The sequence below is a fragment of the Apium graveolens genome, chromosome 3 (assembly GCF_009905375.1).
Source record: "Apium graveolens cultivar Ventura chromosome 3, ASM990537v1, whole genome shotgun sequence".
Classification (NCBI taxonomy): domain Eukaryota; kingdom Viridiplantae; phylum Streptophyta; class Magnoliopsida; order Apiales; family Apiaceae; genus Apium; species Apium graveolens.
In genome coordinates this window covers 74,856,282-74,917,229 of record NC_133649.1, presented here as the reverse complement: position 1 = coordinate 74,917,229, position 60,948 = coordinate 74,856,282, and the positions used below count along the sequence as shown (strand labels likewise).

The following is a 60,948-nucleotide window of genomic DNA, read 5'->3' as shown; positions in this document are numbered from 1 at the left end:
GATGTTTTCTATTATTTATACTCAGTTTGGTTTCCAGCTTCACACGGTATGTCCCCGTCTTTGTGAGCCTATATAGTTTCGTACATGTTTATGATTTAAATTAGAATAGCTTTCTCTAATATCAATTTCAGATAACAATGATTCAATAAGAACGCCTAGAACAAATGACGGTTCTTCTGCGTCTGGTAAAAGGAATTTGTTTGAAGCATTCAACGACGCTGCTGAGATACCAATTGAACACACGCCGCACTACGAGCAATATATTTCTGGTAAAATATATTAAGACAGATTTCAGTCAATTTTTTAGACAATAAAACTATTTAATTTTTGTCTCATATTTCTGGAGATATAACTAAAGTCATGTTGATGTGTTATATTGAGCTAAAAGTTGTTATATTTCACATGGTTATAATGAACGCATTTTTCCTTTTTAACTATAATTTTCTATGTAGCAGATTATAGAATCCTAATTCTGCCTCAATTAATTGAAGATATTCCTCGCACTTAAAATTTAAAATATCACTACTATACCCACCTACATTTATAATAGTTTCATGTATGTGACTAATTTCTTATTATGAGGAATAAGCTCCTCGGAATGATAGTTGTTGCAAACTGTTTGGTAACGTTAATGTCCAGCTAAGTGAATCTGAATTCCAGAACATAACTGTAACAAGTAATTTGAACTATTTAATTTTTGTCTCATTTCTGGAGATATAACTGAGGTCATGTTGCTTTATTATATCAAGCTGTGTCACTTTTACAGGTTAGTCTTCATGGTTGCTATTAGTATACTATTAAGTCTATGTGTAAACAAACTTTTTAATATGTAGATGGACAATTAACTTTAATAGATTCTTTTAATCTCAATATACAAATATAATCCACTGTCAACTTTCATTATTGAAGTAGACACCATTGTATAATGCTATACAAAATTGAACTATCTGATTAGTAATGTTTAGACAGTAATAAAAATCAACCAAATTTTTCTATATGCCAAATCTATTCACATAGTGTGTCCCAATCTAATGTAAAGTTTAAGCAGGAACAAGATTGATAAAAATATTATCATACTTTAAAGAATCCTCTTGGTGTACTATTTATCTATATATTCTTAATGACTACTCCTTAATTTACCCATTTTCCAAATGGGTACCCATAACTCATATTAAGTATAAAATCACTAGATCCATGGATATATCCACAAAATTTACCCAATGGGTAAATTAATTTACCCATGACCCATATTAAGTATAAAATCTATATATCCATGGATATATCCATATAAGTTTACCCATTTTTTTACCCATCAAAACACTAAACATGGAAATTTTTTGAATTTTAAAATTTAAACATCTTATCTAAGGAAAGATTTGCATGATTTTCTCACATCTGTTACAACACTAATTCAATGATAATTATTGATATCCTTATTCTCTCTCATCAATATATTCTTAATGTGTACTAGAACTAGCTTTTTTATTTTTTCAAATTCTGGATACTATCTTAACCCATGAATACTATCCATTCACTTTTACCACTATTTTTACATGTAAACATGGACTATTCATTTTATAAAAGGGTTATGGATTTTTTTATCCGGTATAATATGGACTATCCACAAAATTTATGGATCTTATACACCAATCTTCAACGTAATTCTAGCAACCCATCTTAACTACCAAAATTTAAACTCAGTTTTGCAGCTGATAGGCTTTTATCACGCTCATCACACAGATTTGAATTACTAGACATCAGTAATCCGCACAAACATGGTAACCATCACATGTTGATTCATCTGTGTCTATTATGCTTCTTATCGGATAAAACCTAATTTTTGAATGATTCTCTATTCATACAATCGTGTCATTTTTTTCTTCTTTTTTCTTTCATATTCTTTCAGCGAATTTTTGTTATTTATGTGTTCATATATGTGTATATGTATAAGATATTTGTTGTCTACAAATATTTGTTTGTTTGTTTGATTGAATTTACACGATTTGAAACGAGGATGTCTTACAAAGATTTCTGATGGAGACAATTTACCAGATACAAATTCTAACGGATTGTGGGTATTTCTTGCTTCTAAAATCCGTATTTCCATAACATATATGTGAATCCAATATTATCTTCTTAGATTATTTTCAGCATTCGAGCTTCTCAAGTATATTATGGACCTATCACACCTCATGTATTGAGTTTTGATTTGGATTTATTTTTTTGAGTACAGACAAATATTATACTCCCATAAAGTATGCTCGATTTAGATAAATTATTGCTGGTATATGCAAATTATAAGTCATATACTAAACATAAAGTTTAGCTTAATTCTAATCTCAGTATGCTCACATTTCGATTTTCATCATATGGCTGGATTGTGATATGTATATACATATTGTATTTACATTACTACTTGCGTAATACAGGTGAAGAAGTTCGAGAATGTGGAGTCCACTTCTTGAAAATGAAAGTATCCTTATTGAGATGATGGATACAGGTACTATATTGATGATGAAGGATCGTTTATTTGCTAAATCTAATACATTTATATGTTCTTTAGCACTTAACAATATTTTAACTTTTATAGCATCCTCTATTTGTTTTCATTCCTTATTATTTTTCTTTCGACTGTGACTCTCTAATTTTACAATTTACTACTCTGGTTTGTTAACTTTTGTAGATTGAACAGAAAATTCATATAATTTCAGATATTTAAACTATTCTCATCTTTCAATTCACGTTTAGTACTCTATATATAAGCAAGCATGGGCAGATGCCAAAAAACATATAGCAATATAGTACATTAGAGGCTTCCTCTCATGCTGTATTACATTAGAGTCTTATATGTACAATTCCTCTCTTATGTAGTTCTATGTCGAGACACCAATAGTGCAATACAGGTTTGTAACTAAATTGATGCACAGTTGGCTATAATTTATATCTAATGAAGAAACTAACCATATGTGAAACCCCTCTCATATTGTATAATTTTGATGGTCTTTGTATCCAGGAAAAAATAGCATTGATGGTAACCAACAAAGCTATCTCACACCACCGCAAAAGGAGACTTAGTGTCGTTAATCTGTCTGGTATGCTATTGAGCTACAATAAAAAATTATAATATATAATTATGTCACTTAAAATTAATTAACAAATTCTATGATTACCGTCTATCCATTTTATGTGTGATTTGTGTTAAGAACTATAAAAATGGTAAATATATCAAGCATATACACCTGTGTACACTGACATTATGTACCGACTTGTTGTGATCATGTTTGTTATGATGACCTTTTAATGCAGGACAAATTAACACTGGTGGTAACCAACAAAGCTATCTCACACAATCGCAGAGATGACTTAGTTCCTTTATTATGTCTGGTATGTTCTGGAGTTGCAATTAGACTTAAATTTAGTAGTGAGTATGTAATTTTAAATTTACAATTTATGATTTATCCTAATCCGTCTATGTGATATTGTTCAGGTTTAACCAATCACACTCTTTTGTAGCAAGTAACTTTAAACATAAAACTACAAACTACATTAATAAACAATCTTAATAGACAAATTATTAAGATTACCCAATATTTTTTGTTCAATTGTGTTATTTGCAGCCTCTACATTTGTCCAATTCAATCTACTAATCGATGGTTCAGAATAAATTTTAAGTTATATGAGTTGTGAACGGAATGTTGTGTTAGCGGAGAAAAAAATAGTGATTACTAATTTTATAATTATAATATATTACATCATTTTTGAATATAATACATAAATTTTTACAACTTTAAAAGTTAAGACTTTAGCATTTTTTTAAGTAAGACTTTGACATTTTTCATAATATGGTTAAAATTATATAAGTTATGGAAGAATTTTTGTGTTAGCGGACAAAAAAAATATTATTGGGTTTTTTTAAAAAGTATTTAATTTAAAAAAATATATACTCAGTTTTGTTGTACAAATTATTAAAATATTGACTACTAAAAACGTAAAAGAGAAATGTTAAAATATGAGTTAAGAGACTTTTAATTGGTTAAAATGTGAGAGAAAGAAAACTAAAATAAAATACTGAGATTTAACGTTAAACTATAATATCAATTTTATATTTCAAAATAAATGAAACCTAAATAACTGTAATAAATAAATTAAATAATACTAGAAGATAACCGTTTATGTTATAAAAATTAAAAATTTCGAGAAAAAAAATTCAAAATTGAAGAAATTTGGAGAATTGAAGAAATTTAGAGCGCGCGTAGCGCGGGCAAAAAGTCCCTAGTTTAAACTAATTAGAGTTGATTTTTCAAAAATAAGTAAATTAAGGTCATATTTTTTTAACAGTTAACTATAAATAAATAATTAAATATATTTTAACAAAATAATTCAATTCAAAATTTTTACCAAATATAATATAACGTAATAATGCTGATATATTATGAAAACCTAGTAAATTAATCTGTAAAACTAATTTTATTAGACAATTGAATGACACATATATTAGCAAACACATAAATATTTATAAAAAAAGGTAATCGAGCTCGAGCTCGAGTTCGAGCCGAGTCGAGTTTATCAAGTCGATCTCGAGTCGAGCTCAAAAAAACTCGACTCGGGTTTTTTATCGAGCCAGAAAATGTGTTTCGAGCTCGAGCTCAATTTATCGAGTCGAGTTCGAGTCGGCTCGGTTCGAATTATACCCCTAAGAGCATCTCCAATAGGGGTTGCCAATGAGGTTGTCAAGCTTATGTGGCATGACACCCTTGGTTGCCTACCTATTGGAGTTGGGAGGTTGCTAAAATGTTGCCTACCAAGGTTGCCAAAACTTGGCAACCACTTGGCAACTTCCTATATTAGCAAAAAGTCATAAAAAACATCTAAATATAGAGGGACCACATGGGCAACCTTTAAAGTTGCTTAACTATTGGAGCAAAATTTAATAAATGTTGCCAAGAGTGACATGGATGTGAGATAAAATTAAAAACTAATATATTTGATGATTTGTCATGGTTTGGAAACTTTGTTAGCAACCTCTATTGGAAATATTCTAAGCTGGGGCACCATTACGTATTTCAAGTGATCAAAGATTTATTATCTATTAGTATTCTGTACTAGTTTAAATCCCGTGCGATGCACAGGTTCCGTTAATATTTAAATAAATTTTAAATTTTATTTATCCAAACTATATGTTAATTTTAATATACTTATATAAATATATAATAATTATAAATTATAATAAAAATAATAAAAGAATTAGGAAGGAGATGTAATCGTAGTTTAGTACTTGTTTAGAGAGATAATGAGACTAAGTAATATAGTAGCAATTTAATAGTTTAGCATGTATATAACACTGTTTATTTTTATTTTTAATAATTAAAATAGGGGAATAACCATTGAACCAAAATATACCATATTCTGATTATTATATTATACTAACTTAAAACCCGTGCGATCCACGGATCGCACAAATATTTTTTAATATTATATAATTTTTTTTTAAAAAAAATTGAATTCAATTCTTTATTTTTTTATTTAAAACTTTAAACGATATGATTTCATAATAATTATATTAGTAGACGTATATATTCATAACTTTTTAGAACATTTAAACTTATTTAAAGTGATAGTTTGGTAAGGGGAAAATGTTATTATAACGAAATTATTTTTTATTGAGGGTAAAAATATAATGTTTTCATTATGTTCGGACGTTAAAAAGTTTTATTTTAGCATGGTGATTACTTAATCGATTAACTATAATTCTATAAAAGATATTTGAAAAAGACAATATTACTGATTGAACGATATAGTTTTATCGATAATTCTATGTGTATTTTTAAAAACATAACATTTATGTTTTAATAAAAATTTGATTTTTTAGTTCGCATCAATACGATACGAATTATACTTAGTTTAATATTAATTTGATTTATCTCGGATCAGCGGTTTACATTATTTTATTTTTGCCCGATGCCCAATACACCGATCAAATAAAACTAATTATTTTTAGTTTAATTTTAATTTTTTTTAAAGTATGGATCAATAATATAATTTTGTTTATACTAAATAATTAGTATATATGATTTTATTTTTGTTGGTCGAATTGTATTTTTATTTTAGTTTTGTGATAGTTTGAATCAATTATATAATGTATTTTTTATCCTAGATAAATAAAATATATTATTTACTCAAAATGTCCAAGGTGCTGAAAAGAGCTTAGTTCAAGAAGTAGATATTGGTATGGAGAGGCTCATCAGGGCTGCTGAAGGACCAAGTCTGAGCAGTGAATTTGATGAGTTGCTCCAGGCTCTAAGGGTTTCTCTCAACAATAACTTCTTCACCTACAAAAAGGCCTTGGACAGAACAATAAATTCCTTAAGGGTGATCTTGGTGACTAAAGATAATTTTCAAAAGAAGAGGATAGTGGTCAATATAAATGACTCTAGGGTAGACAGGTGTATGCAGGTGTCCCTTAATTATCTTATCTCAAGAATGGCATCTTAGTTGGATATTATGATAAACAAAGTCAGAGTGGTGATCCATGAAGACATTCTATTGCTAGCTGAACTGAAAAATGCTCAAGTGGCTGCTTTTGACGAAGCATACCTACAGGCAAGCAAGGGAGTGGCATACATCTGTCCTACCACCAAACACTTCAAACACTTCCAAATTCCTAAACAATGTGTCATGGAAAACAAGAAGCTTATTATGACTCTGAAGAATAAGACTATTGAAGATGAAGAGATGATTAAGCTGTTGGGGAGATATTTAAGGAATGTTGAAGCCAACTTGCCCAAAACTCAAATTAACAAGGATAATTTGGATGATGATGAGCAGAAGAAAGATGATCAAAAACCTTCTGGCTCAAATCCAAGTCAATCCACTAAAGCAGTTGGAAGCAATGGTGAAAAGGAGAAGGATGATGAGAAGAATGATGATGAGAAGAAGAGAGGAAGTTAGAGGAAAAGCAAGAAGAAACATGATGGCTCAATACCACATCATCCAACCCTAAAAATTCAAACAACTCTAGCTCAACCTTCAAAGCCAACAACCTCAATCATCAAACCATCTCAAACCTCTAAGTCCAATTTTCTATACAAACAAATTACAAACACCTTCCTTAAAATACCAATCGCCACAAGCCAAACATCTCTCAAGAAAATCTCAACCTTACCATCTGTAAAACCATCACTCAAAATCAATTTCAAGTCTGTTGGGAGGAAATCTGTAACAGCCCGCACTTCCGGACTATTAAATCTAAATACAAAAACTTAAATAAAATAAAATTAATAATCCAAAATTCTATTACAAAGGTTACAATACGAAAGCGCAGCTAAAAGTGGAAGTCCCAAAGTCAAACCACTCCAAACCTAAGTCCTCGAACTGGAATGCTATTCAACTTGAACTCTTAGGCGAAACCTGAAAATTGAAAGAATGAGCTGCGAAGCCCAGCAAGAGACCAGTCGATCCAACTAGTTGGCTAAGTAAGATGAACACATATAACAAAATACGATACGATATATGACATACGAAACAAATACTTTCGATACACATTCTTATTCTTATTCTTATTCTATACACACAGTACACATAACACATAACACATAAACAACAATAATTTGAAATCCATAATTCATGTCACGACCACTACAACCCGGTGATAACGGTCCTAAATTTTCAGAAAACTGTCACTACAATCCGATGACTACAGTCCTAAGTTCTTATTGGAAATTTTCACAAACCATGACATAAATCAGAGATCCAAAATTATCGTCTAGACATCACACATATACACAACAATACATATACCGTAACACATCATAATTTCATATATATAATCACTTAGCCCAAGTTTTGATAATCAAATATAAACGTGTAACACATAATTTTGAAAACACTAGTAAGATCGATCGAAAACTTACCTCAAAAACTGACCAGATCTGAATATAGACTTTTTGACACTCTAAACAACATTTACATGGAAAACACAAAGCATGAAAGTTGTAGAGAACGAAAAGTGCTTTCCGAAAAGCCCAGAATCATCAAATTCTGACTTACGATCAATTTTCTACGAATTTTACAAGATTTATGATTTCTATGGCTTTTTACCCTACGAATTTTATGAATAAAAACGAGGAAGACAAATAGATCTATTTATAATGATACAAAACCCTATATCTTAACCTACAAGTTATCCATATTAGAATCTGATCCAAATATTAAGCCCATTAGTCTAACCCAATTTTAAATCCTAGTCTTTATCTAATTTTAATCCCTTTTTTTCTATTATTCAATTATTAATCTATGTCTAAAAAATACGGGATATTACAAAACCTAAGAAATCCAAGCCTACAGAAAAAGTAGAAGTCACTGAAAGGGCCATCTGGAAATATTTCAAGCAAAATGACTTTCTACCTTTAAATTGGTGCATCTCAGATGAAGATTATATTCAACAACTAGCTGAGAAAATAGTTAGAGTCTAGGTTGTATCTCTAAGGAAAGTTAGAATTTACTATGAAGATGGGCCCTTCACATTTCTAGGCTGTAGCTTAATGGATTCTCTCTCTCCCACAGAAATCAAGAGAGTGATAAGTTTGCTAAAAGATAAGAATACTGCTACAAGAGCATGAAGATCAGTTTTGGCTAAGTGGTTGATTATAAGGGAGGAAAGAAGAAAAAGAAATGAGGCTGAATATGAAGAGAGACAAAGGATGTATGATGAGGAGACTGAAATATACATGAAAAGATCAGAAGAACTCAAGTCAAAAGGAATGAGCAGAATCTCTAAAGATGGAAAGTTTCTAAACATCAAAGCTGGCAAAATCTCAAGATTTAGGATCGATTTACTAGACAGTGGTTATCCAAAGGTAGACATAATTAAACTTGTAGAAGCTCTAAGTGGGACACCTATTATAGAAGAACTTGAAATTCTTGTTTACTTAAAGGATCTCATTAGAGAAGAAGCAGAAGCAAAAATAGTTTTTACCTGATGCTTGTAACCATTTAGACTCTGTAAATCTTCTAATGTATAAAAGTTATAATTGTGTCAATTTTTTTTGTATTAATCTTACTTTCCATTATAACTTGGGGTTAGTCTTGTTAACAAGCATGAATTTGTGTTGAGCAATCTTCTCACAAATTGGGGGAGATTGTTGTGCAAAACATGCCTGCATTTTAACAAGACTAAGTCAAATTGACAACACTAAGTAAGTTGTATTGTAATCTTAGTTTGCATTTTGTATTGTAATATTTAAAGTTTGTAAAAATGATCAAGAGCAGACTAGAGTCTTTTTCTGTAAACAGTATCAAGCTTAAGAATTCTATCTGGAAGAACATCAAGAAGATCATGCCTCAGAAGAATTATGAAGAAGTATGGAGTTGAATAAATCTGTTTTGAGAAAAATATTCTAAGTCAAGATCTCTACAAGTCACATATTTAGTGTTATAGAGAAGTCATTCGAGAACTCCAAAATGACTTATAGAGAACTCGGGAAAGCTACTAGAGAACTCAGAGATATCGACAAGCTAAACTGAAGACATAAAGATTGGAGATATCGACAAGTCATTTCATCACTAGAGAACTCAGAGTTATCGACAAGTCAAAATTCACTAGAGAACTCTGAATTATCGTTAAGTCAAATTTCACTAGAGAACTCAGAGATATCGACAAGCCAAAATTCACTAGAGAACTCTAAGTTGTCGATAAATCAAATTTGACTAGAGAACTCTGAGTTATCGACAAGTCAACAAGTCACTAGAGAACTCTGAGTTATCGATAAGTCAAATTTGACTAGAGAACTCTGAGTTAAAACTGGTCCTTTGTTAGATGTAACAATTAAGATCAAAAAAATCTTGTATTCTCTCAAGAAAGAAGCTAAACTCTTTACCAATAAAGAGCCTAAAATTTTTGTAGTAAAACATTCTTGATTTTAATATAAAATTAAATAAGTTTTGAAAGATCTGTGTTCTTTACTGTTACTGTTTAATTTCAGTTTTAACACATTTCACTACAAGATTTGATTTACTTTGTTCACAACTATAAACACTTCAAGAAAAAAACGGAAAAACACTAAAACACATTCACCCCCTATGTGTGGAATTCATTACCTAACAATAATTATGCAAATAACAAGGAAATTAACCAATTAATTAAGTACTAATCAAGAGGATTAGAGCAAGATGATGTCAGTATCTGAAGCATTCCAGGCATTGACCTCTCCTTTTGGGTAAAAAATAACAATATTGTAAGACTACAAGGCCTGCAGCACCATATGCCAAATCAGTAGGATGCAAGAACCTTAAAATATTTGATAGACATGTCAAAAAAATGACTCGTCTGCTGATAACATGTCTGATAGAATAGTCTATTTATAGGCCTTGGCGGCTTGTTGGAGTGTTCATGTTATCAACATATAAAGAAAGTATGATACTTTCTCCCTTTGTCTAAGGCGCAACTGGCAAGGTAATATCGTTCTTTCTTATATTGATACATGATCACTATACATAACGAGCCCTGAACTTTACCATACTTGTGTTGATCTACTATGGTATAGTACCAGGAACTATTGGTTATAATTCAACATTTAAATTTTACTGAATGCAACATTATTGAGGTGATTGCATTACTTTTTCTTAAGTAGGTAATAAGGGCAAGTATCAAGGTAGTTGATGAATGTAAGGTAGTTGATGAATGTGGCCTATATAAGATGATGGTTTTGAAATTGCCTTGCTAGTGTATCAGAAATTTGGAATATGCATATTAGTTAATGATATTTAGTCATTAAGAGGCTCTCTTCCATTTTGGGACCACAATAATTCAATTTAGGTAATGAAAATATTGAGGGGACGAGAGAATCAAACTCGAGACCCCTCCCTAAACCGAGCTCATATACCATGTTAAAAACAATCACACATCACACGCCTTGACCTTTGTATTGTATTATGATGAATATATTATACATGAGTTCAGGAGTTACAAGAAATTATGAATATATTATACATGAGTTTCGGAGTTGAAAGAAAAGTCTCTCTGGGAATATTTACAATATTTCTAAGAATATTTACAGATTCATTGTATTTATTTTTTATATATACTAACATTGATTTTTCATCTTGATATTCTATATACAATACAAGTTAATGCCCTATAAGACTTGTATTTCAGAAGTTAAAATGGCTTCCAAAGTTGGTTTATTTGTTCCTTGTTATTTATCTTTCAAACTCAAGCAGATTTTTCTTTTGGTAAGATATTACCTGATATTGTTTAACTGAAGAATTGTAACATTGATAAAATATATCAACTTGGAGCGTCCAAATCTGATACCAAAAATCATAGGATAGAGAATCCTTTAGACCAGTGCAATTTGCATCCTTATGGCTAGAGCTTTCTTCGGGAAACTACTGGTCGTTGTTCTGATGGACTACTCATAATCGATTACATTGGTACAACTTCTCTGATTTCTTCATTTTATTCTGAAATGGTTTCATGATTAGTTATTTCGGTAAAAAGTTCCATGTTATGTAAACCATATTTGTAATGTCTACCGATTAGTATGCATGATACTAGAATTGTATAATCCTTTATTTTTTTATCCTCAAACACTTAATTTAGCTAATATGTTTAAAATTGTTCTCCATCAAACAGCATCAGCAGCTGGTATCCCCTTTCTCAATCCTTGTCTCGCTTTCAAAGCAAATCTTAGCCATGGTGTAAACTTTGCGGTTGGTGGTTCTGCATCGTTGCCAGTAAAGAAAAATTTCATAGTTTCTCGCACCAGGAGTTTTCTCGAAGTACAAGTTAATTGGATTTTTTATTTCACCGTGCAATAATTCACATGCTAGTAAGTTTTCTAATAATGTATTTGATAAAATATTGCATAATCAAGTCATCATTTTATACTGATACTTCTAATTGCTATATATGTTATCACAGACTGCAGCCCCGCAAGACATAAGAAAACTGTAAACAGTTAGGAGCAAAATAACTTTTATTGATAACATACTTTAGGATTACAATGCTTACTGTTTGATAATCCTTACTCTCTCTCTCACTTGCACTCAGCTCAGATTTACTCCTATTTATACAGAATGAAGATGATTCCAGAATTTTCTTTTTAGTGCTATGGTTGTTGAACCTTCCTCCTTAATTATACTGACTCTTCATTTTCTTAAAGTAACATTAATTACATGAAAATAAACTAGGCAAATTCTGGAAATAGAAGTTCTTAAAAACTTCCAGAGAGAATCGTTGAACTTCAACACTCCCCCTCAACGATTACTCTCTCTCAACATTGTTCTTGAGATCATTCCAAGTTGTCTTCTAAACTCTTCAAATTTTGTTATAGTCAGTCCTTTAGTTAACAGATTAGCAACTTGGTCGTTTGTCTGGATGTACTTCATTTCAATGTCTCCTTCCAGAATCTTTTCTCATACAAAATGATATTGTACCTCCACATGTTTTGTCCTTGCGTGAAATACTGGATTTTATGCAAGTCGTATCGTTGATTGATTATCACAATAAAGTAGAACAGGCTCATCAGTTGATTGGTGAAGATCCTTCAGAAGTTGCATCAACCATGTACATTCTTGAGTTGTCATTGCTGCAGCTTTGTATTCTGCTTCTGTTGTAGACAATGACACAGATGATTATCTTTTGCTGCACCATGACACAGCTCCCGAACCAATATTAAATGTATAGCCGGTTGTGGACCTTCGTGTATCGTGATCTCCAGCATAGTCAGCATCACAGTGGTTTACTATTCCGTGCACGTTACATTTTTTTATATAAAATACCGAAATCAAAAGTTCCTTTAACATACCTTAGTATGCGCCACACTGCATCCAAATGGGACTTCCTTGGTTTTTCCATGTACCGACTTGCCACTCCAACTGCAAACATAATGTTTGGCCTCGTAATTGTTAAATAGATAAGACTTCCTACAAGTTGTCTGTACATGGTTGAATCCTTAAGTTCTTTCCCTTCGATTGCGCATAACTTTATATTTGGCTCTATAGGAGTTGATATAGGCTTGCAATCAAGCATGCCAAACTTTTCAAGTATGTTCTTCGCATACTTTTGTTGGCACAAAAAAGTTCCTTCTTTAGTTTGTTGTACCTCGAGACCTAGGAAGTGTTGTAGCTCTCTGAGCTCCTTCATTTAAAACCGAATTGATATATTAGCTCTAATTTCATTAATCTCCATTTCATGGTCTCCGGTGATGATTAAATCATCAACATAAATCAACACTACTGAAATCTTTCCACCTGAATATTTTACAAAAAGACTTGAATCAGATGGAGTGATCGAGTAGCCACTTTTCACAAGAAACTCTGCAATTTTTGCGTACCAAGCTCATGGAGCCTGTTTTAAACCATAAAGAGCTTTTTTGAGTTTACATACATATTCTGGGTGTGCCTTACTGTGAAACCCCTCCGGTTGTTCCATGTAAATGCTTCGATCTAGCTCTCCATGTAAAAAGGCATTTTTTACATCCATTTGCCATAATTTCCAAGACTTTGTTGCTGCAAGTGCTAGCAACACTCTTACAATTGTAATCTTTGCTACGGGACTGAATGTCTCGTCGTAATCGAGACCGTACTTCTGAGAAAAGCCTCGAGCCACCAATTGAGCTTTGTGTCTCTCGATAGATCCATCAGGTCTAATTTTTAATTTATAAATCCATTTACACGTAATAGGGCATACTTCTTTAGGTTTAGGAACTAACTCCCATGTCTCGTTCTGTTTTAATGCCTTGATGTCTTCTTTCATAGCATCAATCCATTCTTTTCTTTTTGAAGCATTATAAAGAAAGTTGGTACTTTTGGTCCATCGTCCTCCGTTAGGGCAGCATTCGCATACTTTGGATTTGCCCTTCTCCTTCGTGTTGATCTTCAACGAGGTTGCTCAAGCGCTTCAAATTCTTCATATTGACCTGGCCTTTCGTCTCCAAACATACTGTCATTATTTTGGCTCCTCGCAGTTTTCTGAAATTGGAGATGTGTCCCTGTTCCCATTTTCTTCCATGATTTCTTCAACTTTATCATTCTCAGCATGCTCTTCTTGTGGTTCTTGTGAGCTTTCTTCGATATTATTTGAATTCGGAAGTACTATCGATTCAGATGACCACCATGATGATGACTCGTCAAATACTACATTTCTTGAAGTATAGCATTTTCCTGTTTTTGGATCACAACACTTCCATCCTTTTCTTTGTTCATCATAACCCACAAAAATACATCAAACAGCCTTTTTGTCAAGCTTGATGCGAAGGTGATCTGGAACAAATATATAGCACACACGGCCAAATACTCGAAAGTGACTTGCGACGGGCTTGAGATCTTGTAATTTTTCAATTGGTGACCTGAAACCAAGTTTTGCTTGTGGTAGCCTATTGATCACATGTGCAGCTGTCTTCGTACATTCTGCCCAAAAATACGGAGGCACATTTTTAGTATGTAGCATGCTTCTGACTGTCTCATCTAGATGTCTATTCTTTCTTTCGGCTACGTCGTTTTGTTGAGGAGTACTCGGACATGAGAATTGCCTTCTTATCCCGCAAGTCTTTAGATAGTTATTAAATTCATCTGAGGTGTATTCGCCACCATTATCCGTACGTAGGAATTTTATTTTATTACCTACTTTAGTTTCAACTTTATCTTTAAACTCTTTAAATTTGTTAAATGCTTCAGATTTTTCCTTCATAAAATCAACCCAAACAAATAGAGAAGTCATCAATGAACGTTATCATGTACCTGAAGCCGCTGACCGATGATTGCTTTACTTTTCCAAATACATCAGAATGTATTAACTCTAGCGGTGCCTTAGCTCTATAACTCGACTCCTCAAATGGAAGTTGATGAGCCTTCCCATATTGACAGCCTTCACAAATCACATCATCATGTATTTGCAGTTGAGGAAGACCTTTTAGCATTGCCTTCTTCATCATTACTTTCAGTTTCTTATAGCTGACATATCCTAGATGTGCATGCCATAATTCTGATAGTTTTATTTTTCCTAGTTTTGTGAACGTATGTCGTTTGCGCTGACATGACATACACCGACTCAAGTTTTCTTCCTTCCATTATTGGTGTATCATCTGATTTAAAACATCGATATACTTTGACATCCTCTGGACCAAACACCACATAATTCCCAGATTTTGTAAGTTGTGACACTGATAATAAATTCTTCTTCATACCTGGCACGTGCATAACATCTTGTAACTCCACTTGTTCCTTGTTAAATCGTGGATTGATCTTTATTTGGCCAACATGAGTGATGGGCAGTCTCGAGTTATTTGCAGTAACTACAACCCGTCTTTCTTTGTACTCGTTGATATTTTCTAATTTCTTCATATCACCCATCATGTGATTAGAGCATCCAGAATCTATAATCCAATCATTTTCAAAATTAATAGATTTATCGCTCACCGCAACTAAAGCCATTTCTTCTTTCTCTTCTTTTTCTTCAACGATGCACCATGCTCCAGATTCTTGTTTATTCAGCCACCAGCATAGACCACTTGGAAGTCCCATTCTTCTTCACTATCGTTCTCCTTTGAAGTTGATGTTGCAACATTTCCTTCAACCTTTTTAAATCTACAATCTCTTGTAACATGGCCTTTCTTTCCGCAGGTGTAGCATTGATTATTGTTCCTTCGATATTTCATTTCATCCTTGTTTTTGTAGCTAGGATTCAGAAGAGCTCCCCCATGTTGAAAACTTCCTTCTAGTCCTCCTTTATTGACGTTCCTTTGAGATTCTGTTGTATTGTCTTGAATCTCTCTTCTCTTGTCCTTCATACCCTCTTTTATAGCTAAATGAGCTGCTTCATCATCTTCTTTTACTGATACTTTAGACATTTGTTTGTCTAAAGCCTCCTGATTAGCTAAAATATTCTCCAACTCGGTTAAAGTTGGTTCTTTCGCCCATCCACGTGTAGCAGTGATTATACTATTAAATTCAGATTTAAGCCCATGAACTACAATCCTCCTTTTTCTTGTGTCAGTGATAGCATTTTGTGGATCTAATTTAGAGATTTCATCACAAATATTTTTAACTTTGTTAAAATATTGACTCACCGTCATGTCTTCGTGTGAAACTGATAAAAGCTCATTTTCCAACCGCTGGAGTTTCGCATCGTTTGTTTTTGCGAACAATGATGCCAGATTGTCCCATGCCTCTTTCGGAGTTTTTGAATCTTTGATATGCTGCAACAACTCATCTTCAATTGTTACTGACAAAACATACATAGCCTTTCCTCCTTTCACCTTCCATTTTTTTAACTCCTCTGTATTGGTGGGTAGTGTGGTGTTACCATTGCTAACAATATCCCACAGGTCTTGCCCAAGCATATAGAACTGCATCCGGATGCTCCAGGTATTGTAGTTAGAATTATTGAGTTTCTCGACGCCGCTTACTGATGCTGTTATGTCTGCCATAGTGACTTGGATATTATGCCCAGCAAAATTCCAAGAAGGTTTGGTCCCTGGCCAACAACTTGAATCCCAACAACAAACTTCAATCCTTCACAGGCCATCGACCGCCGTCTTTGACAATCCGGGCGCTGATACCAAATGTAAACAGTTAGGAGCAAAAGAACTTTTATTGATAACACACTTTAGGATTACAATGCTTACTGTTTGATAATCCTTACTCTCTCTCACTTGCACTCAGCTCAGATTTACTCTTATTTATACAGAATGAAGATGATTCCAGGATTTTCTTTTTAGTGCTATTGTTCTTGGACCTTCCTCCTGAATTATACTGACTCTTCATTTTCTTAAAGTAACATTAATTACATGAAAATAAACTAGACAAATTCTGGAAATAGAAGTTCTTAGAAACTTCAGAGAGAATCGTTGAACTTCAACAAAAACTTTATTCATAGTCGGGGAAACAGGGAATAATGATTATAGTTCTGCACTATTTCAAGGAAAGACCATAGAAGAGATAAAAAATGAATTGATGCCTCAAATTGTTCAATCCTTTATGCATGTAGTTAGAGTAAGTTGTGTAGAATCTGATGCTATATTCAAACAAGAATTTTTCTGCTCTTTTCTTGATGTTAATGGAACAAATGTTTTGAATTTGAGATAGTTATCAGCACTGGGGCTGTGCGAATAATTGTCCCCTGACAATATCCACTGGGCTGTTTCCCAGTATATTTGACAGATTTACAAAGTACCAGCACAAAAGCTTATGATAAACATCAATATTTAAAAAAAAAGCTCTGAACGATCATGCAGTAGCTCATCACAACTACCTACAGCATGCTATAAGCACATTGCAGGTAGAGGTGGCCACATGTGCAGGTCCGTGCGTGCCGGGCCGGGCCGCACACGGGTTCAACACTGGAAAACGTAACACTGGACCGGCCTGTCAGCAAGTGAACCGGGCTCGGGCCGGGCTCGAATCGACGAAACTGAGTTCAGGACCGCCTGTCAAAAAACCACGAACGAGTCGTGCGGGTTTTGTGCGGTTTACCTGGCCGCGTGTTTTGCACCCTCCTTTTTCGTCTGTGTTTTGCACCCAACTATTGATAATATAGTATAGTCCACTTGTTAGTTTTAGTAGCTTTAGTAAATAATATATTATAATTTATTAATATATTATATTCTGTGTACATAGAATCCTTTAATCAGCCACCTAACAACTACTCCTCTACTAGAATCGCGGGCGGGCCGTGCGGGTTCGTCCGGGTCGTTCGGTTCGTGCGGACTGTGCGGCCTGGTTTTCTGTTTCCTAACTCGTAATCGGCTCGTTACTTCTAACGAATTGTGCGGGTTTTTAGCGAGCCGAACCGGACCGAATAAATACCGGTTTTAGAACGAGCCGGTCCCGGTTGTGCGGTTCAAACCCGCACAATTGGCCACCTCTAATTGCAGGCCTTTGAATGGCTTCTGCACAAGGCACAGTCTTCTTTTAACTTGGGTAAACTGTCTGCACATCATACTATATATCTCATTTGTGTACATGTTTGTTTATCGAGGATTGAATTTAAATCATACATAAGTACATAGCCAGCTCCTTTTCTCTAACAATGGAAGAATCCATTAAAAAATCCATTATAATACGTAGATACATTAATACCACTGGTAATAATATGGAGATGTCACATATTCCTTCTTTTCATGTAATATTATCTGCAACACTTAATTTGGTAGGGAGTATATTCAAATCTGTATTCGCCTCTGTGTCCTGGCCTAAACAAAAGACACTTCAGAAATATGTACTTCTGGCCAGAAGTATAAGACAATGCAAGAAAACAAAATATTTGCCCATATTCATGCAAGAAATCAAACCTGTTAGAAATCAACAGAATGTTAACTTGCAGGCTCTCTCCTGATACATGATATTTACAATGATTGGTTGACCAAGCATACAACCTATTGCTTAATCACAACATAACATACGCTCACCTTGCAAAAAGAATGAAGTAAAATCGACAACATTGAGTTATACAACAGATTTACTGGAGAAACTACTGCAAACTAGGACATCAAGAAAGGCTTGAACTATATTATACTAATTTAACTTCTAACAGCAAACAGGCTTCTGCATCCATATATGATACTATTCTACAAAGTCGTTTTCACTGATTACTGTATACGACGTGAAACATGCCCAATTCACATGCCCAATCATTTATATGGCAGTGGCTAGAACTCAACTTCCTGTTAGCATATAACCAACTCAGCTTGGTATCAAACAAAAAGATACCTGATGCCAATTGTCCAAAACCGAATTGTCAGTAAATTGGGTAAATGGATATAATCACACAATTTTTTTTAAAAAAAAATACATGCAGAGATGGAGGAGAATTTTGTATTAACTATTTTTTTTATAAGATTGGCATGTTAAATAGGTTGAAAGATAACACAATTATCCCACGAAAAACAAGATGCGTGGCAATTTAAATACTTGCCAACACATGTTGAAGGGGTATATTAAAGGATGATCATGGGTCCCAGGCTCCCAGCATAAGCCGCAAGACATGACCAGAGAATTTAGTAACTTCTACATATTATTAAATTTATTTGTTGAATCATTTAAAGCATTTTCAGGTTTTACGAATCCCTACTTCACAATTTTAAAGAGAGACTACCTTTTTCCTCGACTACCAAAGTTGCTTTAATCATCTAGCCTGTCTACGAGGATTGTGAGGTGATTCTAGTTCTGATGATGAAAGGAGTCGCCCCTTGACAAAGGAATGGTCCAAGAGCTGAGCAGCCGTGGGACGAGAACTTGGGTCAAGTTGTAGGCACTTCAATATGAAATCTCGTGCATCCTTGGAGAGAGAGTTAGGGACATCCGGTGGAATCGACTTCCCTATCCTATAAACTGCCTGCATCTGTAACGTCATTGAAAGAAAATATGGTCAAACTACTAAGTATATTGGCAGAGTCTTAAACTCTGCAACAACTAGGGTAAAATATTCAAAAATTGTACAATACAATAATCTAATTGGGAAAAAAACACTGTGAGCAATATAGCTAGCCATGTAAGCTTCGGAATTAGGTCAAAGATTAAATCAGTTGCTAACAACCAGAGTTCCTCCCCACATCACAAATTTCAGCCATCCTAATCCTTTCCTTTTCTGATAAATTGTTATAATCTATATCTATTATCTTCAATAACTCCTTTACACGGAGAAACAGATTTTTTTGATTTCTAGAAATTTCTCTCTCTCCAGTCCCAGGTAATCAACAGTTGCATTATTTCTTATAAATCAGAAAACTATAACCATCAATGAGCTTGAAGGCTGGGCAGGAAAAAAGAATATACAAAGAAAAGTTTCAACATACACATTCTAAAGGATGGTATGGAAGCTGACTCGTCAACATCTCCAGAACTGTACACCCAAGACTCCAGATATCTGCTGCGAGCCCATAACCACTTCCTTTGATAACCTGCATAAATAAATCTCCATATTTAAAACCAAAACCCCTGCATCCATGGCGCACTTAAATTTTGATAAAAATAAGAGTTTCAAAACCGTCTGGCTTACACACCCTAGCGGAGAAAAATGAAAAACCCTCATCCTATTGAAGAACGATGGAAACTCAAGAACCCAATTCACCAGTTTAGATACACGCATTGTCATTCCATGGCACACTTAAATTTTTACATAAAAATATCAGTTTCAAAACCATCTGGCTTACCCGCCCTAACGGAGAAAAATAAAAAACCCCCACCCTGACGTTGAAAGATGAAAACCTCATAAACCCAATTCACCAGTTTAGATAAACACATTGTCATTTCGGAATTTTGACTTCAACGAATGAGAGCCCATTATTCAGAATTGAAACATGCTATGTTGACAACCTCAAATTATAGGTTTTTTCCAAAACGAAACATATTGAAAAAATGATGTACTGCGTTTAATGATGAATGGAAATATTGCAACCAACTGACCATAAGTTAGAAAACACAACCAGACATAAAACTCACGTACAACCATTTTAGAGTAATTTCGTTAACAAGATATCATAGCAGAAAAGTCATTTGGCTACAAATAAAAGTGCTTGTGTTGAAAACTCGAAGAAATTATTAGCGGGGAAATAATCTCTAAGGATGAGAAGAACTTATTACAGGGAAATGCCTGGAATATACTGGATACATCGATCACTATTATAGATTCTACCATTATTTTTTATTAATATGAGAGCGATTGAGAAGAGTGGCTACATATGAATATATGATTGACTTTGTTTGTTTGGAAAATTAGATTTATGTAACGTTTTTCCTACTCTTTACTACAATTCATATTTTCCATCTACACATGACTTTGCAGTTGTAAGCATTTACAATTTAACAGCAGGTTATGAATACACTGGAAGCAGGAGAAAATGATTAAAGCTCATACAGGCCCTACATACTCTACACTCTTAAGTGAACACATACATACAACCACACACTTACCAACAGAACTGAAGATACTACACTAGATATTAGTCGAGATTAATAATCACGCACATGATTTCGAAAAAGAATCAAAAAAATTCGAATATTTCCATGACTTCAACAATTTCTAACACTGTAATACATTGCACTAAATAGCCTCCAGAGTTGTTGACTTAAAAGACGCGCACAGAAGGGTAGCATGGAAAATGCAGGGAGAAAATTTTAGGAGAAAAAGAATTAAATTAATTATAAGGAGAGAGGCACGAGGAAAGCAGATAAAGAGGGGAACACAATGTTAGGGTTTCATTATCATATTTGTGTGAACTCTGATCTAGTTGGAAGAGATCAGGCCTCCCGAATATCCTAAACTTGGTTGCATTCGTTTTGTTCCAGTAAAGTTATCAAAATTGGACGATACACCCGAAAATGGTTATTTTGTCACTTATTTCAGAAAGTGGGTTTTTTTTGGGGAGGGGGGGGGGGGGATTTAGCCACATGGTCCTGCCGGAATAGTAACAAAAATTAGGGGCCAGGTCTCTTAAACATCTCTCCCTCCCCAGGTTGTACATCCCAGTTATATAATATGACCTATATGATTCTAATTTTATCATGTTACAAAAAAAATGATTTACACATCTAATCATACACATAACTCAATACCCCCTACTAGATAGCACTAGATCCTAACAAATTATTATTATTATACACACACACAACATAAACTACATTTGATCCTAAATAACAAGGACAAAGGTAAACGAACCTCAGGAGCCATCCAAAAAGCAGTACCCTTGCAGGATTGCACATCGTTGGTTGACTGCAGAGAGACATGTAACTTCAACATAGATAAAAGAAATGAGATAAAATAGCTGAAATATGTACGAAGAGCAGATCAAACCTTTGCCAACCCAAAATCTGCAAGTTTGACAGTTCCGTTGGTATCGACCAAAATATTTGCACATTTGATATCTCTGGAAACAAAGCAAGGAATGATCACTGATATAGGACCAGTAGTATTTTCTTGAAGAGAGATAACAAATAGGTTTGAAAGCTGAGACAATCCAACCGTAGTGATATTATTCACATTAATAAATGAAGGTGTATATCGATTTCCATATAATATAACAAATTTAAAATTATTACATAATTTATATTTATAGTGCACATTTAAAGGTAAAGATATATCAGTTTTATTCACTATAATTATGGAAATATTCATTTAAAATTTCTCAAATTTGACTTGCACCTATGTTTATGTATGTAAAATTGTATATCAGATCCACACAATTATATCGTCACATAAAAATCATACGTGCTTATATCTATAGCCAACATTGGTTATGGCTTCCACTTATCCCTTCCCCAAATAATAAACAATAATTAGTTACATACCCCTGGTGCTAAGTAGATAACTGATTATTACAGTATAAAACCATATCTCAAAGTGAAAAGATATTTATAAACAAATAATAATTAGTTACATCCATGTACAGTAAAAGCAGATAAACCTAATACACTAAACTGGAATGTCTTATTTTTTTCAAGCTCAATATATTCATGAACCAACCGAGAAACATCATTTAACACATGCAAGAAAATAAAGCCACAGCTCTAAAATTTATCTATCGGACTCCTGGCAAATATTTTTGGGGATGTTCTGTGATAGTGCATCTCAGCTGTTATTAAGATAATTGCATTATAAACTTCTTCTTTAATCAATGTTCCAAAGGAAAGTGAACTCCTTTTCGCCCATCTTCCAATAATCACAAAAAAAAGTGTCAAGAGGCAAATACTACATCCACTTATAAATAGGTTAAGGAATATGAAAATATTCTCACAAGATGAAACAATCAAGCTTGTGCTGTTATATTTTCCAACCCAATTTACCATAATTGTTGCACTAATAAGGATTATCAGATGCATGGACATTCAGCATATAAAAGAAAAAAGGAAGACTCCTGAGTCCTGATTGCTACAAACGTTTAAAATCAAGTAACATGTTGGTTTCCTAATGGCCAACCTGTGCACAACATTTCGGTCATGAAGATACTTTAAACCAAGCAAAATCTGCCTCGTGTACGCTGAGGCTGTGGCATCTCTAAGATGGTACTGCTGATAAAGGTTCAAAAGTGAACCTTTGCTTGCTAACTCAAGAAAGATATAAAGAGTTGATTCATCCTGAGAACATAGAAATGCATGTGTAGCTTGGTAAAATAAGATAGTAAAGATATAAAATAAGAAACCATAGTAAAGATTACTGAAGAATGACAAAAAGATACGAAAGTGACAATTGCAACATCTAGAAAAAATCCAATATAGTCCTAAATATTCGCATCTTTTCCCAGTTGTCTTGTCAAGGATAAGGATTTTTAATGTTCACATTCCACACTAGAATATTTATAAAAGGAAATCCAAGATAAGCAAGAAACATACCTTATATGTGCCATAATATTGTACAATGTTCTCATGCTCAAACTTACTGAGAAGAGAAATTTCCTACAAAGATAAAAAGCAGATGAGGAAGAATATTCTCAGCAGAATGCATAATAAAGATTCCTTAACAGTGAATCTGAAATGGAAGAATTCAAGAATTGATTTGGTACAAGATTGGCCACTCACCTGTTCAAGTTGATAGATACTTTGCCTTCCCTGGACACCTTCATCAAGCAAAGAAACTTCCTTTACCGCCAAAAAGAAGCCACCACTGCAAAAGATAAATAATGTTCCACAAAAGTATTAAAATGAATCTCATCTGATAAAAAGAAGATACATAAGAATAAGAGAAAAAGGTTACACAATAAAATAGCAATACTGCAACAAAATTGGCAAATTAATTTCCGCAAAAAGACAAGAAAACCTTCAGAAAGAAGGACAATCTCAAACAGAAGTTTGTCAAAAATCATCAGTTGGCCCATGGTGGAGTACATCAGTCAGTTTTTGCTGATCAAAAATGTCAAATGGAAATTTGTATCTACTAGGTTAAACCTAAAGGCGTTTTACTTAGGAGCACACATAACAGAACCTGGCTTGTACAAGCAAATATTAATATAAGATAGAAAAGTGAAGCTTCAAGTCTGATTTGTGAACTTGATATTTTGCATAAAAACAAATAAGAGATGAAATAATGAGTTATAAGATCGACAACATAGTATAAGCTACCACTTACTCAGCAATTCCTTCATACACCGACCCAAAGGATCCCCGTCCCAGCAGCCTTCCCTTTGTCCAATTGTTAACAATCCGTCTAACCCTCCCATTTGGAGAAATATATGATGGAGGTTCAGTCCTAGCACTTGAACCATCAATACTCCTAGTCCTTACAGTCGGAGATATATTCTCAGTAGTAGTACTTGAAGAATCATCATCATTAGTTGTGAATGAACAAGACTCGTTCTCACCAAACTCCTCATTATCCACCTCGTCCTCAACATCACCTCCCCTCTCTTCTGGAACATACGAGTCTGAAACATAACTTGACACATTATACCTCATTGTATCAGGTGGAGTCATCAAACCAGGCGGCCTAAAACCCTTAATCCCTCTCCTACCACCACCAATGAGCATATTATCCACATCATCATCAACATCTACCCCAACTTCCGGAACAAACAACTTCATATCATACATCGGTATACTATACGGCACCCCATCAACCGGAGGAATCAAAACATGGGGCCTAACACCCTTAATCCCATTTCTCCCAACATTACTTTTAACCACATAAACATGCTGAAATTCATTTTCACTCTGAATCTTATCATTACAATCATCTACATGACTACCAATTCTAACAATATGATTAAAACTATCAACCCTATTATCACAACAATCAAGATCCAAACTTTTTACCTCGGAAACACCCGAAAAGCAGGCGAGGTTGTTCTTTCGAGCCTCCCAATCAAGAAGAGAAATACCAAGATCATCAGGACCAGAAAGACCCAAACTTTGATAAACCCTATCAAGTTCACCTTCATCAGTACCTTGAATTCTAAAGCTAGTAGTATCCAAATCAAGTGATTTGGTCTCTCTAGGAGTGTAATCAATACCCTTTTGAGCATTCACACGCTGGAGCTTAGGGCCTCCTCGTTTGAGCTTGTTGCGTTTAGGGCTGCTTGTGTAATTAAAGATTTTAGGTAAGTGATACATGGTGAAATTCACCCATCAAAGGTGGGTTTTTTATTAGGGTTGTGATTTGGGGAATCAAGATTTTAAGACGAATAAGAATAAGAGCGGAGAGAGAGAGAGAGAGAGAGAGAGAGAGAGAGAGAGAGAGAGAGAGGAGACTTTTGGTAAACGGTGGAAGAAGGTGATGAGGGAGGAAATGAAACGCGGGATGAAGATTGGGGTCCACTTTGGTGGGATATTAGTATTATTTTTATCAACTGCTATATCATCACTTCCAGTCCAGGTAAATACTAATAAGGTGTGTCCTAATAATTTAACGGATTGAACGGCAGTGCCACCCTATCAGGACTTGAGCAGTAATTTCCCTCAAAAGTTTACTGTCGGCTGTGCTCGGTCCAACTAACAACGAAGAATTATGGAGAATTATCTATTCATTGAATTTTAATTTAAATCATTATTTAGGGCAATTATTAATTATTATAAATGTTGATTTATTACGATATGAGTATTAAATTGATTTTTTTATTTGTTTTTTATTTTTATTTTACAAATTTACTACCGTCACAAGAAAATATGAAAGTACTCGATAACAGTATTAAACTGGACAAACAAGACTGAATCGTCACATGTGATGTTATTTTTTACTATTGATTTGTTTGATCTTGAATTATTTCAAAAATTTTGTGTTACTATTGATTCATTTGATTTGTTTGATCTTGAATTATTTCAAAAAAATTGCGTCAACTAATGTACCACATAAAATATTTTAGTCCCTCCGTTTTTTATATATTTGACATTTAATATTTATTTGTACATATTTGAACGTGTTTTGACCATATAGTAAAAATAATTATTTTTTTCTGAATAAAAATATATAACTTACATAAAATTTCATAATTAATTTTTTTTTTAAATAATTATTTTAGCTAAGCAGTCAAAAAACTTTAAACCCTGTGCACGAAAGTAAAATGACAATTATAAAAAAAAACAGAGGAAGTATAAGTTCACGGTATTTCTTCTTCCCCTCTTGCTAAATATTTACTAATTGTGAATTCATGTGTGATTTTCCTAACACACTGTGGTCTGTACTAATGGCGTATTGATGGCATTGGCATCTCTGTCAATCCATATTGTAAGAACTAGTCACATATTCGAATCTCTATGCAACTTGAGCACCCAAACAGTACAGGCGGCAAATATAAGATAGAGTTTCGTTGGAAGATATTTGTCGAGCTTCTTGGAAAATACAATGTGTAATGCGTGGAATGCCAAAGCAACTGAGGACCCTCGTAAGTAATTATATACTATACATATAGAATAGGTAGCTTTCACCAAACGTGCCAATCCAAGACAAAGAGCAACAATTACAGGAACTACCAAACTTGTATACTAAGAAGAGATTTACAAAGGAAGAAGTGCAGAACAGTTTCATTCTGCGCAGATGGTACATTGCAGAGAACACTTGAGCAGCTATTTTCTCAGCTCCAAATCACATGATTCAGAAACTTATTACTCGGTGTGAGAAGTCCAGTAAATCAGCCCACTGCAGCAGATTAAATTTCGGTTAATAAAACATTAGAGTATAGCGTGAGACACATTCATAGTTCACGTACGAAGAATCCAAAGCATTATGTGCAGAGAATGAGAGTATTAAGTGTTTGGAAGCATGTGCACATGAATGAACTTTATTTCCAACATGATCTACTTGACAATCAGATGTAGACATCACTTTTCTGAGATGGACCTAGAGTTTACTTCACAACAAATGCTATAAGATTATTAAATTGGGAGAAGCGGCTGAAGGATAGCTCAAGGGTTGTAAAAAGAAAGCCCTCCATAAGAATCAAAATAACTGGGGCAAAATTCATCTGCAATTTACCTAATCAGAACAAACACACATTGAAATACACCAGCAGTTCCTGTCCATGCTGATGGGCCTGATTCCTCAAGTGCGTCTTGTATCAATAGTCCCACCGAAGCCGCCAAAGAGACAAATGAGATAACATAAGCGAGGAAAAGCCAAAGCTTTAATCTGCAACCCAGAAATTTGCATTAGTGAAGAGCAGTAGTCTTCTTCAATGCACAAGAAGTGAATATAATGTAAATAATTGGAGGCGACTTCATTTCAGAAAGCATGTGGAGACAAACTTGTGGACATGTTATTTAAGATATTTTAAAAATCAGAGAATGAAGCATTACAAATCCACAGTACACAACACAAGCAAAAAAACGTAATATATCGAAGATTTTTATCCCTGAAAATCAGATTTTGTTATATAAAACTGCACGTGGACACCACTAAAAGCACAAGAGTAACCATACCCCTGGATAATTATAAGATTTTTCAACATTTAAATGTAGCATTATCTTTGTGACAAATAAAAAAAAAGATCAATAGCTAGAGAACCTTAAAACATTGAAATAACAAGGGAATGTCATTTTATATATTAAAACGCATAAAGAGATGGATTAACAACGGTCGTAGGATGATAATGGGTTAAATGGCATTTCGGTCACTCAACTTACTATTAACTTTTAATTGGGTCATCGAATTGAAAAAACTCAGTCAGGTCACATAACTAATAAAAGTATTAAATTTAATCATTATAGACGTTAAAACTTTCACGACCGTTAAATGGCGTTGCCTTTATACGGATCTCTGTTAAATGCACCAGATCAGCCAGCCAGATCACACAAATAACCCGCCCAATTAGAAAACCACCATGTTATAAAAAACCCGACCCAGTTATAACCCATACCCATATAATCTATATTCTAAATTAAAACTCACTTATCTGATAATCAAATCCCCAATAAAAAAACGCACCAAACTCATCCTAAAACCTAATTGCAAAGATGGTACGAACTCAATCGAGTGTTAAGGTTTGTGTAACTCAACTAACCGATGAACAAGAAGAAGATAATGTTTACCGAAGATGATGAACTTTTGCCATTCAATTAGGGCTATATGTTCCTTCACTTCTGTTTAGTTGTATGGATGTACAAGTTTTTATATGGTAAAATTAGGGTTCTTAATTTGTTTGCGTGGAAGAAGGAACAAGTAATAAGGGAGAAGATGGAGAATTAAAAAAGGGGATTTTATGAAATTAAAATGATTAAATGGGAAATAGACGTTGAGGGTTAGGTGGTCGGGTCGGGTATAGGGTTTACTGTTTACTGAGCTGCCATGCCAGTTGGAAAAAAAACACAGTCACCACGCTAATTCATCTTTCCGTCCATTACTTACTGACATTGGTTTGCTAATGGCCTGATTGAAAATTATTACTTGTTTAATGATTTGACCGAAAGCTTTTTCAGTTCGATGCCCAACTGAAAGCTAGTGGTCAGTTGAGTGACCAAATTGCTATTTAACCCGAATAATAATTGATAGCGTTCTTGGTTCCAGCATTAGTTGATAATAGGAATGAATAAATGTGAATAAAATAGGTTGTTTAAACTGATCAGTACCCTAAACATCTAATTGGAGGTAGGCTACTGCAACTCAGCCTACAAGCTCAATAGATCATCAGAGTACTTGGGTCCTCTTTATGAACCCAACCTCTAACATTAAATTAAGTTTACTCGAAGTCGAAACTAATCAATTTATGTAAAATAAACATCGCCGTAAATTAATCGTACAGGAAGAACACAATTAAAACATTAGAAACGTTGGAATAACAAGGGAAGGTCATTTTATATATTAAAACGCATAAAGAGATGGATTAACAACGTTTCATGGGATAATAATGGGTTAAATGGCATTTTGGTCACTCAACTTACCACTAACTTTCAATTGATTCATCGAACTGAAAAAACTTCAAGTCAGGTCACATAACTAATAAAGTATTTAATTTAATCATTATAGACATTAAAACTTTCATGACCGTTAAATGGCGTTAAACTGAATTTATACGGATCTCTGTTAAATTGCACCAGATCAGCCAGCCACATCACACAAATAACCCGCCCAATTATAAAACCACCATGTTATAAAAAAACTCGACCCAGTTATAACTCATACCCCATATAATCTATATTCTAAATTAAAACGTACTTATCTAATAATCAAATCCCTAATAAAAAATGCACCTAACTCATCCTAAAACCTAATTGCAAAGATGGTACGAACTCGATCGAGTGTTAAGGTTTGTGTAACTCAACCAACTGATGAAAAAGATGAAATCGCCATTATTGAAGATGAAGATAATGTTTGCCGAAGATGATAAACTTTTTCCATTCAATTCAATTAAGGTGATATGTTCCTTCACTTTTGCTAAGTTGTATGGATGTACATGTTTTTATGTTGTAAAATTAGGGTTCTTAATTTGTTTGTGTGGAAGAAGGAAGAAGGAACAAGAAACAAGGAAGGAGGGAGAAGATGAAGATTTGAAAAAGGGGACTTTATGAAATCAAGATGATTAAATGGGAAATAGACGTTGATGACCCAATTGAAAGTTAGTGGTGACCAAATTGTCATTTAACCCGGATAATAATTGATAGCGTTCTTGGTTCCAGCATTAGTTGATAATAGGAGTGGATAAAATGTGAGTAAAATAGGTTGTTTAAACTGATCAGTACCCTAAACATCTAAATGGAGGTAGACTACAGCAAGTCCGCCTAAAAGCTCAACAGATCAGAGGACTTGGGTCCTCTTTATTAACCCAGCCTCTAACATTGAATTAAGTTTACTCGAAGTCGAAACTAATCAATTCAAGTAAAATAAACATCGGCCGTAAATTGACATAACGAGGGAGAGAGGGGGGGGGGCAAACCTCCATTCGCCATCATCGTAGGGAGAGTAATCAATATCTTCTCTTCTAACACAATTAAACATCAAAGCAGCTAGTGATGCGAATATACCAGGTAGATAGTGTAGAAACGACACGGCGACAGCACTGCAAACCACGGCGTCCACCCAGAACCACCAGCCGGCTCCGAACACAGCTCCGGCGAGTCCAGGTCCGAATATTGTCCACAATTCACCCAAATCCATCGCCTATACGTGTGTGCAGTAATCAGATCAGATCAGATGATGATATGAATATGATTGAGTGAATTGCTAGGTTTCAGGCATGAGGTATCTGTCATATAACATCAAACGTTTACACTTTAAAAAATTGGGCCTTATTTTTTTTTTACATTTTCTAGATTTTATTTAAATAAAATAAAATTATTTTTACTTTTTTTAAAGGGAATCATGAATATTGTGTTTTTTTAGGGATTTTTAATTTTGTAATCCCGCCCATGTATATTAGGAAGAGGAAGGAGTCATTAAACTAGTCTTCTTATCCATAATTAAATTATAAACTATATTACAACAAAAAATATAGATAATTATGATAATCACGAGTAGAACTAGATTTAATATCACTAAATATACTCAAAATATACATGCTAGTATTGGGAAATTATGAATCAAGTTAAGATTTTTTTTAACATTTCATTAATAGAATATTTGAATTATAAATCCCAAAAAATGAGCAGGAATTGTAAGGGATATTTTTAATAAATAAAAATTTATCATCCAATCTATATGTATATTTAGTCAATCCACGTTTGTAACCTAAAATACAATTTTCATAAGAAATAAATTATACTTAAATTTTTTTAAAATAATAGGGTTGGAATCGATAAAAAAATATTATTTTAACTAGTTTATTACTTTATCAAGATTAAAAATATAATAGATAAAATATAATATATTCATTATGTTAAAATCAGATAAATATATTATTTTAACAAAATTATCGATTATCATCGAGGTTCAGCTATACCTTATAAGGTTATTCGTTAAAAAATTTGACTGCCTACTCATAAGTCATAACAGAATTAACAAAACAATCATATCAAAAGTATTTAACATGTTAAACAAACACTAGCAAACAAACACCATCTATTACAAAACAATCTGACAGTCAATCAGTTATCGTGTTCGGACCATTCTATATCAATTTGTTATTTTGTTTGAACCTTCTTATATCTTTTAAAAATTTTAGTATAATCAGTTATAACATGATATCAGGACTTGGTTTATAAAATGGTTTCGAATTTTAGTCCTTTCACCCAATTAATTTAATTTAATTATTTATCATTTATATTGAGATTGATTACATGTATCGTACGATTTAGGAATAATATTAAAAAATATAAGATCTTATTCGAATTCTTCATCTACCACCCTTAAGATTTAAAAGAACAAAATTAAATATTCAGGTGACTCGATGACTGACCTAACAATTGACTATAGTGAAAAGACTCGCAATAAAATAAAGACACAAAAAGTGAATAATAGGTAGATATTTGTTAAAAAAGATTATATGATATTTATAAAATAAGTAAATTTAACTGTAATTTTTCAAATTTTTATTTCGATGAATAGTAATCATAATTTTTTCGTGGAAGAAAGAAAGAGATGCTAGAGAAAAAAGTGAGAGCCGGAACAAACAGCAGCAATTATAGACCATTATTATTTTGTGCGACCAAGTTTTACATTTAAACAATCATTAATGATAACCATTAAACGAAATAAGCCTATCTACTTATATCTAAGGTTTGCTCTTGATTTATAAAAAAAGGATGTTAGTAATTTGAATCTAATGTAGTTTTATTTAATTTTTGAAGTATAATATATCTAATTTATATATATTACCATTTACTTTAATTTATTTTTAAAATTTTGAAAGAATTGTGAGAAGAACCGAAAGTAGTTTAGGGGTCATTTGTTAACCCCTAATTCTATCTGAATAAGTTTTATCTGAGCGATTCTTACCATTCAGCCTGATTGGATAATAATTTAACTTCATGAATTATTTATTTCCAAAAAGTTACCTGAACTCGTTCAGGTGTTTACCCTGCATATACAACATATAAAATTAGTACTTCAGTTTACGTAGCCATTTCAATGATAAGTTGATGATTATTATTATTATTTTAAAAAATATATAAAAGGTTATCCAAAAAATATATATTTTTATATAATAACGATGTCAAAAATTAATGACATTGCCCCATTGGTTTTGAATGATTTGACATTCGATTTTTTAAATTTAAAAATTAATTTCTAAATGTTCAAATATTTATTTCAATGATTTACAAAAAAAAAAAACATGCACGTATTTTATTGAAATTTATTATATGACTCGAGAATTATATTTATTTTAAATTTGTTTAAATTAAATAAATAAAACTGAGAAAAAACGATATTCACATAGTGTAAAAATTTATTTGTCAAATAACATTATTCATTCATAGTTCAGATTATATGATTTATATATACAGAAATAATAATCATTCAGATATAAATCACTTAGATTTGCCAAATGACCCCTCACTCAGATACTCAATTTTCTTCGTTTTAAGAACCGGGTAGTATGGGGTACGGGTGTAAACGAGTCAAACTGTTCGTGAGCTACTCGAGCTCGGCTCTTTAAAAATTCGAATTCAACTCGAAAATAATCGAGCCGAGCTCGAACTTTTCTAATTTTTAACCGAGCTGAGCTCGAGCTTCAAATTATTCGGCTCGTAAGGTTCGCGAGCCTTATCGAGTCTCTATTATTTTTTAATTTTTTTATTATAAATATATTTTTATTTAAATATTTAATATTTTTTATATATTATTTATTTTTATCGAGTCGAACTCGAGTCGAACTCAAGCCGAACTCGAGCCGAATCGATCATATTTCAAATTTTTGTTAATATTTAGTAAATTAATTCGAGATTTCGAGTCGAACTCGAGCCTACCGAACCTTTTACGAACCGAGTTTCGAACTTGAAACTAAAAGTTCAGTCGAGCTCGAGCTCGAGTTTATATCCGAACTATTCTAATCGAGTTCGAGCGGAGCCAGACAGTATTCGGCTCAGCTCGGCACAGAAAAAGGGATAAATTTTGTTATCACAAATGACCAGGGTTTGACACATCTGACATCTACAATCATTTATAAAGTCGAGCATGCTCATTAATTTCTCTACAAATGAGCATTTTTTAAGTGAGATGAAGGTTTCACATATCAAACAAGGCAATGTATGATGCCTTGTTATGTAATAACTAGTTTCAAAACCCGTGCGAGGCACGGGCAAGTTCTAGAATAAATGTAATTTTTTTATTGATTTTATATTTTTTTCGAGTTTTCAAAAAATTAAGTTAGAAATAATTGTTCCGGGTTAGCATCCTCTATTTTTGTGTGATGTATTCGCTTTGTACGTAGGAAGTTCGATTATTTTCGAGTTATTTAAAAAATTTAAGTTGACAATTATTGTTCCGATGTTAACATCCATTATTTGTGTGCGATGTTCGTTTAGTACGTAGGAAGTTCGTGTAAGACATGTGAATAATTTATGATGAAAGCGCTAAATATCACAGTTGAAATAAACGATGCCCAGAATAATTACGAGCGAAATATGTGTCTGAAATAACCAAACATATACAACATCGCCACCGACCGACTCTCTTTTTAGCGTACATCAACGATATGATACAACCTCTCTATTTTCATACTAAAAAAAATCATATTCAATAGAAAGTGATCAAATCTTAATTTCAAATTATGGTCTAGTGATAAAACTTACTTCAAATTTGAAAAAAAACCCCGTATTTGGGCTAATTAATTAAGTCAATTTGTGTATGTACGATTGAGTTTGCCATGTATATATAAGTGTTTATATATTTTTAACAAAGTATAAAAGAATGTTATGAGCATGAATTTTGGTGCCAGATTAGAAAAAGAGGTGGAGATGGAAAAAAGTGAACGACATTAGAGTTATGGTGGTTGCATGTATAGGGTTTGGTGTACGCATTTATTGAATGGGAATTCTTCTCGACAAAAGGGCACTCGGCTCGATAAGTGATAACTTGGACAACAAGTATATAAAATAATATTATTTCGGGCATTTTCTCTATAATTTACATGTAATTCGATTTGTAAGTAATTATTTGATATTATGTAATATATTATTTACTCGACATGATTTACATATACTTAAAGCTTAGTTGATGATGAATAATAAATTTTGTCATTCCATCATACTAATTAACATGATACGAAAATATGTCATATTATTAAAATTTGGATACCACGAAATCATGTTATATTTGTAAGTTTTTGAACATCATTAATTTGTTAATAACATTTATTAGTTTTTATGTGATATATTATGTAAAATAAAATAATCAAGATTAGCTATTAATGGGTAGAGAATTAAATATGTTATAATAATGAAGGTATTAATACGAAATAAATAGGATGAGCGTTAAAATATCATTTTTATATCTTAGGGGGTATAACAGTTATTTTACTTGATTAAATTATTTTATTGAAACCCCCGTTTGCTATATTATATGTAATAGATGTTTGCCGTGATATTTCTCTTTTCTCGAATCCAATAATGAAAAAATAGAAGATTTGTATTTTCCCCAAAATACAAAGGAAGTGCTAATATATAAATTTATATAATTTGCTGCTAAGAAACTTTTCTTTGTAAGAGTAAAAGTATGAAACCATGTAATTATAGATATCATGAAACAGAGGAGGGTAACTGAATTGGTTGTATCGGAATTACACCGCCTCTTCTCTTCCATAAACTTCCTTTCTCTCCTCCTTTACCGTGATCATACATCAATTTGACCACAGGCAATGGAGGATCCAATTCAGCCAAGTTCAACGGGACAACCATAGCACAATTACCATGACCATGATTATGAAACCTGGGCCTTGTACGAACACTAGTGTCTATTTTCTTGTTGTTGTTACCTTTACAATACGCACCGGTATTAGTAGTGGTTGTAATGAGAAGGTTTCGGCCTGAAAACATTTTCTTGAGCTGTGTGTATTTAAGTTTTCCAGGGGCGGTGCTGCTAATTTTGTTGTTGTGATTGTGACGCTTCATCTGGCCCATGCAACCGACTTTTGGAGAAGAGGGGTCATTCTTTTTGGAACTAGGTGCTGGTTTTGAGATTTTAACGGCATGTTTGGTTGATAATTTGCATAAAAATGGCAAGAAAGTAATTGGGGTAATACAAGTGGTGTTGTTGTGAAGGTAAATTTGGTTGCACGGCTCATTTCTTCCCATTTCGTGTGTTTGCCCTGTAGATTCTACACATCAAACAACCATACCCTTCCTCTTGGATCCAAATGTTTTATTAACCCTCAGGCTTCTTTACTCAACAATATGTTCTTTCTTCTTGCACTTTTATATTTACACACACTTGTTTGTAATAATGTGTGTGCAATATATGTTTGGACTTTGGAGAGGAAGGGAGGAGACTGATAGACATGTGAGAATGATGTTTGATGAGGAGCTTATAAAGCAGAGAAGTTGGACTAAACTCCAAATCATATATTTAAAACAAAAACAAAAAAAAAAACCTTTTACAAAAAGTAAGATTTTTTATTAAGAATCGATCAGGATAGTATAAATCAGACTATAACTGTGTCAAAGCCACGTGTTTTTCACAACAAATATACTGTACGCAGCAGTATATTTGGGCTTTCATTTTCTTGTAATTAACAATTATAATTAAATTAAAAACGTTGTTTATACTTTGTTAATGTTCATGTGCTAATTCTTTTTCTTCTAGAGTCAAAAGGTGATCTTGACCAATATTCTGAGAGCCTCTTTGTTGTTTCCAAATCACAAGTATTAGTTTAAATGTTACTGTATATAATATTCTCGATATTGTTGCTTTGTTCGTTGATGTATATCCTGGAAATACTGAATAAAACTCCTGTTTACTTGGTATTTAAAGGTCAACAATTTTGTACTAGACGGTAAAGTCGAGTTTAAATACAACTGTACTCTAGTTTGTTAGACTCTTGACCTTTTTCTATTAATTTAGCTTTTTGTTAATTTAGTTTGTTAGTATCTTGTCATCGGCGGGTACCGTTATGGAATTTACATTTTTTTTATTTTTTTATTATGCTTTGTAATCATTTTTCTTCAACTAAAACATAGAAAGGCAATAATAAATTATAAATTTTATTTTTAAAATGTAAAAGGCTAAATAACAAAACCTGATAAACCTAAAATTGACACCAAATTAATTTGGTCAAAGTTGATATTCTCAAGTCTGGGATTTTCAGTCTAACCATTTTCAATGCATGAGATGCCATTATAATGACTTCAAATATTTTATAATAGTTAAGAAAAAAAAAATGCATAAATGACATAATAAATTAACAAGTACTTTGAGGTTACCACATTTTTAGCCTGTACAACGAGTTAATGCTCAGTCTAATTGCTCGACCCAAGCCATCATTAGTTTAGTTCATCTTTTTTAACTGCAACTAACTCAGAGGTTCAATTTGGACTCAACTGAATTTCGTGTATTTGGAAAAGGTGAATAGCTTTTCTTGTTCAAAAGTTTTGCTTAAATTCATCGTAAACACGAGTACAAATAGGTATATTTTTTTATATATTAAAGTTAGTTGTTTTAAATTTACTTGACTTTTTTTTAAATAACGTACTTGCATATATTAAATTTCTTCCAAAGCAAGATTACAAGATATGAAGTCAGGAGTATAATCATACCACTCCTTAAGGTCTGTCTCAGAATACGTAGTCTGAGCCATTTTATGGGCTACAATATTCGCAGACCTATGAACAAACGTAATTAACACTTCCTTATAGTGTTTAAGCAAATAACTATAATCCTCTACGATCGTGTCAAACATTGATTTACCTCTTGCTCCATTCACTGCATCGACTACCGGTTTAGCATCACATTCAAAAATACATTTATTACTCCTCCATTGTTTTGTCCAAGATAAAGCCTCCCTCAAACTCACTGCCTCAGCCATCTTAGGTTGCATTTTCCCTCGAATTCTGGTGCTGCTTGCTCGCAGGAACTTTCCACAATCATCACGCATTACACACCCTGCTCCAACGAAATCATCTCCAGGTCTGCACGCTGCATCAACATTTATTTTAATCCACCCCCCAGGAGGTTTACTCCAGTTTTGTATACCAGTTGAGTTGTGATTGTGATGTTTATTACCATCTTCTTTCGCCCTTTGCTAATCTGTTAGCAAGTTCAGTGCCATAGCTCGAACTCCAAAAACCGATAAGTTTATCTTGTCCCAAACCCATTTGTTTCTTCGACACCAAATACTCCAACAGATTAAACCCACCATAATCCACTGATCAGTTGTTCCCGTATTAAGTACACGTTTCAGCACCTTCTTCACTGTATCATTTTGCTGCACATCCACCAGGCGTTGTAAACCCACAGCTTCCCAGACTTGCTTTGCAAAACTACATTCAAACATTACATGCATATCGTCCTCTCTGAACATTCGACACCAACTACATACTTCATCAACATTGACGTGTTTACCCTGTATAGCTACAACAGTAGGTAAAACCTTAACACACATTCGCCACAGAAAATTTAAAATCTTTCTGGCAATCGTAATCCCCACAATCGCTTCCAGAAACTCTTATCTATGCATTCAACTTCCCCACGTATCCCTTTGTAGCAACTCCTAACACTGAATTCCCCTTTTTCATCAAGTATCCAGTACCATGTGTCTTCTCTACTCTACAACGGAATTGGTATCTGTTTAATCAACTCCACATCATGATTATTGCAAATATCATGCATGATATCAATAGTCCCGTCTTCTAGTAGTATCATCAAATAAATTACACACTAACGTAGATTCCAGTTCCCTTGGCAGCACTGTAGTTAGAAAGCCATTGTCTTTACATGGTAGCCAAGGCACCTGCCAGATTTTTGTATTCTCACCATTTCCAATCCTTCGTCTACACCCTTGTCGAATGGATCCTTGTGCCTCAAAAATACTGGGTCATACGTAACTCGGATTCGTTCCCAATGAAGCCCCTAAAAAATCAGATTGTGGATAGTAACGAGCTTTCATAAGAGAAGTCACTAATTAGTTTTCATTATTGATAAGTCTCCATGCTTGTTTCGCCAACATAGCAATATTGAACTCCCTTAACCTTCTGAATCCTAAACCACCGTTTTCCTTTCCTACAAATAATCTATCCCAAGACATCCATCGAATTCCCTTTCCGGCATTCCCATTCCCCCACCAATAAAAATTCATTCTGCTTCTCAATGCCATCACAAATTTCCAATTGAATCAGCATTAACGACATCCAAAAGTTAGGAATACTTTGAGCAACTGTTTTAAGCAATGTAACTTTACCACCTCTCGAAATGGTTTTGTTATTCCAACTTTGAAGTTTCTGCTCCACTTGATCCTGCAAGAATTTAAAGTCAGCCACTATGTTTCGTCCTATCGCCATGGGTATACTCAGGTACCTTCCAGGCGTCTGAATCTCCACAACCCCCAGTAGATTACAAATATCCTGTCTAGTAGCAATTCTAGTATTTGGTGAGAATGTTATCGTTGACTTACTAAAATTTACCACCTGTCCCGATATTGCCTCATATCTACTTAAGATCCGCTTCATAACTTCAGTTTCCGACATTGTAGCACGGAAAAAGAGGTAGCAATTATCGGCGAACAATAAATGTGAGATAGTTGGTGCTCCTTTCGCCACCCTACAACCATGAATTAGTCCAGCGTCTTCATTCCTGCGAAGTATAGAGCTAAGTCCTTCTGCACATAATATATAAATGTAAGGCGATATCGGATCACCTTGGCGTAATCCACGCTGCGGAATGACATTTTCAAATTCTTCACCATTGTGCAGAAAGCTATAAGACACTGTTGTAAGAAACTTCATAATTCTGCTTATCCAAATCTCATGAAAACCAAACTTCACCATCATATTATATATAAAGTCCCATTCTAGTTTATCATATGCTTTGGATATATCAATCTTTAAACCTGCTAACCCAACATTCCCCTGCGTTCGTCTCCTCATATAATGATTAACTTCAAAAGCTAATAAAGCATTATCGGTTAACAGTCTGCCCTCTATGAATGCGCTTTGCTTGTCTGATATGATACCTCCGAGACACCATTTCAACCTATTTGATAGCACTTTCGACAAAATCCTCACCAAGATATTGCATAACGAGATTGGTCGCAGGTCTGTCATCCTCTGCGGTACTCTAACTTTCGGGATCAGAAAAATCACTGCTCGATTAATTTAACTAGGTATGTCCCCTGTCCTCATAAACTGCTGACAGAACTGAGTAACATCTTTCTCCACCACACTCCAGAAAATTTGAAAGAAGGAAGGATTGAATCCATCTGGCTCCGGTGACTTATCTGGGTACATAGAAAAAACGACCTTTTTTACCTCCTCCGTTGTAATATCTGAAATTAATTCCAGTTTTTCGTTTTCAGACACTTGTATCCCATGCTCCCTTGGGGATAATTTTCCATCCAAAGATGATGCCTTGAATAGCTCGGAGAAATAATTTTCAACCACTCATTGGATCTCTGCAGTTGTCTCTTTCCATTCCCCATCTTCACTCTTGATTCGTTTTAAAGAATTCCTCTTTTTCCGAGTTGAAGCATGTTTGTGGAAAAATCGTGTATTTTGGTCCCCGTCACGCAACCACAATTGTTTAGCCCTTTGTTTCCACTATATTTCTTTTTTTTCCAGTAAACTCAAAATTCCCACCTTACAACATTATACATCTGAACACCATGGCCATCTCGTCGACTTCTCAGCTTTCTTAGCCGAGTCCTGCAATTCATAAGCTTCGATTTATATTCCTTACTAAGCCCTCCCCCCATTCTTGCAGCTTCAGGGCACATAACTTAATTTTTTCCAGCAATGTTTTATTCCCCTCACACTCCCATCCAGTTCTTAACTATCTCGCGGCATTCCTTCTCTCTTAACCACATATTTTCAAACTGAAAACGATAGTTCTTTTGGCACGTATACCTGTTTATTTAGTTTCAAATATAGAGGAAGGTGATCCGATATAGTTACCTCAATAACATGAACCTCTGCCTCCGGAAATAACTCTCTCCAATTCTTATTAGCCATTCCACGATCAAGTCGCTTCTGCACCCAATTTGATTTTTCCCCTCGCCTTCTCCCATGTATATTTCTCCCCCACGAAACCTAAATCCAACAATCCATATTCTTGGACTGTTTCTACAAACCCCTGCATAAGTCTTCTAGGATGCTCCCTGCCTCCTCTTTTTCATCATCAAACATCAAATCATTGAAGTCCCCAATTATGCACCATGGGAGACTCGATTTTGTAGCTAATTCTCTTAGTAAATTCCAGGATTCCCGTCTCCTACAACGTTCAGGACACCCATAGAATCCAGTGTACCTCCATCTCCCCATCTGTTCGTTTTTAACCTCAAAATCAACATAATGTCTGCTTCCATCTTTTATAGTACATCCCCCTGGATTTTTCCACAATAATGCCAATCCTCCACTTATGCCCATGTGCATCAATACTCCAACATTCTGCAAAGTTCAAACTCTTACATAGCTGCTCAATTTTATTTGTTCTAGTTAACGTTTCAGATAAAAAAATAATACTAGGTTATTATTTGTTGGGTAATTTCTTTGAGGAAACGAATTGTACGTGGATTACCCAGTCCACGACAATTCCAAGCTAATAAACTCATTGTCCTAGGCGGGCCTGATCTACAGGTCCCGCCTCTATCAAGTTTTTTGGCCCATTTTTTAGAGGCCCATCTGTTATATTTGCTAGCCCATCAACCTCCACATTATTCTCATTCTCTATTCAGTTTTCTTTTTGCATCTATCACCAATGTTTCTTTTTCAAAATTCCCCCCCCCATATCAATTTCCTCCGTTAATGTAGCAGCCTTATCTTTTATTTTGTTCCTGTGATCTCGCTGAATTAGGAAAATCCCACCTACTTCTCCTGATTTTTCGCGTATGACTCCATCAGTTTCCATGAAGTTCTCTTCTACCGTATCTCCTTCATACACGGTGGCCGGAAAATTCATATTTGCAGTATTTGATTTCCAAGCTTGAGTGGCATTACCCATATTCCTCAACCAACGTGCACCCTGATTTTGAGTTCTTACATTTTTAGCTGGTGCCCTCAACCAAGCTCCATAAGCCCTCTCAATATCCTTCTCAGGATTCACATAAGTTACATATGTTTCTCAGTAAGAAATTTTCCAATCAATACATATGTTTTCTTAACTTGATGGACGTCTACTTCTCCAATTACGACACCTCCCTCCTCCTCCTCATCCAATGTCAGTCGTGAATATAACTCATTTAGATTCATTGATGATGTTGCCATAATATTCAAATGGAACAGGATAAAACAAAAGCTTTAGATATATGATGATGTTTACAATGTATAATGATACTTATAATAATAATAATAACCTTGTCATTTGACAAGACAGAGAAAACTTGCAAATATGCAAGACAAACATTTACATAAAAGATAACTTTGAATCAAAAGACTGATGTGCCTAATCTTAATTGTATATTCAAATGTAATATATGGCTTGTGCGGAGTCGTGTGAGCCTTAAATTTACTTGACTTAATTACATTTACATTAGTAACTTTTTATGTATTTGTAAACCGTGTACAAAGATTTTGCAGTACGTCGTTCTCAGTTATCTAATAAATTCACTCACAAGTTCTGGGTTCATCTAATTCCTTGAAATATTATTATTTTACAAATTATTTCTACATATTTTTTTATTTTTTCATCCCCTCTTAACTACTAATATTCGTCTCTGCTGAAATTCTCTCAAAAGTTTGGGAAGGTTAAAACACTTCTAAATATATTTCAGCAAAGTAAAGCAAATACAACTCCAAATTTTAAGTACCGTAAAAAAAGCTTTGAAAATGAAAAATAAAAATTGTTTACCATCAGATATATTAAATATTAAACTTGCAATTGAGAAATTATTTAAATCAATGGTGGGATTAGTGTTCTATAAAAGATTTTCTATATATTTTTAATAGTACTTTTATAAATACCAATTTTTTATTCTGAAATTTATAGATTTACCCTTATATATATAGAGTTTTACTCCAATACAAACTAAATTAAAATACAAACTACCAATACAAAATAAATTAAAATACAAAATACAAATCGCACCACACTCTATTTAAATATACCCTCTGACACATAACTTCACCTAATTTCCTTCATTTTTAATTGAATATTTCCCGTCAATTGGTGATCTCTTTTTAAATTCTAACTTTACTATATTTTTCTATATACTCCAACAATAAGTATAAATACCATATTTAAGATATTTTGACGATAAATCACTAATTATGCATCACTAAAATGCACTGATTGCTGAATAGTACTGATTTTAGTTTAGTGATTCGATTAAGCTTAAATACTGATTTGTCGTCAAAATATAACAAATATGCTATGCATATCGATAAGTGGGAGATGGAGAAAAATACGGTGAAGTTATTTTTTTGAAAAAATTAACCGACTAATGGGAAAAGTCAAATTAAAAACGTAGGAAAAAATATATACATGAATACAAAGCACATGGAGAAGATAGAAAGAGATTAAATATTTGGCTGTTATTAGTTTATAGTTTTTATTCAAATATTGGTCTATATTTGAGTATTTGTCTATATATATAATCAAATTGAAACCAATTTTAAAATAGAATCTGGAAACCAATAACAACCACGTATTTAACCCTTTATCTCTCTTTCATGTGCATTATGTATTTATATATATTATATGACTACTCTAATAGAAACCAATTTAGAATATATACTAGAAATCAAATAATTATTTTTAAAATTAATTCGAAATATAACACATATGGTATGCAAATCGATCGTTAAGAGGTGAATAAAAATACAGTGAAATCGGATTTAAAAAAAACTTACGGTTTGACGGGAAAAATTAAATTAAAAATGGAGGGGAAAAAGCTGAAATTGGGTGTGGGAGGGTGGGTAGGGTGATTTAGGGAGTATCATTAGATTAGATAGATCTAATGACTTACATTGATTCCTAATTTTTATTTTTAATTTTAGTTTGTATTTGATCATTCTCCTATACACACACAGATAGATATATATATATATATATATATATATATATATATATATATAGGGTTTTGGTCCACAACCTCGGTGGTTGTAGTAACCACCGGGTGCCCCACGTTGTTTCATTGCAGCAGATCTCCCGCAATGAGACATTGAGGGAGATATCTACCACAATGAAATAATGCGGCAGAATTACTGTTTTTATTTAATTTCTAAAATAATAAAAAATCATATTTTAATAAATTAATTTTTTTTCGATAATAACGGAGTTAGAAAATATATTATTAATTTTAACAATCAATTGTTCTATATTTTCTAATTTTATTACTACTTCCCATTTATTATCAATTGTATAATGAGTTAAAAATAAATTAGATATATAATCGGAAAAATAATTAAAATATTAGCTTTAATGAAAAAAAATAAAAACCCTAAGATAGTAACTAAAATGTATGAATGTAGTATCGCAAGTATGACTGTTTATTGATCGAAAGGTGTCGTCTTCTCTAAAACTTTTTTGAGTAAATTCTAATCAAACTATTTTAATTTATATTTTAAATATGTTAAAATTATGTATAATTATATATTTGTACTCCTTAATGAAGTTATGATGAATTAAATATTTTTTTATAAACAATTTTTAATTTTAAAAAATAAATGAGGACAAAATAATAATAAAAATCCCTCCCACAATGCGTCATTGCGGGAGTTGTTTAGCCCAACCCCAACATATATAAAATATTGCGGCGGGTGGTTAAAGAGCCACCTACAACAATATTTCATTGCACTAGCCGCAATGAAACAATGTTGCAGGTAGCAGAAAGTATTTTTTTTATTTGTTAAGAAAAAATGTTTAGCATTCCAGGGGCTGATTTGTTTTATATTTTTTTATAGCTAACGAAAAATTGATAAAATTTCATTTTTTTTCCACATTTTCAATTTTTAGCATTATATTCGTTTACTATAAATTAAAAATTGATAAATTAAATTGGGCAAGTACAAGAAAAAAAAAACATAAAACTCACAATATTAAAAAAACATAAAACTCACAATATTCCATTATAATAAAAATTCGAAAATACTATTTCGACAAATAATTAAAAAATATTTTTTCACTCAAAATTTTTAAGTTCAATATTAAATTTAAATATTTTAGTTTAAAATATTAATTCAAAAATATCAAAATATAAGTTCGAAAAAAATTTAAAATTTGATTTTTAACAAAAAAAAATAAATTAGAAAAAATAAACGGGTAAAAACCGTTACATTTAAAACAGCGTCCTGCAGCAATGTTTCATTGCACTAGCCGCAATTAAACAATGTTGTAGGTGACAAATGATATTTTTTTTATTTGTTACGAAAAAATGTTTAGCATTCCGGGGACGGAGTTGTTTTATATTTTTTTATAACTAACGAAAAATCGATAAAATTTCATTTTTTTTAGTTTTCCACATTTTCAATTTTTAGCATTATATTCGTTTACTATAAATTAAAAATTGATAAATTAAATTGGACAAGTACAAGAAAAATTAAAAAAAAAATAAAAAACTCACAATATTAAAAAAAACATAAAACTCACAATATTCCGTTATAATAAAAATTCGAAAATACTATTTCGAACAAATAATTAAAAAATACTTTTTCACTAAAAAAAATTAAATTCAATATTAAATTTAAATATTTTAGTTTAAAATATCAACTAAAAAATATCAAAATATAAGTTCGAAAAAATATTTAAAAATTCATTTTTAACAAAAAAATAAATTAGAAAAAACAAAGCGGACAAGAACCGTTACATTTAAAACAACGTCCTCCAGCAATGATTCATTGCACTAACCACAATGAAAGTGCAATGAAACAATGCTGTAGGTGGCTGAATGATATTTTTTTTATTTGTTACGAAAAAATGTTTAGCATTCCGGGGACTGAGTTGTTTTATATTTTTTTTATAACTAACGAAAAATCAATAAAATTTCATTTTTTTAGTTTTCCACATTTTCAATTTTTAGCATTATATTCGTTTATTATAAATTAAAAATAGATAAATTAAATTGGACAAGTACAAGAAAAATAAAAAAAAATAAAAAAACTCACAATATTAAAAAACATAAAACTCACAATATTCCGTTATAATAAAAATTCGAAAATACTATTTCAAACAAATAATTAAAAAATACTTTTCCCTAAAAAAATTTAAATTCAATATTAAATTTAAATATTTTAGTTTAAAATATCAATTCAAAAATATCAAAATATAAGTTCGAAAAAATATTTAAAAATTCATTTTTAACAAAAAAATAAATTAGAAAAAATAAAGCGGACAAGAACCGTTATATTTAAAATAACGTCCTCCAGCAATGTTTCATTGCACTAGCCGCAATGAAATAATGTTGTAGGTGGCATAATGTATTTTTTTTATTTGTTACGAAAAAATGTTTAGCATTCCGGGGGCTGAGTTGTTTTATATTTTTTCAGAACTAACGAAAAATCGATAAAATTTCATTTTTTTTAGTTTTCCACATTTTCAAATTTTAGCATTATATTCGTTTACTATAAATTAAAAATTAATAAATTAAATTGGATAAGTACAAGAAAAATAAAAAAAGACAAAAAACTCACAATATTAAAAAAAACATAAAACTCACAATATTCCGTTATAATAAAAATTCGAAAATACTACTTCGAACAAATAATTAAAAAATACCTTTTCACTCAAATATTTTAAATTCAATATTAAATTTAAATATTTTAGTTTAAATATTAATCCAAAAATATTAAAATATAAGTTCGAAAAAATATTTAAAAATTCATTTTTAACAAAAAAATAAATTAGAAAAAATAATGCAGGCAAAGAGTGTCCTCGAGCAATGTTTCATTGCACTAGCTGCAATGAAACAATGCTGTAGGGGCTGCCGCATTGGTTGCTACAATCACCTGTGCGCATTGGTTGCTAGAATCACTTGTGACTGTGGAAGGTATATATTTATATATATTTCACCCTTCATTTTTAATTTGATTTTACCGTTAATCGATTAACTTTTTTTAAAATATAACTTCACCCGTATTTTTCTCTATCTCACACTCATCAATTTGCATAGTATATTTGTTATATTACGACGATCAACCAGTATTTAAACTTATTTGAATCACTAAGTTAAATCGGTACTATTTCCGAAACCAATATATTTTAGTGAATTGTGTAGGCAAAAATAGTGATTTATCGTCGAAATATATCACATATGGTATTCATACTATGGTATTCATACTGATTGTTGGAGGATGTATAAAAATACGGTAAAGTTAGATTTTAAAAATAGTTCACCAATTGACAGGAAAATTTCAATTAAAAATAGAGGGAATTAAGTGGAGTTGTGTACGAGGGAGTGCATTTAAATTGGTTGTCATGAAATTTTTAGTTTCTATTCTAATTTGGTTTCTATTTAAGTATGTCTTTATATATATATAGATAGAGAGAGAGTCTTACTCTAATAAAAATTAAATTAAAATACAAACTACAAAATGCATCACATCGTATTTAAGTATACCTTCCGGACAACTCCACCCAATTTCCCCTATTTTTAATTGAATTTTCTCGTCAATTGGTGAAATCTTTTTAAAATCTAACTTCACTATATTTTTATACATCTTCCAACAATTAGTATGAATATCATATTTGATATATTTCGCCGATAAATCACTAATTAAGTCTACGAGAATTACTAAAATGTGTTGGTACATAAAATAGTATTGATTTCAGCTTAGTGATTTGAGTAAGTTTAAATATTGATTTGTTGTCAAAATATAACAAATATGCTATACAAATTGATGAGTGGGAGGTGGAGAAAAATACGGTGAAATTATTTAATAAAAGAAGTTAACCGAATAACGAGAAAAGTGAAATTAAAAATGAGAGGGAAAATGTTTGGAATTTATATTTTAATATTGATTTGTAACTGAGTACATGTATAGGAAAAGCCGAGATCATCCTCATGATTCTCTTAGTATCAAATCTAAAGATTTTTTTTAGTAAGTACATCAGATTTCAAATATTTGTCCCTTTTATGTTGAAGGAATTTAAATTATATGTTGAAGAAAAAAAATAAAGAATGTCCATGCAATTGCAAACGAAGGGACGGTGTGGCTCATGTAAAACTCATCGACTGTTTAGTGCTTACATATAACTTTGATTACCTAGCATTTTCACAGAACCTTCGTAGATAGCCTTGGCCAAGAGACTGCGTAAAGAAGAAATACAATCACATCCATTCCTCCCCACCAAGAGTAGACTGAGTACTCACAAAACCAAGTCTTGATCCTGGCATATGTCACCTGACAACCAATAGCTCTAGAGTTTACTAGGGATGGCATGGCAATGGATCAGTTTGGTTCGGGTTTGAAGTCCCCAAAAACTTGTTTATACACCGAAAGTATTCCTAGAGCAACAAGTTGTTTTATGAACACTGGCTTTCAGGTAAATTTAACTTGGATCATAGCAAAGATCCAACCTCAGTATCACCATAATTCAGTCTCATTGCGAAGAGCATTTGTATACTATTAGAAAGGTGAAAAAGAAATGTCCTTTATTTTATTTTTTTTGCAACAAGGATGTGCCTATATTCTCATTCCAACTTGTATACATCAACAGAAAAAAGAACAAGTTAAAAACCAAGAAAAGAAACAAAAATTTAAATTTCTGCCGACTCAAAATCTTAATGTTGCCATAACAACTACCTTCTATTTGGTTCAACATTTTACATACAATTTATACAACTCTTCCCCCAGTTTTGGCATGATGCTTTCATTATAGTAGATCTCCACATCATGGGCTGGTACCTAAATCAGGACAATTTTTTGTGTGCAAAACATCAACAGTTTCAGAAAGAATTTACAGCAGTGCATTCCATAGAGCTTCATCCCCTTCACCACACCTTTCGTGAACAAATTTTAGCTTCTCCACAGATTTGCAAATTCCACTGCAACTCCAGTCAAATGATGCCACACATACATTACCTGCCTGAGCTTTCCACTCGCAATCTGACATGCCACAGTTAATAGATATAAATGGAAACTAAAACTATTATTAAGTAAATAACATGTGCATGCTCAGGAAAAAATGGCTTAATGATCTTTTAAGCCCGAAGGTTTGCACAAATATACCATCTGCCCATGTGTTTCAAAAAAAATCTTTTTTGCCCCTGGAGTACTGAAAACGTACTTTTTTACCCTTGGACCAGGAAAAAAACCCGACTTACGGGAAAAACCTGGTAAAAATCAGACGGTTCAAGGGCAAAAAGATACGTATTCAGTACTTCAGGGTCAAAAGAAACTTTCTGAACCACAGGGTCAGATAGATATATTTGTGTAAACCTTAGGCTTAAAATGTCATTAAGCCTGGAAAAATTTGAAGTTGTAAATTAAAAATAAGCATCATGACCGAGTCTAGGACATCAAGATAGATAGGATTCCAAGTATTTTATTAGTAAGTAACTTATCTCTTTCATCAAATGTATAAGCATTATCTAAACCAGATGATAATCAAGTAGCATTGCAAGAAGTAACCAAAATGATGATAAAGCTTTAGGAAGACCGTTATTGACTTGTCATCTAACCATCAGCCATTTAGCTTTAGGCCAAACATTTTAACAGGAGTGACATCACTATTTAATATATTTCTCTGTCAACAATCATCAATTCATTTTTTTGCAAGTCATATAGAACAAACTGGCATTTCATGGACAATTAACTGCAGCGACCAAAATCACCCCTTCTGCTTTTTTGATTAGAAGAAACAATTTAAAGAAAGGGAACAGGTGCAAAATTTACTTTTTTTTGTTCATGTAGAATAAAATGGAAGCCGTGTCCACTGTCCAGCATTCAAACTCGAGACCACTGGGCAAAAAGAACTCCAACATCATAACAAGTTAGCAACTCTCCTAAAATTTTGAGGTGCAAGGAGGATGATAATATGTATATCATGTTTCATGTTTATAAGTTTTAACACCATTAGATTTATAGTAAGATCACTTTAATGCAGCCCATTCATTAAAATATCCTTGACAAGAGCTTGTTTAATCTATAAGTGAAAATTGCCAAGTCAATAGCCGGTTCTCAATAAAGAGTTTAGACTAATTATAATCATAAGTCTCATTAAGAGACTCGAGAAATAATTTACCAATATGACCTACTGAAATTTATGTATAAAGAATTAATACCTGGTGGAGTTCCGCAACACATATTCCGGTCATCAATATGCTCAACTTCAAGACCGATAAACCATGACCCAAGAGACACATCTTCATTAGCATATTTGTGCAATATAGGCCTGCAACGAAAATTAGACCTCCGCCAGTAAAAGAGCATACAAGAAAACAGAGTATCTTGTTCCATTGTATGGGAAAAGATCAAATTAGTGCTACACTCTTATAGAGCACAACACTTTCGACATACATAAATCCAGATTTTAGTATTAAAAATTTGAAGATAGCACAAAAAAACGTACAATTTTCAAATAACAAGACTGAAGATGGTTAACACATCATGTATGTAACAGCTTGTTTATTGCATGTGTTAAAAAAGAATTTACAACCATGCAATAAGATAAATTAAACTAGGCTTAACCAACAACAAATATGCCTTACTGGTTGATTGATATGTATGTAGCCAAATCCTTTGAGATAGCATAGATCTGGCCGGTCGCATGCCTGAAGTATTTGTTTCCATCTTCTCCAAACTTCCAGTATTCTGGCTCGTGGTACTTCACATTCCTAATTAACATAAAAAATTATTACTATGTAAACGGAAGGTAATAATATATAACAAAATTCCAACTAGAAGAAAAGCGTTATCGCTGTCAAAATTCTAAAAATTACTTTTGAGCAAGAACCGGTCCAGATTTCATACAGCCTATGTATACTCTAGGTTTTGACCTATGCCGGGCAAGAGTTGCAGCAAAAACACCTACAGGTAGAACATGTATAACAAATATAAGTTGGAAAATATTGATTAAATCTTTAAAAAAGAGACGCAATTTAAAAGAAAGGCAGTTGTACCCAGATTGACATGGACATCATCGTCAACCTTGACATAAAAGTCAGCATCCCATTTTGCAACAGCAGTGGAGAAGAATATTTTCGTTTTCGCAGATAATTCATGATATCCTTCAACATGCTCCTACAAGTTGCAATATCTCCCGTAAGATGTACAGTTTAAGATTAAAACAATTTAGAAGAACAGATCATGGTGTGCATGCTTTATTACCAGCCTGAGAAAGTCCTTGTGCTGAGATTCTTCAGAATCAATAGCTCTATCTAAGATGCTGTTTGACGTTGCACTAAATAAATGGATGAAGTTGGCAGTCAAATTATATTGCTCTATAAAATAAACTAACTTCATAATGAATAACGTTTAGAGAGGTATGAGGCAAAAGAAACATATAAAAGCAGCGAGTATACAAAGTTATCATCCTATTTTTTTGGTTACTATTTAAATCATAAGAAATGAACTAAAAAAATCTAATTGCCAGAAATGAGGAATTGAGAAACTCTGATGCGCATAGCTTTGCTCTGATGGGTGTTCCCGGCCAACCTTATGTTTCATTAAGCAAATCAATAACATGCAATCAATTCTGTGCTAAGCTACCAAGTTAGGGATAAGCGTAAAATAACATGCACACAAACATGGCATAATTACGTAATCCTCCAAGAACCTACGTCCACCCCCCCCAACCAAAAGACAAAACACACCCACTAGTCATCTGCATTCTGCAAATCGTGTAATTCAGTATAATTTACATTTCCGTCCAAATTTGAAAGATACTAGAAAATACAACAGGGCTCATTTTGAGGTAGATAGTAAGTCAAAAAAGAATAGTTTAATTGATATTTTAGTAGTTTGCGGTTAGCTCACTTCTTAAATAGGCAAGTAATCAGCTGGTCTTAACTTAAGTAAAACTGCACGTGCTTCATGGAATACAAAGAACAATTGTTGTCGTCTCGATTTATAAGTTGGTGTTCTTGACAAGATTTATGATTTCAAAAGGTCAATGTCAAAGTATCAACATGAATTTCGATTCAAAGTTGACGGCACTTTTAAGCTCTTCAGGTCAAATATTGGCATTTTTATGGATATAGAATCTATTTTAGCTACATGTCAATAATCGAACTAGAAAGGTGCTTCATTATTGGGTATGGTCTTGGTCTTGTGTGACCTACTTCTAGAATAAGGGGAATCAATACAGTGAGAACCGACTAATCAATTATTCGCGCCCAAAGGGATATTAAATATTTAAGGTATTACGTATGACAATTGACAACTGTAACCTCAAAATCTAAAAGACAATAACTGCCGCCTTATATTACTTCAAGTAGAAACTGCAAGCCCTCATACGAGCTATGAGTATTTGTCTTCGAAATTCTAGATCCTTTGATTTTTCAGTCAGAAAGAAATATTAAGAAAAATACTGAGGGTTCAATTGTCTTTAAAAATCCCACATAGTTTTATAAATAAAAGCATAAGTAGTTTACCTATGCCCGATCATGAAGCGGATAATAATTCCCTTCTCCTTCTCCAATTGCACAAGCTTCTCACCTAAGCACAGTAATAAATTTGTCAGTTATTTTATGGAGAAGCGACAAACTTATACTCTAATTATGATCCACAACCAACGTTCCACATAATAGGGTTAGATACCTTGAGGCATCCAAGTCTGTCTAACTGAATCACGCCTCTTTCTGCTACTAAAGGCAGTATTAATTCCAATAACTATAAAAGCCTTTTTCTTTGGCTGTTCCTCATGCAAAGAACTGGAGATTTCGTCTGACTTCACCACCTCTTGGGAACTCCTAGTTGCCGCCAACTCCATTTGAAGCATTGATATCGACTTGTCTAGCGATCTATAATGCCTCCCAAAAATGCACCAACAAGTTAATCACAAATAAGTTTCTCGATTGACAAAAATCAAGTAAACAAATAATTCATCACAAACTCACTCTATCGCATCATGGGTTTTATGTACTTCACCCAATACATCCTTATCTTCTCCTGGTTTCTAACACAACACAGTCAAGATTCATCATTTGCACTTGTTAAAACACAACTCAATTGAAAAATCTAAAACAAATTGCAACATTTTTTTTCAAATGAATATTGTAACAGTTTTATTTCACTCACCTTCTTTTTAGTAGTACAATCCTCAGAAATAACCTGCAATTCTTGGTCCTGTCTTTGCCTTGACATCAGCTGACCATTAGATTCAGGTGGAGCCCACAATCTTCAACCCCAGATCATCAAAAAACACAATTAGACCCCAAAACCAAAGTAAAAGAACACAAGAACTCCATAATGGCAAGCTCAAATTTTATAAAATTAAGCATCTTTCAGCACACAATAGATTAAAGTTTCAATCTTTACATCACAATCACAAACAAATCAAATAAAACAGCAGCCCACAAATCAAGATTTGCATAAAAACATCAAAAGATTAAAACTTTATAGACAAACCTGTTTGTAAAAAGCATTCCAAAGAAGAAGAAAGAAATTGAAAAAATGGGTATCCATTTTGCAGAAACTTTGCCACTACTTCTTTTCATAGTGTTTTTTTTCCCTCTCTTTTGTACTAAAGAAAGAGATACAACTTAAACAAAAGTATACAAACAGAAGTTATATATAGATACAGAGGATTGTGTAAGAGAGAGTTCTTGGTGAATGGATTGGTAACGGAGCTGGAAACAAGAATCCTAGTAGTCTAGTTTCAAAGAATTTTTAATTTTGTTAAATGAAGCGCGTTTATTGTTTTTTTTTTCTCATTTTCTTGTTTTTTTTCTAGTCAAGATTCAAATGTGTTATGTAAATCGGGTGATTTGCAAGTGATATTAATGTAACAGTTTCACACCTCCCAGAAGTAGAAACATTCTCCTGAAATAAATGTGAAATCAGTTCTGGTAACTATTTGCAAGTTAAAAATTGGCGATGCAATAATGGAATGCTGTCAGTTTCATTTTAACAATTGCATCAGAAAATTTGTTAGAAATAGGAATTTAAGAAAAATGTTTAATGATTTCAATAATTTTCTAAAATTTCAAATAAATATTTGTTGATGGATTAAGATTCCAGTAAAGTACTCCCAATTATATAAGCCGTTTGACTTCTTTTACGTATTTTTAAAAATTTAAAAATATAGTAATAATTAATATTTTTCAAATATTATTTAACTATTAAAATATAACATATATATATATATATATTTTAATAAAAAAATAAAAATAATTATTGTACCTATACATTTAAAAATAGGTTGAAGATTGTGTAAAAGGTAGGAATATCGAGCACTGGTGTGTGCCCATATAAATACATTAATTGAAATTTGTCAATTTATATATAAGAAAAAAATGAAAAAAGAAATTATAAAATAGCACAAATAATAGACTTTTGAATATAACATGAGATGGCCGATGATATTTAGACTCCGAAATAAATGAAAAGGGAAAACAGTTAACCTTGTAACCCGCAATTCTCATTATAAATCGTATATTAGTTAACTCCTCTAAACTGGCTGCTTTATATTTGCTTAATAATCAAACACACATATTTTATGTGTACAAATAAATAATAACATAGTTAAAACGTGACTAATCGTATATTAGCGCAACAGAGTACATACATCCCATGAGTGGGGGGATAGATTAGTCCATAGTTAGGCACATAATTTGACATAATAGTCTTGAAAACGGTGACAAAGTTAGGCATATTAATTGATTTATATGAGTCTTTTCTCTTATTCAGAGATTTATATAACGTCAAATCGGAGGATTAGACTAATTAAAAATTGATGTACATTGTCAAATATGGAAATGAATTATTGAACGACAGAATAGTCTTTGGAGACTAAAGAAAATAGAAGAAATTGGGTCGACTAAATAGTGTTGAAAGCAAAATGTAACTGATCCGAGCGTAAGAAAGTAATTTAGGCGTTTGTTCATTTTCAAGTAAATCGAGGGGTTTCCACTGGTTTTCTTCCGTGAAAAGTTCCAATCCCTTCATTTTCTTTTATTCTCGTTGATCTATTTTCAATAAAACCCAATTTTTTTGGGTATTAGTGTGTTTCTTCTCTTGAAGTGTGTGTTTGTCTCTACTTTTGGAGTATTTGTTATGTTTTTGCTTAGTCATGTTTGGGTTAATCTGGTATTGGATCTGTTGAGGACGAAATTGTTGATATTTTTGGTGATCTGCAAAACCTGTATCGAATCTGGGATGGTGGTGATTATTGCAAGAGCTCACATTTCACAACCAAAGATTGTTCATCTTTTATGGCTTTACACTTTCGACATGTCTATAGCTGTTATCCGGCATGTCATTAGCTGGGGTGCCTTCGGCATGTCTATAGCTGGTGTCCGACATGTAGATAGTTGGGGTGCCGCTTCCCCGATCTCATTTTATGCGATTGTCGTTTCTGAACATTGGGCTAACCATAATTTTTACGTGATATGGTCAATTGCGATGTTGCTATTTTCAGAGATGTCGGTGCAATTTGGATCGCTTGAGATGTTTTTGATTTCGTTTTTAGCTTCAAGAATTTTTAAATTCTATGTGTTAAACGATCAGGAAACAAATCATCTAATTGATTTTAGTATGTTATTTGTTTTATCACCTGATTATATCGACAGTTGGGGGTTTGTTCCGGCTATATTATATTCAATTTAATGAAAACTTTCTGTATTTGTCAAAAAAATAGTGTTGAAAGCAAGTTAAATGTATTTATCATGTGCTTCCTTCTGCTTAGACCGAATAATCTCGTCCCCCCAGGAATTATAAATATTATATTATATTATTATATTTGGATTTCAATTTCCACAGGCCTGCGAAGAACAGGAATATAAAATTATATGTGGTAATTGTCTTGTTAGGAGAATTGTGCAGTTTTATTTTACCTAGTTGCATCCTTTTTACAACTCCGAAGTGTGGTAAAAATCAAAATACTGATTCAGCTGATCTCCCTGGACGTTTGGTTCAGGAAATAGTATTGGATTGTAATGCAAGATTAGTACGGTGTTGAAGTATCTCATTTACTATATCATGTTTGGTTGAATATTAAAATGAATATGTTTGATTTCAATATTTTTAGTCAATAATTTAAATTAATTAAATATACTAATTCATTTTATGTTATTAATTTTTTAATTTATTTTATATTAAACAGATAGATAAAAAAGACCGATCGAGAAGAAGATTTATTTTTAAATTTAATTAGTCAAACAATGATAAAAATAATAAAAATAAAGTTGATCAAGTATACTAATTCCTCATGCCCACATTCTCATAGGATATGGAAAAACCATATCTCGTGAGTTGGGAAAAAATATCGATATTTTGAGGTTGAAATGAACGAAAATCGAATCAGATTTCAAAAACCTCCTAACGAACTTGACGATGGTGACGGTAGGAAGAAATTTTTGGCAACTAAAAACTAAAATAAGAAAAAATGTGTTGTTTCCCTAAAACACCGAGAAGTATAGTTCCGCTAAAATGTCAAACATAAATCATAAATGTAATAATAGTGATCTGGTTTTGGGCCGAATGTGACTGTGGTCGAGTATTGAAATGGGATGCACAAGACTGAGTTCTGATTTCTGGGCCGAATGCGCCGAATAGGTTGTACTACTAACTTGCACAAGTGTTTTAACCCAACCCCACAAGCCGAGTACTTGTAAAAAAAAAAATATATACTAAATTAAAACCGTACTTAATTAAAAGTCGATCCATAGAATCTCTTCGATAGTTCGATATGTTCACTAAGGGTAACTTATAAACAAAAATTTTGAGTTTTGGTTAAATAAAGTATGAATAATGAGTTATTTTATTGCTAAATTCAATGTCAACTTCATATTAAAAAGTATAATATCATGTCCGTTCCTTTATCTGTTATCTAAATCTTTTAAATAAGTTGGTTACTTAACATGATATCAGAGTTCAGACTGGCGGGAGATTCATGTTTGACTCCCTGAACCCTGCTACCCGCAATATTCTCACAATTTATTATGGACACGAAAGATAAAATTATGCCCCAAGGCCGAGCGCCCGTAATCCACTTTCACCCATAAATAGGCTTTCGAGTGATGTGGAGTGTTAAGTGGTATAAAATTTTGTTTGGGCTCTACCTGACACCTTAAGGTTTTGGAGCGATTGGTTACTTAGTATGGTATCAGATATCGATTTAAGGCCCCATATATTTAATTTAAGAGATTAGTTTTCCTGAGGTTAACTCACATAAGTTTTTCTGAGATTATAATAATTTCCCATATAAATACACGAGGGTAAGATTGTAATTTCAGAAGATTATATTATTTACAAAAATGCCATTGTTATTTTATACTAAAAAGCACATGCACCTCTAGTAAGTTATCTGAGGTAACCTCAACAACTTTATTCTGTTAATTTAAATATTTGTTGCTGATAATGATATTAGTATTTGTTATATTTGTTGTTGTCATGGAGAAACGTATCCTACGATTGAGGGGTAGTTTTAAAGAATATAAGATCATATTAAGACATTTCTCTTACCAACACGAATATTTAATTAAAACAAATGGGGGTGGGATCTTATACTCATTAACACTTATAACTACCTTGCTCAATTTAAAAAGATTAAAAATGCATAACTAAAATTATAAAAACTTGCAATCGTAATATTCAACAAAATAAAATTTACACTATTGTTAATATACGTTCATTTTTAATAAAAAAATATTAGTTTTTGATATTCAAAGTATAGGTTGATGTTATATCATTTTCACTGTCATAATTTATCAACTAAAACTGACCCAAGGTCCTTAATTTTTAATCTTTTAAATAAAGTCCTAAATTTATAAGATATTAAATAGATAGTTGTTGATGTCATAATTCATCAATTAAAATTTGTCCGAATCCATCTAATTTTAACATATTGAAAATATTCCATATTTAATTGATCATTCTCAATTTTAGAACATAAAAGACTTTTGTTATTTTTCAGTGTATCAATAAATCTGAATACAACATTAACATTAAATCTTTTATAATCAGTTTAGATAAAGTTGTGAGCAAAGTACACTTTGTGTACCTATACTTAGACTGTTAGTCCACTTGAAATACTCACATTCAAAAACTACCACTTGAAATATTGAGCCTCCAAATATGCAAAGTGCTCTTTTCCGTCAAATCCGTGTAACACCATAAATGTAGTCAAGGGTAAAGATGGTAGTATTTACATTGACTATATGAAGTAGTTTGTCCCCAATTGACCCCAAAGAAACAACCCACTTGTAACTGAATCCCAAGACTACAAACTGAACTCTACCCAACACAAACAATGTTAATTCATATCAGTAGTATATGATTTATACTTAGTCTGATATTAAATTTGTTTTATATCAGATCAACGATTTAGGATTGTTGAGAATTGGCTAAGTCGAGAATCAAAATCTGTCTAACAATCAGGATATGATCAACTATTGTGATATGATTATCGGTTGGAAGCTTCAATATCATCCGCTGACGATCTTTAGTCATCCGTTGATATATACAAATGATTATCCGTTGAAGTTACAACATATATCCGTTGATAAGGCTATCCGTTGAGAATGACTTGGATGATAAGTCACGACTGCGAGATAAATCAGAATGTGCTGATTTATAGGATCGTAGTTGATTTAGATATGTATGAAAAGTGTTAGAATTATATTGTAACATATCTTCTAATTGATATAGGACTAATTGTAGCTGTGTAATATATAAACACGGAATAGGTTATCACAATGTGAAGAGCAGTACTCGAGTATTCGCAAAACCTAGAAGCTCTTAAGAATATTGTTCTTGAGGGAGTTTTGTAACAGTTTATTAAAGATCAATATAAACTGTTATTTGATTCATTTGTTCTTACTTTACTTTCATAATACATCGATTTGTTAAGTAATTGTATCCAACCCCCTTTAACAATTACTTTACTAGGCAATAAGTGGTATCAGAGCGGTCAAATTAACTATTAATTTGCAAAGGTCAAGATATCTGGAAGTAAGTATGCAAGCATGAAAATTCCCATCATAAAGAAAGCTGATAACTCTACATGGAGAGTATAAATGTTGATGTTCCTTGAAGCTATTGATAATGCATATGTTGATATCATCAAAACAGGACCTCCATACCCTATGAAAACTGTGGCTATGACTGCAGATGCTCCTGAACACTATGCCATAAAGGAAAGATCAAAGTGGTCGATCCTGAAAAAGATGAATGGTTAAGGATGTTAAAGTCAGGAATATTATGCACAACAGTTTGGATAATGTGATGTCAAACAGAGTGATTGCCTGCAAGACTGTAAAGGAGATATGGGATGCCTTGGAGACACAAGGTACAATGGCAATAATGAAGGATATAAGAGTTATTCTTGTGCAAGAATATGAACAATTTGATGCCAAGGCGGATGAGTCTATCACTGATATATATGATAGATTTATGACACTATTGAATGATCTATCATTGGTTGGAAAAGAATATGAGAGAGAAGACCCGAATACCAAATTTCTGAGAGCTCTTCCAGAAGATTGGGATACTCAGGCCTCAATAATCATACATTAATATGATCTTGATTCTCTAACTCTAGATGACGTGTATGGGATGCTGAAAACTCATGACTCGGAGATCCAACAAAGAAAGAATAAAAAGGGTCAGAAGATGAAGGATGTGGCTCTTAATGCTAAGACTCAAAAGCGAAAGGAAAAGATGAGTGAGATGTCAAGGAGAAGGAACATTGTGGAAGACTCAGATACTGATGATGTATCAGATCCTGACTAAGATTCTGAGATTGATATGGATGATCCTCAAGTGGTTGAAATGGCTGCAATGCTTGTGAAAGGCTTCAGAAGGATGAGGTTTGCAAAACCACAGAGAAAAGGTGGTTTCAACAAAAGGTTCTCTGGTGAAGGCAAAGGCAGCTTCAGAAAGAGTGATGGTCAGTACACCAATGGAAGGAAGTTTGACAAGACCAAGGTGATATGTTACAACTGTAATGAAAGGGGACATGTGGCTACTGAGTTCCCCAAGACAACTGGAAAGGCTTTGGTAACAACAAACTCCAACATAGACTGGATGGATTTATCAGGAACTGACAATGATGAAGAATGCTATGCACTCATGGAAACACATGGAGAGAATGCCTCAGGAACTGATAAGGTACCTTCAGTTATATTTCCTGTTGATATTGATAATTTATCTGAACTGAAAACTTTCTTAGACTCTTTGCATGTTACTTTTAAAAGTAAGACTATTGAATGTGATAGTCTGATTGCTGATAATAAGAGGCTTAAAGAAATAAATGATTTTTTAGAAGCTGAGTTAATGTGCATGCATGAGAATGAAAAAGCATTTAAAAAGGCATAACATAATGAAACTTAGATAAACATCAGGTATGCCAGACTAGAAAAAGTTCTAGAAAAGGAAAGAAAGGTGTTTAAAACATGGATGACCTCAGTAAAGAAAGTTCATGATTTCATCAGTGATAAAAACAAGAAAGAATGTCTAGGTTATAATAAATTTACTGATAGGAATATCAATAAATCCATCAATAACACTACTCCAGTTAAGTTTGTTGGAATTGATGAAAGAGGAGTGAAGTCTGTCTATGAATTTGATTCTACTTCTAAGAATAATGCTGAAGAGAAAGCTGAACCTAGAGTACCTGCTAAAAAGAAAGAAGATCCTAAAATGCAAGAAAAGAAAAGTAAAGTAAAGTAAAAATATAGGACTTCTCTCTAAGAGTCAGTTAAACAAGGAAATATGTGAGGTAACTACTAAGACTCCAAAACCTAGGTCTAAGAGAGGTAGAAATGAAAAAAAGGAATAAACAAGGCAGGACAACTATAAGTACATTCCTAATGCTCCTAGAAACGCTTGTTTTAACTGTGGTAATACTAATCATATTGCTATTGATTGAAGGAAGCCTAAAAAGAAAGTGTCTAAGATTCCAGAGTCTGATATTAGTGGTAGATCAGTGTTATACAAACCATAAAATCCTTGTTCTCATTGTGGTAGCAGTTGGCATTCTATTTACACTTGTAAAGATTATCATAGTTTGTATCACAACAATTATGATCCTTTGCCAAAATTCAATAAAATTGTTGTCTTTAATACATCTTATGGAGTCAAAAATGTCAAGACAAATCCTGATGGAGTAAATCCCGATGGATCAAATCCCAAAAAAAGTCTGCTAATGTAAAGTTACATAATATGTCTAAAAGGACCCAACAAGTGTGGTTTCTTAAAAATTCTGATTGATTACCATATTTATGATTATAGGGAAATAAGAAGAATGTGCTTGTCTTGGATAATGGCTGTTCAGACTGGAACTAAATCCCTGTTGTCAGAATATGAGGAGAAGGTTAGACCAATGGTTTCCTATGGAGATGACAATGTAGGAAAAACACCGGGATATGACAATATTATCATTGGAAATTTTATTATTTCAAACATAGCTCTGGTAGATGGGCAGAAGCACAACTTGTTGAGCATTAGTCAAATTACTGACAGGGGTTTCTATGTCATGTTCTATGATACGCACTGTGAAGTAGTTCACAAGATCACAAAGAAAACTTTCAAAGCTTACAGACATGGAAATATTTTTGAAGCCAAACTTTATGAAAATACTGATGGCCCTGAAACTTGTTTGGTAACCAAGGCATCAGTAGATGAAAGTTGGAATTGGCACAAGAAGCTTTCTTATCTCAACTTCAATAATCTCAATGGCTTGACGAGAGAAGAACACAAACATGAAAATGTTGTATTTATGGACATAAATATTAAGCAGGAAAGAAGGCAAATCCTGATGAAAATGCACTAGTTGAGGGGGAGAAACATAAAACTATCAGGAACTGACAACACAGTTACGGGGGAGCTTTGTATGGAACTAATCCTGTAATTCACATTACTAACGATTTATCAATTTCTGACAGATTGATCAGTGAAGAAGAAATTCTTGATTTTGCT

General features: G+C 32.8%; 6 protein-coding genes across 7 annotated transcripts; all 6 read right to left on the bottom strand.

Annotated features, from left to right (window-relative positions):
• Positions 1–15,488: 15,488 nt before the first annotated feature.
• LOC141714350 (uncharacterized) lies at positions 15,489–16,427 on the bottom strand. Its single transcript, XM_074517874.1, has one exon. It carries the CDS (start codon positions 16,425–16,427, stop codon positions 15,489–15,491), a length of 939 nt encoding a protein of 312 aa, XP_074373975.1.
• Positions 16,428–18,244: 1,817 nt separating this feature from the next.
• LOC141712453 (mitogen-activated protein kinase kinase kinase 1-like) lies at positions 18,245–25,267 on the bottom strand. Its single transcript, XM_074515398.1, has 9 exons — positions 24,059–25,267; positions 23,512–23,596; positions 23,326–23,388; positions 22,913–23,070; positions 21,791–21,863; positions 21,656–21,709; positions 19,794–19,898; positions 19,094–19,339; positions 18,245–18,708 (listed from the first exon to the last, which is right to left on the bottom strand). Exons 1-8 carry the CDS (start codon positions 25,036–25,038, stop codon positions 19,124–19,126), a joined length of 1,734 nt encoding a protein of 577 aa, XP_074371499.1. The 5' UTR covers positions 25,039–25,267; the 3' UTR covers positions 18,245–18,708; positions 19,094–19,123.
• A 1,040-nt stretch (positions 25,268–26,307) lies between these two features.
• Positions 26,308–30,128, bottom strand: LOC141712454 (uncharacterized). Its single transcript, XM_074515399.1, has 3 exons — positions 29,790–30,128; positions 26,897–27,049; positions 26,308–26,560 (listed from the first exon to the last, which is right to left on the bottom strand). The coding sequence occupies exons 1-3, from the start codon at positions 30,008–30,010 to the stop codon at positions 26,527–26,529; spliced, it is 408 nt and encodes a 135-aa protein (XP_074371500.1). The 5' UTR covers positions 30,011–30,128; the 3' UTR covers positions 26,308–26,526.
• Positions 30,129–34,527: 4,399 nt separating this feature from the next.
• Positions 34,528–35,082, bottom strand: LOC141714349 (uncharacterized). Its single transcript, XM_074517873.1, has one exon. The coding sequence runs from the start codon at positions 35,080–35,082 to the stop codon at positions 34,528–34,530; it is 555 nt and encodes a 184-aa protein (XP_074373974.1).
• Positions 35,083–36,485: 1,403 nt separating this feature from the next.
• LOC141714348 (uncharacterized) lies at positions 36,486–37,385 on the bottom strand. Its single transcript, XM_074517872.1, has 2 exons — positions 37,140–37,385; positions 36,486–37,025 (listed from the first exon to the last, which is right to left on the bottom strand). The coding sequence occupies exons 1-2, from the start codon at positions 37,383–37,385 to the stop codon at positions 36,486–36,488; spliced, it is 786 nt and encodes a 261-aa protein (XP_074373973.1).
• Positions 37,386–47,599: 10,214 nt separating this feature from the next.
• Positions 47,600–52,760, bottom strand: LOC141712451 (beta-1,3-galactosyltransferase 7-like). 2 transcript variants are annotated; one of them, XM_074515396.1, is made up of 11 exons: positions 52,438–52,760; positions 52,108–52,207; positions 51,927–51,985; positions 51,628–51,839; positions 51,462–51,525; positions 50,197–50,269; positions 49,989–50,109; positions 49,809–49,896; positions 49,578–49,703; positions 49,152–49,261; positions 47,600–47,973 (listed from the first exon to the last, which is right to left on the bottom strand). In XM_074515396.1, exons 1-11 carry the CDS (start codon positions 52,524–52,526, stop codon positions 47,825–47,827), a joined length of 1,191 nt encoding a protein of 396 aa, XP_074371497.1. In that variant the 5' UTR covers positions 52,527–52,760; the 3' UTR covers positions 47,600–47,824. The 2 variants fall into 2 exon arrangements, with proteins under 2 accessions (XP_074371497.1, XP_074371498.1); XM_074515397.1 differs by having other exon boundaries at positions 51,628–51,830; positions 52,438–52,758.
• Positions 52,761–60,948: the final 8,188 nt, after the last annotated feature.

Excerpts from the sequence above, each read along its gene's own strand:
- LOC141714350 (XM_074517874.1), bottom strand. The coding sequence starts at position 16,427 with ATGGCAGACATAACAGCATCAGTAAGCGGCGTCGAGAAACTCAATAAT.
- LOC141712453 (XM_074515398.1), bottom strand. The coding sequence starts at position 25,038 with ATGTATCACTTACCTAAAATCTTTAATTACACAAGCAGCCCTAAACGC. Across the intron at positions 23,597-24,058 it reads GTGTATGAAGGAATTGCTGA|TGGTGGCTTCTTTTTGGCGG; the intron begins GTAAGTGGTAGC and ends TATCTTTTGCAG. Across the intron at positions 19,340-19,793 it reads CATACCATCCTTTAGAATGT|ATGCAGGCAGTTTATAGGAT; the intron begins GTATGTTGAAAC and ends ATGACGTTACAG.
- LOC141712454 (XM_074515399.1), bottom strand. The coding sequence starts at position 30,010 with ATGGATTTGGGTGAATTGTGGACAATATTCGGACCTGGACTCGCCGGA. Across the intron at positions 27,050-29,789 it reads TACGATGATGGCGAATGGAG|ATTAAAGCTTTGGCTTTTCC; the intron begins GTTTGCCCCCCC and ends TCTGGGTTGCAG. Across the intron at positions 26,561-26,896 it reads TGTGTGTTTGTTCTGATTAG|TGGGCTGATTTACTGGACTT; the intron begins GTAAATTGCAGA and ends AATCTGCTGCAG.
- LOC141714349 (XM_074517873.1), bottom strand. The coding sequence starts at position 35,082 with ATGGGAAGAAATGAGCCGTGCAACCAAATTTACCTTCACAACAACACC.
- LOC141714348 (XM_074517872.1), bottom strand. The coding sequence starts at position 37,385 with ATGTGTGTTAAGGTTTTACCTACTGTTGTAGCTATACAGGGTAAACAC. Across the intron at positions 37,026-37,139 it reads CAACTGATCAGTGGATTATG|CAAAGGGCGAAAGAAGATGG; the intron begins GTGGGTTTAATC and ends CTAACAGATTAG.
- LOC141712451 (XM_074515396.1), bottom strand. The coding sequence starts at position 52,526 with ATGAAAAGAAGTAGTGGCAAAGTTTCTGCAAAATGGATACCCATTTTT. Across the intron at positions 50,270-51,461 it reads CGCTTCATGATCGGGCATAG|TGCAACGTCAAACAGCATCT; the intron begins GTAAACTACTTA and ends CCATTTATTTAG. Across the intron at positions 49,704-49,808 it reads GGACCGGTTCTTGCTCAAAA|GAATGTGAAGTACCACGAGC; the intron begins GTAATTTTTAGA and ends TATGTTAATTAG.